This window comes from Gossypium hirsutum, chromosome A12 (assembly GCF_007990345.1).
Source record: "Gossypium hirsutum isolate 1008001.06 chromosome A12, Gossypium_hirsutum_v2.1, whole genome shotgun sequence".
In the NCBI taxonomy this organism is placed as follows: domain Eukaryota; kingdom Viridiplantae; phylum Streptophyta; class Magnoliopsida; order Malvales; family Malvaceae; genus Gossypium; species Gossypium hirsutum.
Genome location: NC_053435.1, coordinates 47,972,063 through 48,044,151, shown reverse-complemented (window position 1 = coordinate 48,044,151; position 72,089 = coordinate 47,972,063). Strand labels below are relative to the sequence as shown.

General features: G+C 35.3%; 1 protein-coding gene, 1 long non-coding RNA gene, 1 other non-coding gene and 1 pseudogene across 3 annotated transcripts; 2 read left to right on the top strand and 2 right to left on the bottom strand.

Annotated features, from left to right (window-relative positions):
- The first annotated feature begins 35,950 nt into the window (after positions 1-35,950).
- LOC107925779 (probable mannitol dehydrogenase) lies at positions 35,951-37,858 on the top strand. The gene is made up of 5 exons (XM_016856504.2): positions 35,951-36,298; positions 36,398-36,511; positions 36,658-37,171; positions 37,263-37,416; positions 37,510-37,858. Exons 1-5 carry the CDS (start codon positions 36,189-36,191, stop codon positions 37,713-37,715), a joined length of 1,098 nt encoding a protein of 365 aa, XP_016711993.1. The 5' UTR covers positions 35,951-36,188; the 3' UTR covers positions 37,716-37,858.
- Positions 37,859-39,260: 1,402 nt separating this feature from the next.
- On the bottom strand, positions 39,261-39,367 carry LOC121212032 (small nucleolar RNA R71). The gene has a single exon (XR_005907244.1). It is a non-coding gene; the product is annotated as a small nucleolar RNA R71 (small nucleolar RNA).
- Positions 39,368-54,737: 15,370 nt separating this feature from the next.
- On the top strand, positions 54,738-55,950 carry LOC107925793 (uncharacterized). Its single transcript, XR_001692056.2, has 2 exons — positions 54,738-55,362; positions 55,653-55,950. It is a non-coding gene; the product is annotated as an uncharacterized lncRNA (long non-coding RNA).
- A 110-nt stretch (positions 55,951-56,060) lies between these two features.
- On the bottom strand, positions 56,061-57,671 carry LOC107925788 (probable mannitol dehydrogenase; annotated as a pseudogene).
- Positions 57,672-72,089: the final 14,418 nt, after the last annotated feature.

Genomic DNA, 72,089 nt, shown 5'->3' with positions numbered 1-72,089 from the left:
TCATATCAAGTTCTGATATCCGAGTTGATCCGAGCAAGATTTCAACTATTCTGGATTGGAAGCCTCCGAGGAATGTATCTGAAGTCCATAGTTTTCTAGGACTTGCCGGTTATTACAGACGATTTTTAAAAGATTTCCCCGTGATAGCAACTCCGTTGACAAAATTGCTTCAGAAAGATGTGAAATTTGAATGGTCTGAGAAATGTCAGAAAAATTTTGATCGGTTAAAAACTCTGTTAACTAAAGCTCTAGTATTGGTACAGCCTGAGTTAGGTAAAGAATTCGTTGTGTACAATGATGCTTCATTGAATGGACTTGGTTGTTTTTTAATGCAAGAAGGAAAAGTTGGTACTTATGCTTCGAGACAGTTGAAGCCGCATGAGAAGAACTATCCGACATACGACCTTGAGTTAGCTGCCATCGTGTTTGCTTTGAAGAGCTGGCGTCACTATCTGTTTAGTGAAAAATGTCACGTGTTTTGTGATCATAAAAGTCTAAAATATTTAATGACGCAAAAAGATTTGAATTTGCGATAGAGAAGATGGTTAGAACTGCTAAAAGACTACGAACTTGTGATTGATTATCACTAGGGAAAAGCAAATGTGGTTGCTGATGCTTTGAGTCGAAAATCGTTATTTGCAATGAATGCTCATTTAGTTCTATCTGATGATGGTTCAGTTTTAGCTGAATTAAAAGCGAGACCTTTGTTTTTGCAATAGATTATCGAAGCTCTGAAGATTGATAATGAGATTATGGCTAAACGAACTCAATGTAATTCTGATTCTGATTCTAAATTTCGAATAGATGATGATGACTTTCTGAGGTTCAGAAATAGACTTTGTGTTCCAAGAAATCCAGGTTTGATTCAAACGATTTTGAATGAAGCTTACAGTAGTAGATTTTCTGTACATCCGGGAAGTACAAAAATGTATAACGATTTAAGACAACTATATTGGTGGTCGGGAATGAAAAGAGATATTTCTGACTCTTTTGCGAGATGTTTAATCTATCAGCAAGTTAAAGCTGAGCATCAGGTGCCATCTGGGTTATTACAACCGATTATGATTCCGGAATGGAAATGGGATCGAGTGACCATGGATTTTGTTTCGGGTTTGCCTCTGTCTCCGAAAAAAGAAAGATGCAATTTGGGTTGTAGTTGATTGTTTGACGAAATCAGTTCATTTTATTCTGATTCGGTTTGATTATTTGCTTAATAAGCTAGCTGAGTTGTATATTTCTGATATTGTGAGATTGCATGGTGTGCCATTGTCGATAGTGTCAGATAGAGACCTGAGATTTACGTCGCGATTCTGGAAGAAATTGTAAGATGCTCTGGGTACTAAATTTCATTTTAGCACTACTTTTCATCCGCAAGTAGATGGTCAATCAGAACGGATTATTCAGATACTCAAGGATATGTTGAGATGTTGATTCTTGAGTTTGAAGGTATATGGGAACAATATCTACCTCTGATTAAATTTGCTTATAATAATAGCTTTCAATCGAGCATCAAAATGGCACTGTACGAAACCTTATACTGTAGAAAGTGTAGAACTCCGTTATACTAGTCTGAGCTCAGTGAGAATAAGATTTACGGTATTGATTTGATAAAAGAAACATAACAACAAGTGAAAGTAATCCGAGGTAGTTTGAAAACTGCCTCTGATCGTCAGAAATCTTATGCAGATTTAAAACCAAAAAATATTGAATTTGAGATCGGTGATAAAGTGTTTCTGAAAGTTTTTCCGTAGAAAAAACTGTTCCGATTTGGTAGAAAGGACAAATTGAGTCCGAGATTCATCGGACCATATGAAATCACCGAGCGAGTTGGGCCAGTTGCTTATAGATTGAGGCTACCATCTGAGTTAGAAAAGATTCATAATGTATTTCATGTATCAATGCTTCGACAGTATAGATCTGATCCGTCTCATGTGATATCCCCTTCAGAGATTGAAATCTAGTCTGATATGACTTACAAAGAAAAGCTAATCCGTATTTTAACCTATGAGATTACAGAGTTACGAAATAAGAAAATTCCTCTAGTTAAAGTGATGTGGCATTGTCACGGTGTAGAAGAGGGTACGTAGGAGCCCGAGGATGCAATGAAACATCAATATCCAAATCTGTTTAATACTAAGATTTTTGGGGATGAAAATCCCTTAGGGGGAGAATTGTAACAGTCTGATTTTGACCCTAGTCAAAATAGTGGTTTTAGGACCACAAATCCGAGTCTAAAAAATATTTTAATATTATTTTCTGTGTCTGTGATATGTGAAAATATATCCATGAAATTTCTGTGATTTAATTTGTCTGTTTCTGTGCTTAATTATGAAAAAGGATTAAATCGTGTAAAGTGTAAAAATTGAGTGCTAGATGCTAAAACACCTATTTGGCTTGGCTTTTAAAATAAAAGTCCTTGCATGTCAAATTTACCATTTGTTTTAATAGTAGACAAATATGGGCATTGGTAGGTGGAGTTTTAATGATATATGCCAAGGGCAAAATGGGAAAATAATTATTAAAGTTATTATAATAAAATTAAAAGCATGAAATTAGTCATTTCAAGCATGTTGTTGTCGAAAATCAAAAGAAAGGAAAAGATGAAAGCTTGTTGAATATTCGGCCATGGTTAGCTTGATTTGGTAAGTGAATTTTTTTCGGTTTTTGATAATTTCTACTTTTCTGTGATCGTTGCTTTGTGTTCTTCAAAACCCATGTCTGAATTTCTAATTATGTTAAAGATCTCATGAAATGCCACTATTGATATCATGAGTTTTGTGATGTTTTTGAATGAATTATGAAGGTTTGGTAGATGGTCCATAAGTTGTCTTTGAGTTTTTGATAAGATTGAGCTATTTGGGTTAAATTTTGAAAATGAGGTTTAGGACTAAATTGTGAATTGAACATGTTGTATGGGCTTATATAGAAGCCATGAAAATTCAACTAGCCTTTGTTGCAAAGGAATTTTTCATATTGGTGATTTTATGAAAAATGGACTAAATTGTCAAAGTGTGAAAATGTAAGGGCTAAAATGTAAAGTGCCTTAAATATGTGTATATGGATTAAATTGAATGAAATGAAAGAGTGAATGGTTGAGTTTGTATTGTATTACATCCAGAACAAAGAAAATCGGACTTAGATCGGGGAAATCCAAAATAGTTGAATAGACGACTCGTTTTATCCGAAAAGTCAAATTAAAATTACGTGTTAATTGAAATAAATTCTGCACATATAAACTGTAATCTGTATTGGATGGCCTTGAGTGCCTGATGAATATCTTTGGAGTAAAGCACGATAATATGTCAATATCTGAAAAGCTCTGTATGTTTCTAACAAAAGTTAACATCTGTTTCAGACATCGTGTAAGACCGTGTCTGGGACACAGGCCTCGATTTAGATTTACGTATAAGACCATGTCTGGGACATCGGCATCGTATCTGATTTCGTGTAAGACCCTGTCTGGGACAGAGGCATCGATATTGAATTACATGTAAGACCATATCCGGGACATTGGCATTATACTTGTTTATGAGCATCTATATCGTTTCTAACCCGTCTGATGATAGCGTACGAAATCTGTGTTTGAGTATATGAAATGTATAACCTATGCAGGTACGTTTGTATCATACTAAATTTCTAATTATGGAAAACTCTGTCTCTGTAAAATATGTATGGAAATGAAGCATGACATATATGCAAACAAAGGAACATGGTTAAGTTTATGAATTATTCTATGAAATGGTTATGAATCTTTATGGTTGAATTGTACTTATATGCTTTAGTAGTTAGAGCAATTGTATTTGGCTTACTAAGCTCTTTGTAGCTTACTCTGTGTGTTTACTGTCTATTTTACAGCTATCGTAGCTGCTGAAGGCTCGAGGATAGTCGAGGATTGTCACTACACTGTCAAACTTATTTTGGTACTCTTGAAAGTGTAAATATTTTAAAGTATGGCATGTATAGGCTAGAAGGTTTATGTATTAAGTTTTGAATTGTAAATATAGGTTATGCAATGAAAGTTGGCTATCAAATGGTATGTTTATGTTAAGTTTTGGTATGGTTTGAATGAGTTGTTGAATGATGATGAAATAGTTGTAATGAAGCATGATTTGAGTATGAAATTGGCTAAATATTTTGTATGAATGTTATTTAATTTGGCTTATAGGAATGACCCATAAAGGGGTGGCAAATTGGCTTAAACCAGGCTTGCAATATGCCACACAGCCAAAGCACACGGGTGTGTTTATTGGCTGTGGGCTTAAGTCAGTAGCTAGCTAAGAATCCCACGGTCGTGGCACACGGGCGTGTCTGCTGTCCGTGGGAGTAAGTCAGTAGACAAGCTCTGTTTTGGCACGGCTGGTTCACATGGGAGTGCCTGATGCTCGTTGGGGCACACGGCCCGGTCACACGGGCATGTGACCTCTATAGGATTGAAAATTTTTAAAAGTTCTAAACTTTATGAATGTGTTCGGTTTAGTATCCAATGTCTCTTAAAAGTACATTTTAGGTCTCATATACCATATTTAGAGATGATTTTGTAACGCCCCAATTTTCGGGAATTCTGTGAGTATTGGAAAATTTTAAATTTTGGTGTTCTGTCTACTTAGCATAGATTTAATCAGGTTAGTGGGTCTCTAGAAGGCCCAAGTTTAAGTTAAAATCCGATAATTTTAGTTAATTTTAATTCTATAGAAGAAGGGGTTCTGGTTAGCTGGGCTTTAAGGTATTAACTGGGTAAAATAAAACACAAGGAAGCCTGTGGTAAGTTGGCTTGTGGCGTCACTTGGGGGCTTGAGAGGTGGCGTGTGGATGACCAAGGAGAGCAAAGGTTCGAGTTGCAAGGTAAGCAGTGGAACTAAAGTGAAAGGCTGTCAGGAAAAGATTTAGGAGCTGATAAGGGAGAGGATTTAGGAGCTGATAAGGGAGAGGATTTAGGAGCTGATAAAGGAGAAGATTTAGGAGCTGATCAAAGAACAAGAGTTGGCGGCCAAGGGCCTCTAGCATGGGAAAATTCGACTAGGTTAAGTGCTAGTATAAATTCGGAATGAGGGGGAAAGTTGTGCCGTTTGCTGACCATTCTCCTCTTCTTTCTTTTCTCTTTTTCTCTTCAACTTTTTTCTTTTTCTTCTTTTCCTCCATAGCTGAATCTCTCTAACCACCTGTGCATCTCCATCTTTTCTTTAGACGTTTCTAAAACCTTCATAGCCATTGCCATAAAAAAAAGCCAAAATCCCGAAAACTATACTTTTTTCTGTGCCGATTTCTCCTAGCTAACTTTATTATCTTTTCCATCATTCTTGACCGATTCTCTAGTTCCCTAAACCTCAAGGTTCTATTGATAGGACCATAGCAAAACCCTCCTATTTCATCTTTCTTTACACAACTTCAACAAAAGCCGAAAACCCCACTTTCTTAGGGACTTGGCCGAATAGTGAGATCACTGAAGGCTTGACTTTTGTTATCTTTTGAGGGCTTAGATCGGCATCAGAATTCAGTATAAATTAATTGGGATCATTGACCGAAGGAACCGGTGGTTGGTCTTTTCAATCTAGTCTTTATTTCGTATTTTAGAAAAATCGAAACCCCTAAAGGTTAGGGAGGCTGTCGACTTCAACTTGTAGCCCTAAGGGGTTGTGATAACTATTTTGTCTTGATAATAATATGATTTAGAGGCTGCTGATCAAGGGCTTGGACATGTGGAGCAACGGGATCTAAGTCTAGTCGCAAACTTCGACAAAGGTAGGATTGCTAGTGCCTAAGGTGTTATGGCCGAATAAGGTAAGGAGTTATTATGTAGTTCGTTTCGGTAGTAGATTAACGTGGTAGTAATATAATTGTAGGTAGTTCAAGCGTGGATCTCGTCAATTAATCGTCATAAAACAAGTGTATAACTGACACCCTTTCTTAGTCTAGATCGGCAAAAGTCGAAAAGCCGAAATGCCGAAAGACCGGTATTTTGTAGATTTACGAGTGTGCGAATGCTCGTGAGGTAAATTGATTAATTTTTTTGGTAAGCTGCAATGTTTGGACTGCAAAGTGCATGATTTCTGTGCCCTCGATATTTTTGGGCTTATTAGGCAAAAATTGGAATAAAGGGCCAACGGGCCCAATTCGGTAAGAACCCTCGGTAAGTGATTCTATTAGTACGTGAAAGGTAGGAATATGCATGAAAAACCCTAAAATAGATAAATTACTGAAATACCTTTAAAAAGTGGAAAATTTACAGTTTTACCCCTAGAAGATAAAGTACCGAAATACCCCTAGGAGTAAATTGACCTAAATGCATGTTGGACTGTTGTTATTTACTGCATGCCATGTTGTTATTATCTGATGCATGGGACTGGGATATTGATGGAGGAAGTACTGAAAGTGGCTTGTCCACGAACTAGAGGCTTTGCCTCAATATACTGTTAACTGAGCAGCAAGACTGCAACTGTGGAGTGTAGGGCTGGCTGGGTTGAGCTATTCCCCACATAGAGTGTAGGGCTGGTACGGGTGGAGTGTAGTGATTGGTGGGTTAAGTAGACTCCCCAAATGGGCTTGCATATGTGTTATTGATGTTGCATGTATTTTGAAATAGGCCTATAGGCCATACTGTTATCTGAATAAGGGGCTAAGGCCCAGTTTAATGTAATCTGAAAAGGGCTCTGGCCCAGTATCACTGTTATCTGAATGAGCTTAGGCCCGATAGGCTTGAGCTAACCTGGGCTTTGAATGGGTTTTCCTTACACACTGAGTTTCCAAACTCACCCCTTCTTTAACCTTGTAGGTGGGCCTCGATGTGGATGTCTTGGAGCCAGAGGGGATTCAGAATGGCCATGGTGAACGCTTTTGGGTTTGAAAAGAGACTAGTTTCCTTAAGTTATTTTTATTTACTATTTAATTTTTGGGTTGTAATAAGGCCATTTTAACTTTATTTTCTTCTTTGATTTTTTGGGATTATATTATTTTTAATAACTTTATTCTGGTGGATAATAATTCAAATGGGCTAGACTTAGGGCTCGATTTTAAAACGATACTTGTTTTTAAAATAACACAACGTCACGAATATTCGATTTATCAAAGATAACCACTCAAAGAAGTTTCAATCCGTTATAACCAAGTGTGGCAATGGTTGTGGGCATGTCTAGGATTGGATCCAATCGAAGAGCCTGGTACTTAAGCAGCCTTCATGGCTCACCTCGTCTAGTATGGATACCTACCTGGTGCCCAGCTTCCATTCACTTGGTTAGCTTAACAAAAGTCGGCTTTTAAAACACTAAAAAGGGAACACGGGTTTTTTAATTTCAATGTGGCATGTCAGATTTGGCCATAACGTCTGGGCCGAGTTTGGGGTGCTACATTTAGTGGTATCAGAGCCCAGTTGCAACAACTCGGCTGTGGATCGGGTCTAAAAAGGGTTTTCAAAACTTTATGCCAAAAAGGGTATTTTTGGAAAAACTTGACTTTTGAAAATAAATTTTCTGTTTAAAAGGGGATAATCTTCGAACTTGTTTTTTTTTCAAATGTTTGAAAAATGGATTTCAAAAAGCCTAAATCTTTTGAGTTTATCTGAAACGTGAGAAGGTGGCACACTGAGTCCCCGGCACCAAGGATGTAAGTACCTTTCTGTTTTACATACTGAATTGTACTGTAGTTAGTACTAAGCCTTAGTGATAGTACTATAGATAATGTAGCATAAAGGCTACAAAACTGAGACTGTAGGGTAAACTAAGCCCTAGGAAACTGAGACAGTAGCTAAACTGTGGTTACGCGAGAACAACTCTGAAACCTTATCTGTTCATAAGATATTCTGTAATAAACAGTGGAAACAGTAAACTAACTGCATAAAATTCATAATCAGATAAATCGATATGAGTACAAGAGCTACTTGAGGAAGAGGCCATGGTCGAGGCCGAGGTAGTACTCAAGCTGGATCTTCGTCTTCTGAGCACATACCAACTGAGGTAGCACGACCACCACCGGTGGATGAGAATGGGCCGTATGATCGAGCCGCGGGGGATGACGCTCTGTCCCAGGCCATGCTAAGAGTTTTGGAAAGGGTGGCCGGAGCTAATATCGGGCCCATGAATAGGGGGTCCATTTCTGAGCGACTCCGGGCCAACGGACCGAAAGTTTTTAGGGGTGTATCTGGAGTAGCCCCAAATGTGGCTGAGTACTGGCTGGAAGCCACGGAGCGGATTATGGATGACCTAGACTGCTCAATGGAGCAAAAGTTAAAAGGGGCGGTGTCCTTACTGCGGGACGATGCATATCAGTGGTGGACCACTGTGAGAGAGGGTACCCCAGCTAAGAGGGTAACTTGGGAGTTGTTTAAGCAGTCCTTCAAGGCGAAGTATGTCGGAGCTAGCTATGTGGATGCGTGAAGGAAGAAATTCCTAAACCTGACCTAGGGTGGTAAAACTGTTGCTGAATATAAGGCAGAGTTTCTGCGATTGAGCCAGTATGCTAGTGGTATTGTCTCTACCGAATATGAGCGTAGTGTTCACTTTGAGGATGGCCTCAGGGATGAGCTAAGGGTGCTCATAGCTCCGCAGAGAGAGCGCAATTTTGCTGCATTGGTAGAAAAGGCTAAGATAGCCGAAGAGGTGAAGCAAATCGAACGACGGAACCACGATAGGGATCGAAACCAGTTCAAGAGAGATGCTGGACCGGCTGGTGCTGCAAACCGGAATGTTAAGAGAGCTAGAATGGAGGAACCAGTTCGAGCGGTTCTGGTGAACACTGTTAGATCACAAGTTTGTGGAGATTGTGGTAGAATGCATCTGGGGGAATGTTGGAAAAGTTCTGGGGCTTGTCTTCGTTGTGGATCAAAGGAACATAAGGTCAGGGATTATCTAGGAGGGCAGCTCAGGCTCAAGTGGTTGAACAAAGTGCTGTGCAACCTGTCCAACCAGCGCGAGGTGGACCACCGTCGCCGAGAGGTCGTGGCCAAGGTTGCGGTGGTAATGGCCATGGACGTGGGGCACCTGGCAGGGGTACTGCTAACACTGAGGCTCGTCAGCCAACTTTGGTATATGCTGCTCGTCGCCGCGAGGAGGGTGACACACCTGATGTCATAACTGGTACGTTTTTTATCTCTAACATACCCTATACTGCTCTGATAGATGTGGGGTCAACTCATTCATATGTAGCATGTGATATTTCTGGGGCATTGGGTGTTCACTTTGAGGAGATTGTGTGTGGGGTAACTATGATAAGTCTGTTAGGTCACTCAGTTAAAGTAGAGAAACTCTTTAGGGAGGTGCCTTTAGAGACTCAAGGTAGGATTTTCTGTGGAGACTTAATGGAGTTGCTGTTCGGAGAATTTGATTTGATCTTAGGGATGGATTGGCTAACCAGGCATAGGGCAATGCTGGATTGTGCAGCTAAGAGGATGGTGTTAAGGACTATTGAGGATGAGGAGGTAATGATTATTGGGGGAACGAAGAGATTACTTGTCCAATGTGGTATCGACTTTAAGGGCTGAGAAACTGATGCATAAGGGATACGAGCCGTACTTGGCTTTTATAAATCAAGTTGAAACTGGGGATCTGACTGTGGATACCGTCAGGACTGTTAGGGAATTCCAAGATGTTTTTCTGGAGGAGCTTCCTGGATTGCCTCCGAATCGGGAAGTGGAGTTTGGAATCTATTTGTTGCCTGGAACAACTCCAGTATCCATTGCACCCTATAGAATGGCACCGAAGGAGTTAGTGGAACTGAAAGCTCAAATCCAAGAGTTGTTAGATAGGGGCTTCATCAGACCTAGTGTGTCTCCATGGGGAGCACCGGTCCTGTTTGTGAAGAAAAAGGACGGGACAATGCGCATGTGCATCGATTACCGCCAGTTTAACAAACTAACGATAAAGAACAAATACCCACTGCCAAGGATTGAAGATTTATTTGACCAACTTAGAGGAGCTTCGGTATTTTCCAAGATTGACCTTCGATCTAGATACCATCAGTTAAGGGTAAAGGAAGTGGATATTCATAAGACAGCATTCAGGACTCGATATGGTCATTACGAGTTCCTGGTTATGCCATTTGGGTTGACGAACGCACCTGCCGCTTTCATGGATCTGATGAATCAAGTGTTCCAACCTTACTTGGACCGATTCGTGGTAGTTTTCATCGATGATATTTTGGTATACTCGAAAACCGAAGAGAAACATGAGGAGCATCTACGTGTTGTGTTGCAAGTGCTGAGAGAGAAGCAACTGTATGCAAAGTTTAGTAAGTGCAAATTTTGGTTGCGAGAAGTGGCTTTTCTAGGTCATGTGGTTTCTGCTGAAGGAATTAGAGTGGATCCTCAAAAAGTTGAGGCAGTTCTGGAATGGAAGCCACCAAAATCAGTATCGAAAATTCAAAATTTTCTGGGTTTGGCAGGCTATTACCGAAGGTTTGTAGAAGGATTTTCTCTGATTGCTGCACCATTGATGAAACTGTTAAGGAAAAGGGTAGCATTTGTCTGGACTGAGAATCAACAAAAAGCTTTTGACCATTTGAAAAAGGTATTGACTGAAGCACCAGTGTTGATTCAACTGGAGTCTGGGAAGGACTTCACTGTGTACAACGATGTGTCGCATGTTGGGTTAGGATGTGTATTGATGCAAGAGGGTAAGGTGGTCTCTTATGCTTTGCGACAGCTTAAACCTCATGAAGCGAACTACCCTACGCACGATTTAGAGCTAGCAGCAGTGATCTTCATGTTGAAAATCTGGAGACATTACTTATATAGAGAAAAGTGTATCATATACACAGACCATAAGAGCCTAAAGTATCTGTTAACTCAGAAGGAGTTAAACCTTAGGCAACGAAGATGGGTAGAGTTGCTAAAGGATTACGACTGTTCGATTGAGTACCACCCAGGTAAGGCTAACGTGGTGGCTAACGCGTTGAGTCGAAGGGTTGTTTCTGATTTGAGTGCCTTGTTTGCACGTTTGAGTCTGTTTGACGATGGAAGTCTATTAGCAGAATTGCAAGTGAGGCCTACTTGGATTGAGCAGATTAAAGAAAAATAGTTGAAGGATGATTCGTTGGTTTTTCGGTTTCAGCAAGTTGAGAAGGGTGAGAATGAGGATTTTGGACTGAATACTGAAGGAGTTTTATGCTTCCGAGGAAGAATTTCTGAAGGACTCTGACTTGAGACGGTCAATATTGAAGGAAGCTCATAAGTAACTTTGTGCCATGCATCCTGGAGGGAATAAGTTGTATCACGACTTGCGAGAGCTGTACTGGTGGCCTGGGCTTAAACGAGAAGTAACGGAATTCGTGGGGAAATGTCTGACATGCCAGCAAGTGAAAGCTGAGCATCAATTTCCTTCTGGATTACTGCAACCGGCGAAAATTCCATTGTGGAAGTGGGAGAGAGTCACTATGGACTTTGTGAGTGGGCTACCTTTGACACCCACCAAGAAAGATTCTGTGTGGGTAGTGGTGGATAGGTTAACAAAATCTGCCCATTTCATACCAGTTCATACTAATTACTCCCTGCAAAAGTTGGCCAGGTTGTATGTGGCAGAGATAGTGCGACTACATGGTGCGCCAGTGTCGATTATTTTTGACCAAGACCCTAGGTTTACATTTCAGTTCTGGAAGAAGTTGCAGGAGGCATTGGGTACACGCTTGGATTTTAGTACTGCCTTTCACCCACAGACAGATGGACAGTCGGAGAGGGTTATTCAGATTTTGGAGGATATGTTAAGGGGTTGCATACAATAACAGCTACCAAGCAAGTATTCAGATGGCTCCATATGAGGCACTTTATGGTCGGAGATGTCGAACGCCTACGTGTTGGACAGAGTTGGGTGAAAGACAAGTGCTTGGACCGGAGTTGGTGGCAGATACCGAGAGTAAGGTTAAGTTGATAAGAGATCGATTAAAGGAGGCATCTGATATACAGAAGTCGTATGCAGATCTAAAGTGCAAAGAGATAGAGTTCACTGTTGGGGATATGGTTTTCTTGAAGGTTTCACCTTGGAAGAAGATCTTGAGATTCGGCAAGAAGGGCAAATTAAGTCCACGGTTTATATGGCCTTATCGGGTTCTTAAGAGGGTAGGGCCAGTAGCGTATCAGTTATAGTTACCATCAGAGTTGGACAGAATCCATGGCGTCTTTCATGTGTCTATGTTAAGACGATATTGATCGGATCCCTCACATGTTGTGCCAGTGGAGGAGATTGAAGTAAGGACTGATTTGACCTTTGAGGAGGAGCCTGTGCAGATATTGGCACGAGATGTTAAGGATCTCAGAAGGAAATCTGTTCCGTTAGTAAAAGTGCTTTGGCGTAATCATGGAAGGGAAGAAGCTACTTGGAAGTCAGAAGAGACTATGCGTCAACAATACCCTCAACTATTTGGATCAGGTAAATTTCGATGCCGAAATTTCTTTTGGGGGGTAGAGTTGTAACGCCCCAATTTTCGGGAATTCTATGAGTGTTGGAAAATTTTAAATTTTGGTGTTCTTTCTACTTGGCATAGATTTAATCAGGTTAGTGGGTCTCTAGAAGGCCCAAGTTTAAGTTAAAATCCGGTAATTTTAGTTAATTTTAATTCTATAGAAGAAGGGGTTCTGGTTAGCTGGGCTTTAAGGTATTAACTGGGTAAAATAAAACACAAGGAAGCCCGTGGTAAGTTGGCTTGTGGCGTCACTTGGGGGCTTGAGCGGTGGCGTGTGGATGACCAAGGAGAGCAAAGGTTCGAGTCGCAAGGTAAGCAAATTGTTGATATTAATTTTTATGTACAGAAAAGGTAAGCAGTGGAACTAAAGTGAAAGGCTGTCAGGAGAAGATTTAGGAGCTGATAAGGGAGAGGATTTAGGAGCTGATAAAGGAGAAGATTTAGGAGCTGATCAAGGGGCAGGAGTTGGTCGGCCAAGGGCCTCTAGCATGGGAAAATTCGGCTAGGTTAAGTGCCAGTATAAATTCGGCATGATGGGGAAAGTTGTGCCGTTTGCTGACCATTCTCCTCTTCTTTCTTTTCTCCTTTTCTCTTCAACTTTTTCCTTTTTCTTCTTTTCCTCCATAGCTGAATCTCTCTAACCACCTGTGCATCTCCATCTTTTCTTCAGACGTTCCTAAAACCTTCATAGCCATTGCCATAAAAAAAAGCCGAAATCCCGAAAACTATACTTTTTTCTGTGCCGATTTCTCCTAGCCAATTTTATTATCTTTTTCATCATTCTTGACTGATTCTGTAGTTCTTTAAACCTCAAGGTTCTATCGACAGGACCATAGCAAAACCCTCCTATTTCATCTTTCTTTACACAGCTTCAACAAAAGCCGAAAACCCCACTTTCTTAGGGACTTGGCTGAATAGTGAGATCACTGAAGGCTCAACTTTTGTTATGTTTTGAGGGCTTAGATCGGCATCAGAATTGAGTAGAAATTAATTTGGATCATTGACCAAAGGAATCGGTGGTAAGTCTTTTCAATCTAGTCTTTATTTCGTATTTTAGAAAAACCGAAACCCCTAAAGGTTAGGGAGGCTGTCGACTTGGACTTGTAGCCCTAAGGGGTTGTGATAACTATTTTGTCTTGATAATAATATGATCTAGAGGCTGCTGATCAAGGTCTTGGACAAGTGGAGCAATGGGATCTAAGTCTAGTCGCAAACTTCGGCAAAGGTAGGATTGCCAGTGCCTAAGGTGTTATGGCCGAATAAGGTAAGGAGTTATAATGTAGTTCGTTTCGGTAGTAGATTAATTTGGTAGTAATATAATTATAGGTAGTTCGAGCGTGGATCTCGTCAACGAATCGTCATAAAACAGGTGTGTAACTGACACCCTTTCTTAGTCTAGATCGGCAAAAGTCGAAAAGCCGAAATGCCGAAAGATCGGTATTTTGTAGATTTGCGAGTGTGCGAATGCTCGTGAGGTAAATCGATTAATGTTTTTGGTAAGCTGCAATGTTTGGACTGCAAAATGCATGATTTCTGTAACCTCGATATTTTTGGGCTTATTGGGCCAAAATTGGAATAAAGGGCCAACGGGCCCAATTCGGTAAAAACCCTCGATAAGTGATTTTGTTAGTACGTGAAAGGTAGGAATATGCATGAAAAACCCTAAAATAGATAAATTACTAAAATACCTTTAAAAATTTGAAAATTTACAGTTTTACCCCTAGGAGTAAATTGACCTAAATGCATGTTGGACTGTTGTTATTTACTGCATGCCATGTTGTTATTATCTGATGCATGGGACTGGGATATTGATGGAGGAAGTACTGAAAGTGGCTTGTCCACGAACTGGAGGCTTTGCCTCAATTTACTATTAACTGAGCAGGAAGGCTGCAACTGTGGAGTGTACGGCTGGGTGGGTTGAGCTATTCCCCACATGGAGTGTAGGGCTGGTACGAGTGGAGTGTAGCGGTTGGTAGGTTGAGTAGACTCCCCAAATGGGCTTGCATATGTGTTATTGATGTTGCATGTATTTTGAAATAGGCCTATGGGCCATACTGTTATCTGAATAAGGGGCTAAGGCCCAGTTTAATGTAATTTGAAAAGGGCTCTGGCCCAGTATCACTGTTATCTGAATGGGCTTGGCCCGATGGGCTTGAGCTGACCTGGGCTTTGAATGGGTTTTTCTTACACACTCAGTTTCCAAACTCACCCTTTCTTTAACCTTGCAGGTGGGCCTTGATGTGGGTGTCTGGGAGCCGGAGGGGACTCAGAGTGGCCATGGTGAACGCTTTTGGGTTTGAAAAGAGACTGGTTTCCTTAAGTTATTTTTATTTACTATTTAATTTTTGGGTTGTAATAAGGCCATTTTAACTTTATTTTCTTCTTTGATTTTCTGGCATTATATTATTTTTAATAACTTTATTCTGGTGGATAATAATTCAAATGGGATAGACTTAGGGTGCGATTTCAAAACGATACTTGTTTTTAAAATAACACAACGTCACGAATATTCGATTTATCAAAGATAACCACTCAAAGAAGTTTCAATCCGTTATAACCAAGTGTGGCAATGGTTGTGGGCATGTCTAGGATTGGATCCAATCGAAGAGCTTGGTACTTAAGCAGCCTTCATGGCTCACCTCCTCTATTATGGATACCTACCTGGTGCCCAACTTCCATTCACTTGGTTAGCTTAACAAAAGTTGGCTTTTAAAACACTAAAAAGGGAACATGGGTTTTTTTTTAATTTCAATGTGGCATGTCGGATTCGGCCATAACGTCTGGGCCAGGTTTGGGGTGCTACAGATTTCTTATGAAAGGATGTTAAATAATACCTGTGATTCTGAATTGGTCCAAAAAGCTCTGTCTGTCTGGTAATGCCTCGTAACCCTAATCCGATGTTAGTTACGGGTTAGGGGTGTTACATTTTTACTTAAAATCACTTTACAAAACATGTATATCAAGCACTAAGCTTTCATAATTCACCATTTAACATTACTGAATTCATGAATTCATCAATGGCATCTCATCAAATCATCAACAATTTCATGAATTTAAGCATGGGCTAGCTAGAACAGTTAACAACAATCACAAAAATGTAAAAATTATCAAAAACCGATCAAATTACATACCTTAATTAGCCAATGTGAGTGCCAAACCCTAGAACTCTTATTTTCTCTTCTTTTTCTTTGTAATTTCGACAAGGTGAAAGATGAACACTTAAAATTCATTTTGTTTTATTCATATAACCTTTATTAATTCATTTACTAAAATAACCTTTATTAAAACATATAATAAACATATAATAGATGTCCATTAATGTCCACTCACCATACAAATGGTACAATTTCCATGCAAGGACCCTTATTTTAAAAGCCAAAGCCAATTTAACACCTTTAACAAAATAGCATGCAACTTTTGCATTTTCTGCGATTAGGTCCTTTTATCAAATTAAACACAGAAATGATAAAATTTTCACACAAAACTTTTACACATGTCAATTCACATATTATAAGCACAGAAAATAAAATTAAAATATTTTTTGACTCGGATTTGTGGTTCCAAAACCACTATTCTGACTAAACCACCGGACTGTTACACAACCCATGTAACTCTTTGACTTGGGTCACACGGTCATCCACACGTCCGTATGTTAGGCCGTATGGATAATTTAATTTTCAAAAATTAGGTGTAGGATTCACACAGCCATGTCACACGCCCGTGTGCTAAGCCGTGTGACTCACACGGCTGAGACACACGCCCGTGTCTCTACTCGTGTGACCAATCCTGAGCATTTTGTTTCTAAATTATCAGAATGTAAGGGACACATGACCAAACCACACGCCCATGCGCATGGTCGTGTGTCACACACGGTTGAGACACACGCCCGTGTATCTGCCCATGTGGACAAAATAAGGCTATTTTCCAAGCCATATTTCTCACCCATTTTACATTTCACCTACATTAACACTTTGACACACTTTCAACCCAATTTAGTATATATAAACCAAGCCAAAACCAATCTTTTATAGGATATATTAACATCTATACTCAAGTAGTTTAAATTCACCAAATTCATACCTGTGTTCATGAACAAAATTTATCAATTATACTAATTCAATTCCATTCATCATTTGATTTATATATCTACTACCTTTCAACCATTTCAACACACTTCAAACATGATATGACACTATATAATTACATCAAAATGCATATAACACTAGCCATTCCAATGGCTAGTTACAACCAAACATATGCATGCCTCCATTGGGCACTTTAAACTTTACATGCCATTATGTCTAAAATAAGTTTGCTATTTATACCAAAACAAGCTTAAAGATAGTATGATGATGCTCCGACCGTTTTCCAACCTTTACGAGCTTTCGAGCACTATAAAAAAGAGAAAAGAAAATCGAGTGAGCATTTCAAATGCTTAGTAAGTTCGTATAACCGAAACTTAACTTACCATATATTTTCATTTAAGATAAGCACACAAAAATGCATCCAAGCAATTTGGCTAATAGCCTAAAACATAACTTCATCAATCATGTTAGTCAAGTAATTCATATAATACTAAGAACATGAATGAGCTCATCGTTTAATGATTTCCATATACATATGCTTTCCATATCATTATTCCATATTACATGTGCATTTCCATGATAAATCATTTCAAGTTCATTTTACCCATGTCAGAACTTTACCCGTTGAATTTATTTGAAATATCAATGGATACGCTCATGTAGTACACTTAAAGTGTACAAAACTAAAATCTGCCAATTCATATCCAAGGGTACCCAAATAGGACACATAATCAGTAAGCACTCTCTTGAGCCATGTAACAGGATGCCTATGTGAGTCATGTATCAAGAAGCTTATCTGAGCTAAATAGGAAACTCATAAGAGTTTAGAACAAGAAGCTCATTGAGCTTAACAGGCAACTCTGAAGAGTTATTAATAGGGAGCTCCGGATAGTATAACAGGGAGGTCAAGTGAGCCATACCAGAAAGTTCATAAGAGCCAATATCAGGACACCCGAAGAGCTGTGTGTGTGTCTACAGTAAATGTTGGATCACAACTGATCAAATCATGTAACAAGACGCTCATAAAGAGCTGCGATAGTACGCAACACTTGTAGGATCACTACCAATCAGGATGCTCGCAAGAACTATATAATAGGATGCTCGAGAGGGCTTATAACAGGATTGCTCGTTCGAGCTATAGTCTGACCGCAACATATGCAGGACTATAATCAATATTGGAAAATATTGTATCCATCGAATTCCATTATTCAAACGAGATTTAATATTTATCGGGCTTTGTCAAATATGTAATCAATTTCATGTATATGGCATTTATACAATTCACATACACAACATTCAATTCAAGCATATAAATACACATGATTTAGTTATACGAACTTACCTCGTTACTTGTTTGCATACAAAAATCTACTAATCTGACACCTTTTCTTTTCCTCAATCTAACTTCGTATTTGAGTTCTTCGCATCTATATAAATAAGTTTAACATCAATTTCATCCATTTCATATTCAATTGAACTCAATTCACTTCTTAGGAAAATTACTATTTTGCCCCTATACTTTTTATTAATGATAATTTTCTCCCTAGGCTCGAAAAATAAAAATCATGCAATTTAATCCTTATTCTAAACCTAACCGATTTTTACATGTCTTAATAATAGTCCATGATTTTCAAAAAAATCACACTTTTTCCATGGATTTTACAATTTTTCAATTTAGTCCCTAAATCATAATTTCATGAAAATCATCTTTGTAAAAGTTGTTTATCTATTAACAACCTTTAATTTTCTACCATAAATTTCAAATTTTTAGCATTTACATCCATGAAAAAATTTCTATACTTTGATATCTTTACTAATTAATCCCCAAAATACATAGATTAAGCTATTCTGAACTCAAAAATATAAAAATTACTACAAACGGGACAAGATTACTTACCCAATTAAGCCAAGAAAGCTTGCTTTCTCTTTCCTAGGGTTTCCATGTATTTTTGGGGAAGAAGATGATTTAAAATGATGATATCAAACATTTATTTAATTTATCATCTTTTATTTATTTCCATTTCCAATTTAGTCCTTTTCTTTTTAAAATTTTCCATGGATGAATCATCAAAAATATCTACTAAGTTTTCTTAATAGTCTAATTACCATATAAGGACCTCAAGTTTTGAATTCCATAGCTATTTGATCTTATAGCTATTAGAACTCAACTTTTTCATTTTATGCATTTTGGTCCTTTCTACAATTAAACATGTAATCAGTAAAATTTTCTTATTGAAAGTTTCATACATCTTTCCTATCATAATGCAGACCATGAAATATTATTAAAATAAATTTTCTTTCTAACTCGGATTTGTGGTTCCAAAACCACTATTCTGATTTCACTGAAAACGGGTTGTTACACCACTAATAACAACACATTAAAGCTTCTGGTTCACGACAAAAAGAGTTGCGAAATAAAAAAAAAAAGACATTGAAAAAAGTGGGATAGCTTGCAAAATGGACTTAATAAAGACGATCTTCCCACTCTACAAGAGACAACTATTATACGACCTCTCAATATATTCAAGAGATCTATCCTTAATGGCCCAAAAAAACCATCTTTTTATTACGACCAACCACAACAGGCAATCCCAAATAATTGTCGGGATCTGTTGTACTTTGAACATTCAAAACTACCTCAATTACAGACCGGGTCCCTTACTATATATGGCACTAAAATAGATAAGCAATTTACCAAAATTAATTGATTAATTGAAGAAATTTTCATATTCCCATAAAACGTCCACAACATTACTCGCCCCCTCAACTGCAGCCTCTTAAAAAATCAAGCTGTCATCTGGAAAAAGTAAGTGAGAAATTCTAGACCTTCCGTGACTCGTTGTAGCCCCTTTCAAACGTCCATCATTACATGCCAATTACAGCAGAGAGAAAAGACCCTCACTCTAAAAAAGAAACAAAAAAGGGCTTAATGGGTCACCCTGACGTAGGCCATGTAACACCCCTTACCCGTGTCCGATGCCAGAACCGGATACGAGCCATTATCGGACTAAAACATGAGTAAACATACAAAACTGAGCCATAAAATTTTCTTCAAATCAAATTCATTCAAACACATGCAAATTGTCCCTTATATGGTCTTACAAGGCCCAAAGCATACATTTGGGGTAGTTCAAGACTAAACCAAAAACTTTAGAAAAACCTTGGGAAAACTTAGAAGATTTTCATGAAACAGGGTCACATGCCCATATAGGTAGGCCGTGTGGTAACACACGCCCATGTCCTCAGCCCGTGTGACTCTCTGTTTATGACGTTATCAATACAATTAGGGTCACATGACAAAGACACACCCGTGTGCTTAGGCCATGTGGCGATTTAAATTCCAAAAATTAAGTGCAGACTTCACACGACCTGGGCACACGCCCGTGTCCTTCACACGGCTGAGACACATGGTCGTGTCTCTGCCTGTGTGTTTACTATTAAGTATTATGTTTTGTATTTAATAAGGTGCAAGGGACACACAGCCAGAGCACACGCCCATAGGTCAGACCGTGCATCGCACACAGGCATATGGCCTAGACACACGCCCATGTGCCTACCCATGTGGACAACTTTGAGGATATATTCCAAGCCTTTTGTCACCCTTAATGACACTTACACACTTACAAATTCATAATCAGGGCTCATGCAAGTCAACTTCCTGTCAATTTATACTTGTTTAAGACTTCATATTTTATTTAGACCAAGCTTACCAAATTCACATGCAATATCAAACATCAATTTACTTCCATTTCATATATTCATGGACTAGTTGTTATTATGCCATTTACTCATATTTCCATCATCAAACATCCATGATCATATCCACGATTCATCCATGCCAATGAATTTAACCACAACATGAGTGACCATAGCACATGTATGCATGTATGAATAGGATTACATCCCATAATTAATATGGGCCATATCTCATGGCCAAATACAAAATGAATCATCAAATCATTAAAGCCAACACATTTGGCTACACAAATATGACATATAACAAAAAGACCAAGTCCCTATACATGTCATACTCAAAATACTTAAATTCACTATACCCAAAAGATTAGTTTGATAGTGTGAATCAAGCTCCGACATCCTTTAATCCCCGAGCTAGCTTGGTGACACTATAAGGAAATGAAAAAGGAAAGGGAGTAAGCACAAAGCTTCGTAAGTTTTCATGTAGATAATTAGTAGCATTAACCATGCAATATTATACACATAACAAAATAATATTTGTCACAATGTCATCAAGTATCGTGGGTACATTTTTTGTCATGCCATTTACATAATGTACAATAAAATTCATGATCATAATTCATTCACTCATTACATTCAAGGTCTCATCTATTCATAATCTCAATGTTTATGAGCTTTTTGTACGTACCTGTATTCTTTCAACATGATCATACTTTGTCATCTCTTTGACATAATCTTTGGATTACCTGTTGAACCACTTGAAATACTAAAGGATACTCAGGAATTCTCATACACATGGTAAGATGCCAATGCCATATCCCAGTTATGGTTTTACATGGGATCACATATTGATGCCAATGCCATATCCCAGACATGGTCTTACATTGGATCGTAGGTCGATGCCAATGCCATGTGTTAGGCATGGTTTTACATGGGATCACATATCAATGCCGATAGCCCAGCTATGGTCTTACATGGGATCACATATCGATGCCGATAGCCCAGCTATGGTCTTACACGAAATCACATATCGATGCCAAAGCCATGTCCCAGACATGGTCTTACATGGGATTGTACATAACCCTAATGTCATGACATTTGTATCCTAACTATTCCCAAGGTTCAATTGGGATTTTGAGGTATCGAACTCATCGAATTGTCATCGAGTCATCATTAATTAAATCCATAAAGACAATTATACAATTCATGCAATATTAAAGCATTGAATACATAATAATGTCATGTTGCATTATTTACACACAAACTTACCTCGATACCCAAAATATAGCTACTATTCGATTTAGTCCACAAACTTGTTCTTTCATCGATTTAGGTCCAGACTCCATTTTTCTTAATCTATAATAGAAAATTTGGCTTATTTAATTATCACATTGTTCAAAATAGTCTATAAATCATACTTTGGAAATATTACAATTTTGCCCCTAAACTTTTACATAATTACAACTTAGCCCCTAGGCTCGTAAAATAAAATGTGTTCATTTTCTTTAATACCCAAGCCTAGCCGAATTTATGTCATACTCATATCAGCCCACAATTTTTTTCAAAATAGATTTTTAACCACCTATTTTACAACTTTTACAAAAAGGTCCTTTTTAGGTATTTTCATGAAAAACCACTTAGTAAAAGATGTTTATCATGCATTAAACTTTCATATTCCTCCATTAAACACCAAAATACGTGCATGTCACACATGTGTAAGTTTTTGAACATGAACCCTAGCTCAAAATAATGGTAGAAATAGCTAGTTCATGCTTCAAGGATCTCAAAAACATAAAGTACATTAAAAATCGGGCTAGGGAGTACTTATAATCGAACTTGAAAGTTGAAGAAAAACCCTAGCTATGGCTCTTCAAATTTTTGGCACACATATGAAGAAGATGAACATAATTTTGACTTATTTTTCCCTTTTTATTCTTTTATTAATTAAATGACAAAAATGCCCTTAAGGCCTTTCTTTCAAAATTTTCCTATTCATGCCCATTTTTGTCCATAAAAATAGAAATTGGGCAAGTTACTATTTAATGACCTCTAATTAATAATCAATGGCAATTTCATGCTTAAAGCTTCTAGAACTCACATTTTGCAACTTTTGCAATTTAGTCCTAAATGTCAAATTGAACACTTTATCAATAGAATTTCTTCATGAAACTTTCACACAAGCATGTAATCATATTATAGACCTCATAAGAATCATAAAATAATTATTTCTACTTCGAATTTATGGTCTCGAAACCACTGTTCTGACTAGGCCCTAATTTGGGATGTTACAATTCTCCTCCTTAGGGATTTTCATCCCCGAAAATCTTACCAGTGATAAGGTTCAGGTATTGGTTTCTCATGCTTTCCTCAGTCTCCCATGTAGCCTTTTCAACCCCATGTCTTTGCCATAAAACTTTCACAGGAGCAATACTTTTGTTTCTCAATTGTTTAATTTCCTGGGCCAAAATCTTAACCAGCTCTTCACCGTAAGTCATATCCGGTTGGATCTCAACCTCTGTCGATGAAATCACATGCGAAGGATCAGATCAGTATCGACTAACATAGACACATGGAACACATCATGAATCTTTTCCAATTCAGATGGTAAGGCTAACTGATAGGCAACTGGTCCTACTCTTTCGGTGATCTCATAACGTGGACTCAACTTGCCCTTCCTGCTAAACCTCAAAACTTTCTTCCACAGAGATACTTTCAAGAATACCTTATCACCGACTTGAAACTCAACCTCTTTTCATTTCAAGCATAGGATTTATGTTTATCCGAAGCGACTTTCAAGCAATCACGTATTATCTTGACCTTTTCTTTGGTTTCTCTGACTAAATCAACTCCATGAATCTGATTCTCTCTGAGTTCGATCCAATACAAGGGCATTTGGCACTTATGCCCATACAATGCTTCATACGGTACCATTTTAAAACTTGACTGAAAACTGTTGTTGTAGGCAAATTCTACCAACGGTAAGTACTTTTCCCAACTACCTTAGAACTCAAGAACACAACACCGTAATAAATCTTCAAGAATCTAAATTACCGATTGTTCATCAGTTTGCAAATGAAAAGCGGTACTAAAATTTAATTTCGTACCCAAGGCTTCTTGCAATTTTTTCCAAAACCTCAAAGTAAACCTTGGATCTCTATCCGAAATAATAGAAACAGGCACCCCGTTCAATCTCACAATCTCAGTAATGTACAATTCAGCTAGCTTATCAAATGAATAATTAGTACATACTGTAAAAAGTGAGCTGATTTCGTCAATCTATCAATCACAACCCATACAACATCTTTCTTTTTCGGAGTCAAAGACAAACCCATTACGAAATCCATCGTAATCCTATCCCATTTCCACTTGGGTACCATCACTGGCCGAAGTAAACCCGAAGGCACTTGGTGTTCGGCTTTCACTTGTTGACAAATCAAACATCTTGAAACAAACTTGGAGATATCTCTTTTCATGCCTAACCACCAATGCATTTTTTTCAAGTCGCTATACATTTTTGTACTACCCGGATGCATAGATAAACAACCATTATGAGCTTCGTGAGAATTTTCTGAATAATCTCATCATTTTTCGGCAACCAAATTCTATCTTGAAACATCAAACAATCGTCGGATCTAACATGAAACTCTGAATCACTAACCGATTCATAATGAGCTCTCTTGGCTTGCAAATCACTACCACATTTCTGGGCTTCGCAAATTTGCTGAATAAACATTGGCCTAGCTCTCAATTCGGCTAGAATAGAACCATCATCGGATAAAGTCATTCCCGTCTTCAATGATCTCAAAGAAAAAAAGTCTTCCTACTCAAGGCATCTACAACTACATTCGCTTTACCCTGGTGATAGTCAATCACCAACTCATAATCTTTCAACAATTCAAGCCATCTTCGTTGTCGTAAGTTCAAGTCCTTCTGAGTCATCAAATACTTTAAACTCTTATGGTCAGTAAAAACATGACATTTCTTGCCGTACAAATGATGTCTCCAAATCTTTAAAGCAAACACAATTGCAGCCAACTTTAAATCATGGGACGAATAATTTTTCTCATGCAGCTTCAGTTGCCTCGAGGCATAAGCTATCACCTTACCTTCTTGCATAAGTACAAAACCCAATCCATTCAAAGACGCGTCACTAAAAATCGCAAATTCTTTTCCCGATTTAGGTTACACTAAAACCGGTGCCTCGGTCAATAATGCCTTTAGTTTCTTAAAACTCTGTTGGCACTTTTTTGTCCATTCAAACTTGACATCTTTCTGTAACAACCTCATCATCGGAGTAGTAATCATGGAAAATCCTTTAACAAACCGTCTATAATACCCGGCTAAGCCTAGAAAGCTTCTAACCTTAGTTACACCCCTTGGCAATTTCCATTCAACAATAGCCGAAATCTTACTCGTGTCAACTCTAATGCCATCGCCCGAAACAATGTGGCCCAAAAACCCGACTTCTCGAAGCCAAAATTCACTCTTACTGAACTTAGCATACAATTTCTTGTCTCTCAAAGTTTGCAAAACCGTTCTCAAGTGCTCGACAAGCTCTGTCTCATCACGAGAATAAATCAGGATATCATCAATGAAAACAACCACAAATTTATCCAAGTATGGTCGGGAAAATACGGTTCATTAAATCCATAAATATAGCACGCACATTTGTTAAACCAAAAGGCATAACCAAAAATTCATAGTGACCATACCTCGTCCGAAATGTAATTTTCGGCATATCGGACTCATTAATTCTCAACTGGTAGTAACCGAACCTCAATCTATCTTTGAAAACATTGTGGCTCCCTTCAATTGGTCAAAGAAGTCATCGTTTCTTGGCAAGGGATACTTGTTCTTTATGGTTACTTTATTAAGCTGTCGGTAGTCAATGCACAATCTCATTGAACCATCTTTTTTTTTCACAAATAGCACCGGTGTGCCCCACGGAGAATGACTAGGTCTCGCGAAACCTTTATCCGTTAACTCTTGTAATTGGACTTTCAACTCCTTTAATTCTGCCGGAGCCATCCTATACAGAGAAATTAAAATAGGTGCAGTACCAGGAATTAATTCAATGCCAAACTCAACTACCCTAATTGGAGGCAATCCGGGCAACTCTTCGGGAAACACATTTGGATATTCGCATACTACTGACACTGACTCAATTTTTAACTCAAACTCATTTGTATTCAACAAAGGCAAGGTAAGCTTCATAACCCTTTCTTACGCATTTCTGAGCAGTCATGGAAGAAATCACTACAGGCAAGCTATCTGACTCATCTGGTTCAATCTGAATAATATCACCACTTTCACATTTTAATTCAATGATTTTCCTTCCACAATTTACTACTACATGATGCATGGTCAACCAGTCTATACCAAGTATTATATCAAATTCATCAAATGGAAAAAGCATAAGATTTGCCAGGAAACAATGACCTTTTATCCTTAAAGGGCAATTTATACATACTTTGTCAACTAACACATGCTTGCCTAGAGGGTTTGACACTATTATCAAAAATTCTATAGACTCAACAGGCATATTCATGCTAGACACCAATTTCACACAAATATATGATGGGTAGATCTCGGATCAATCAAAGCAACATGAGAATCATAGAGAGAAAAAGTACCTGTAATCACATCAAGAGATGAAGCCTTTTTGCGAGCGCAAATGGCATAAGTCCTCGCAGCTACCCTCGGGTCTCATAGCTGGATCCCTAGGTGCACTCTTACTGCTTCCTCCATTTCCTGGATTCTTCTGTGGTCTCTCTCTAGAAGTAGCATTTCCTGATCTTGTATTCTAAAATCTCTCTTTTTCAACCCTCTCGGGGCAATTTTTAATGAATGATCCTGAGAACCACACTTAAAACAAGTTCCATCATTAGCTCGACACTCGCCGAGGTGATGTCTACCACTATGTGAACACTCTAGTCTACTCGGTCGGGTGTTACCAACACTAGCAATTGAAGTAGTCTGAGCTTTTGAAACAGAGTACTGCTTACACTTATTTCTATTTGAGTACCCAACTGAAGCACTCGTTCGAGTGTTAAACTCTCTCGGTTTCTTAGATGAGGACAGCAGTGACTTACTCATCTGTCTTTTCTTCGAATCTCGAGACTCAAACTCAGCCTTTCTTTTCTCTTTAGCTAATTCATTAGCCTTGTAAGCTCTCCCAACCAATACAACAAACTCTTTTAATTCTAGGATGCCCACTAGCAATAGGATGTCTTCATTTAATCCATCTTCAAACCTCTTACACATGATGGCCTTAGTCGATACACACTTTCGAGCGTACTTGCTAAGTCTCACAAACTCATGCTCATATTCCTATTTTAACTCAAGAAATTCATTTCGCTTTTGATCAATAAACCTCTGACTTATGTACTTCTTACGAAACTCCTCTTGGAAAAATTCTCAACTAACTCAATCCCTTGGTGCAACCGACACAAGGGTGCTCCACCACTGATAAGCTAAGTCTCTCAGGAGTGATACTACACACTTCATGCATTCCTTAAGTGTGCATGCTAATTCATCAAATACCCTGACGGTATTCTCAAGCCAAAACTCTGCCCTTTCGGGATCATCATCTATACTAGCTTGGAACTCTTCAGCTCTTTGTTTCTGAATCTTATCAACTGGAGGTTTATTCAGTATCACGAAGTCCATAACTCGGGGTGATACGGGGATAGGTTGAGCAATAGGTGGGGATGGAGGGGGTTGAGCGTTCGGGTTGGTTCGAACGAACTCTATATACAAGGTATTCATCATATGAAGAAAGGCTTTCCTAGCCTCATCTCCTCCTCCCTGACTCACAGTCACGGGTTTACTCTCAACCGGTGCTACCCCTTAAGCGGGAGCCGGCGCATTACTATCTACATCATCAGCTTCAGCTCGATTGTGATCCATTACTATATGAAAACACAATTTAAAAAGGTCAGGAGTCGTCACACTATCATAATTCATTTATGGCATGTATAGCTAGACCCGTACACATGTTACGTTAGTCCGAAAATAGACTAAACAATAGCTCTGATACTACTAAATGTAACACACCTTACCTGTGTTCTACGCTGGAACCAGATACGAGGCATTACCAAACTTAAACATGAGTAAACATGCAAAATTGAGCCATAAAATTTCGTTCAAATCAAATTCATTCAAACACATGCAAATTGTCCCTTATATGCGATTACAAGGCCCAAAGTATACATCAGGAATAGTTCAAGACTAAATAAAAAAACTTTAGGAAAACTTAGAAGATTTTCAAGAAACAGGGTCACACGCCCATGTGGGTAGGTCGTGTGGTAGCACGAGCCCGTGTGGCTTGGAACACGCCGGTGTCCTTAGCTCATGTAACTCTCTGTTTATGACGTCATCAATACAATTAAGGTCACACGGCCAAGACACATGCCCATGTACTTAGGCCGTGTGGCGATTTAAATTTCAAAAATTAAGTGCAGACTTCACACGGCCTAGGCACACGCCCATGTCCTGCGCCTGTGTCCTTCATACAGCTGAGACGCACAGTCGTGTCTCTGCCCATGTGTTTACTACTGAGTATTATGTTTTGCATTTAATAGGGTGCAGGGGACACACGATGAGAGCACACGCCCATAGGGCAGATTGTGCATTACACACATACGCCCGTGTGCCTACCCGTGTGGACAACTTCGAGGCCATATTCCAAGCCTTTTGTCACCCTTAATAACACGTGCACACTTACACATTTATAATCATGGCTCATGCAAGTCAACTTTCTATCAATTTATACTTGCTTAAGACTTCATATTTTATTTAGACCAAGCTTACCAAATTCACATGCAATATGAAACATCAATTAACTTCCATTTCATACATTCATGCCCTAGTTCTTATTATGCCATTTACTCATATTTCCATTATCAAACATCCATAATGATAGCCATGATTCATCCATGCCAAATGAATTTAACCACAACATGTGTGACCATAGCATATATATGCATGTATGAATAGGATTACATCCCCATAATTAATATGGGTCATATCTCATGGCCATATACAAAATGAATCATCAGATCATTATAAGCCAACACATTTGGCTACACAAATATGACATATAACAAAAAGACCAAGTCCCTATACATGTCATACTCAAAAAACTTAAATTCACTATACCCAAAAGATTAGTTTGATAGTGTGAATCGAGCTCCGACGTCCTTCAATCCTCGAGCTAGCTTGGTGACACTATAAGGAAATGGAAAAGGAAAGGGAGTAAGCATAAAGCTTAGTAAGTTTGTATGTAGATAATTAGCAGCATTAACCATGCAATATTATCCACATAACACAATAATATTTGTCACAATGTCATCAAGTATCATAGGTACATTTTTAGTCATGCCATTTACACAATGTACAATAAAATTCATGATCATGATTCATTCACTCACTACATCCGAGGTCTCATAGATTCATAATCTCAATGTTTATGAGCTTTGTGTACGTACCTATATTCTTTCAATATGATCATACCTTGTCATCTCTTTGACATGATCGTTGGATTACCTGTTGAACCACTTAGAATAATAAAGGATACTCGGGAAATCTCATACACATGGTAGGATGCCAATGCCATATCCCGGAGATGGTCTTATATGGGATCACATATCGATGCCAATGCCAAGTCCCACACATGGTCTTATATGGGATCGTAGGTCGATGCCAATGTCATGTCCCATACATGGTCTTACATGGGATCACATATCGATGCCGATAGCCTAGCTATGGTCTTACACGAAATTACATATCGATGCCAAAGCCATGTCCTAGACATGGTCTTACATGGGATCGTACATAACCCTAATGTCATGACATTTGTATCCTAACTATTCCTAAGTTTCAACTAGGATTTTGAGGTATCGAACTCATTGAATCGTTATCGAGTCATCATTAATTAAATCCATAAAAACAATTATACAATTCATGCAATATTAAATCATTTAATACATAATAATGTAACGTTGCATTATTTGCACACAAACTTACCTCGGTACCCAAAATATGGCTACTATTCGATTTAGTCCACAACCTTGTTCTTTCCTCAGTTTATGTTCAGACTATGTTTTTCTTGATCTATAATAGCAAATTTTACTTATTTAATTATCACATTGTTCAAAATAGTCCATAAATCATACTTTGGCAATATTATAATTTTGCCCCTAAACTTTCACATAATTACAACTTAGCCCCTAGGCTCGTAAAATAAAATGTGTTCATTTTCTTTGATACCAAAGCCTAGCCAAACTTATATCATACTCATATCAACCCACATTTTCTTTCAAAATAGATTTTTAGCCACCTATTTTACAACTTTTACAAAAAGGTCCTTTTTAGGTATTTTCATGAAAAACCACTTAGTAAAAGATGTTTATAATGCATCAAACTTTCATATTCCTCCATTAAACACCAAAATACATGCATGTCACACATGGGTAAGTTTTGAACATGAACCCTAGCTCAAAATAATGGTAGAAATAGCTAGTTCATGCTTCAAGGATCTCAAAAACATAAAGAACATTAAAAACGGGGCTAAGGAGTACTTACAATCGAGCTTGAAAGTTGAAGAAAACCCTAGCTATGGCTCTTCAAATTTTTGGCACACATATGAAGAAGATGAACACAATTTTGACTTATTTTTCCCTTTTTATTCTTTTATTAACCAAATGACAAAATGCCCTTAAGGCATTTCTTTCAAAATTTTCCTATTCATGCTCATTTTTGTCCATAAAAATAGAAATTGGGCAAGTTACTATTTAAGGACCTCTAATTAATAATCCATGGAAATTTCATGCTTAAAGCTTCCAAAACTCACATTTTGCAACTTTTGCAATTTAGTCCTAAATGTCAAATTGGACACTTTATCAATAGAATTTCTTCGTGAAACTCAAGCATGTAATCATATAATAGACCTCATCAGAATCATAAAATAATTATTTCTACTTCAGATTTGTGGTCTCAAAATCGTTGTTCTGACTAGGCCCTAATTTGGGATGTTACAGGCCACGTGATGGGAGAATGCAACCCTAGCCTTCCCATTAATAATAACAGAATAACAAACCGTTTGAACACATCTCATGATCACATCAACCCAGTTTGAATCAAAACCCAACTTGAGCATGACTACATGAACCAGATGCCACTCAACCCTGTCGTAGGCTTTACTCATATCTAATTTTAAAGCAAAATTCCTCTGATGACCTTGTTTCCTCTTATTAAAAGAGTGCTACAACTCAAAGGCAACAATGGCATTGCCAGTGATCAATCGACCTGGAACAAAGGCACTTTTCCCCTCATCAATGCAATGATGTATAACCATATGTAATCTATTCACGAGTACTTTCGAGATAATCTTAAACAAGACATTGCACAAATTGATCGGACTGAAACGGGTTATGTTCTAGGGGTTATGTTGCTTAGGAATGAGCACAATAGGGGTTTCATTAATGTCAGCAAGCGACCCACCATCATTAAGAACATGTGAACAAAAATCACAGACATCCATACCCACGATGTGCCAAAACTTTTGATAAAAAGTGTGGGCATACCATCACTACTAGCAGGCTTAGAGGGTGTCATCCCCTAAACAGCCAACCGAACCTTCTGGGCAGTAAAAGCAGAGTGTAAATATGTATTCATACTATCCATAATACAAGCTAAGATCCAGGCAAAAAATGTCGCATATCACTTGTGCTTTGGGTTGTGAAAAGCTTAGTGAAATACTAACAAACCACCCTCTCTATTTCCCCTACCCCTTCAACCAGAATCCTATCAACACTCATAATGCGATCAACCGCATTCACACGGCGTGTAACACTCCAAAACCAGGCCCAAAAGTTTCAATCAGATTTCAGAGGTCACATTGGTCACTAAGGTGTCCCAAATTCAAAATATTGATAAAATCTTGAAAATCTCTTTTTTGAAAACCATTTTCTTCTTATGTCCAACAAAAATCTAATAAACTTATGTTTTTTGTGAATAGTGTTCTTAATATTGTTAAAATTGAAGTTTAACCAAATTGATATTTTTCGACTTAACTTGCAGACATTTATTGCAGTGGGGAAATAACGTTGCTTGGATCTAGCTCAAAACTCGTAGAGTGACATTTCAAAATTTGAGTGCTTGTTTAAACTAAATAGGTATATAGTTAATGCTTCTACATAAAAACATTAGAGTAACTTAGAATTAAAACTATAAATAGTTATTGCAAACCCATGTATAGAATTCAAATTTAGTTTTGGAAAATCTTAAACCAAAAACTTAACAAAAGTTGAAAAGCAACACCTATACCACAGATTATATAATCTTCCTTACAAACCAATTGAAAATAATAAACTGAATTTTAGGTGTTTTCATGCTAACACCTTTCACAAAAGTTGTTTATAAGACAACCAAGACTCATTTTCTTCCATAAAAACTCAGCAAACAACACAAATTCTTTCAGGACAAAACCCTAAACTCTTGATCATTTTGCAAGATAGCACCCTCATTTGAAAACTCATGCTTCAAGGGTCTCAAAAGTACAAAAATATTTTAGAAAAAACATTAGGATCACTTACTTGTGAGTGCTTCAAGTTGCTGCAAATTTTTTAAGCTTAAAACCCCAACAATGGCTGATATTTTCAGCTAAGAAGAAATGGGAAATAGGGTGATATCATTTCATTTTTCTATTTTCTATTTTAGTCAAAATTGGTCACCTAATCCCACCAAAAATTGAAATTTTTGACGACACATGTCTCCTATGGCCGACCATCCTATTTCTAGGGGTCTAATTGCCCTTTAAAGGCCCCCAATTTAGGTTCTCTAGCTATTAACACCTTTAGCTATCAATTTAGGACTTTTACACTTTATGCGATTTAGTCCTTTTTCACAATCAGGCTCACAAACGTCAAAATTAACTCACATTTTTCATGTACTAATATAAACATGCTATGACTCCAAAACAATAATAAAATAATTTCTCCAACTTCGGATTTGTGGTCTCAAGACCACTATTCTAACTAGGCCCTAAATCGGGCTGTTACAGAAACATTCTAGCTAAGGAGTTTCATGCCATCCAGTTGCTTTACCCACTAGAGCCAACTGATGTTCCAAAATTCTAACCAATACTATGTTCAGTAGAGGTTCCCTCAAAATCCATTCCCATAGAAACTAGAGAAAATCATGTATTGTGAGACTATTTCTTACCCTCTCTAATTTCCATGAGGAAATATTCCACCTCCAAATTTAAGTTGGGATTCACATTTTCCATATCCACTAAGCCACCATTGTGTCGTCCTCTCAAACTTAACCCTATGGTCACATAAGTATGGTTTGACAAAGTACCATGCTAAAAGAAACCTTGAATGTCCACTTGAGTAACTGACGAACCACTATAGACAGATCGTAAAGAATCATCCATATTGAACATAGCACCCTCCTCCCATAACCAACAACTCGTACCATTTGTAACCTGCCCAGGAATAACCCGAATCAGCAGATCCCACTCAAGTGGCAACTCTTTCCTCCCATGCACAATTCAAACTGGGCAAAAAGCTTCCGAATGTCCCAATCGTCCACACAAGAAGCATAACACAGGGAGACCTTCATATTGGAATCAGGCAAAAATACAACACTCTAGTGATAGAATAATCTTCTTTTTCCTTTTTAACAGACCCCAAACATTAAGGCGAACTCGAATCTGCAGGAACCCTCGATAGCCATTCCCTATCGCCTTCATATCATAATCTAAAAACACACCTATGAAGTTTCCAAATTGGTGAAACATGGCTTCTGAAATTAACCTAGACGGTAAATCGTGGATTTGAACCCCAAAATCCACAGAGGTTGACGTCACCACTAACGAATCCTCTCCTAGCCGTAGCCTATGGAACACTATCAGATAACCATTAAAGGTCTAGGGATTGCCGTCCAAAAATTTGTCGAAGTCAATTAATTTCATAACAAAAACGGAACAAAAACCTTTTGTCACCCAATTCAGACATTGTAACCCCCTATAGAGATGCCAGAGATTAGCGAGAGTTGTCTTCATGGCATGAAAATAGATCACACCAGCAGTTAGAAAACTCCTCACCACACATAGGTCGTCTTCCATAGCCCTAACTGTCCCAGCCATACCGACCTGCCAACCTTCCTCCTCTCCCCCTCAAACCACCGATCGGCTAGACCTCTCTCCATTGTATCATCACCCTTGCTACCCATCGAGTTTTCAAACGAACGAGATGCTCCAAACCAAAAAACCATGAAAACGAGAAAACACCATGAGAAATTGTACCAAGACAGCATACAACTAGTACAACAAACAATTTTCACACTTTAATTCTAAATAAATTTAAATAAATTTTTAATTGGCATTATCATCGTTACAATAACTTGAAAACATCAATGTAACAGTCTTAAACGTGTAATTTTTTTATAATGATTTAAAAATTATATTTTCTACTAAAACATAAAAATTTATAATCGTTTAGTAATATGAGATAATATACATTGGTACAGAACTCGAGAACTTGTTGTTACTTGTAAGTAAACTTTTTTTTTTAGATATAATTACATGTAAATTTGAAAATAATAAATCTAACTTCCTTCCTTTTATACGTGCTTGACTAATAGTGTTAAAATTTTACACTTTTATTAACGACCAATAAAATTATGCCATGTGTCCAAAATTGTTTAAAGGTTATTTAATTTAATTTTTTCAGTTTCTTTTAATTAGGATTAATTAAAAATAATTAATAATTAATCAATTGATTAACTTTTTCAATTTTCATTCTTTCCTTCTAGTTTTTCATCTGTTTTTATTTTCTCCCAAGTCCACCATCGTGGTTGACGATTGCAATCATCAAACTCCGTTCAAGTCACCGCCGCTAAAGTCCGAAGCGGCGCCGCTCATACGCCTCCACCATCGTCAATTCTCAATGAAGCTCCATTAACACCAAGCCTCACCAAACCGTAAAACCAGAAGTACAAAGGCAAACCCATCAATACAAATTCCAAATAAAGCAATGAATAATCAACAAAACCCAACTCAAAGCATCTACAGAAACGTTGAACAAAAACAAAAAGCATCTACAGAAACATGCAAAACAGAAATTAGGAAAATAAAAAGTACAAGGATTTTGACTATGTTAACAAAAACAAAGAAACCCCAAAAGATCCAAATACCCATTAGCAAAACCATAAAAAATAAAACATTGAGATAAAAAAATTTGCTTGGATCTGAGAAGATAGAAAAAAAAAAGATTACTACCTAATAATTAGGCAAACTTTACAAGAGAAGAGAGAAGGGATAAAAGGTCTTTTCTTTCATCGATGGTGATGTGAAGATGAAGAGAGTGTCGGATACGAGTTTGGCTGATAGCCACATAAATATGGAAAAAATATTTTATGACTATAAATGATAAAGATGAAAAAAGTCCATAAAATAATTTAATTTCTCGGTAAACAGGAGCTACGTCCAAAATTATCAAAAGGAAATGTGACGACTTGGAGTATGATCTAGCAAATGAGTTATGACGATGAATTAGGTGAGTGTGAAACCATCCGGTCAGTAGTAGACGTTTTCAGACTAAATACCGAGTATACTTGTTTATGAGTCGGATTATTTAGTAATTCTCGAAGTCCTCCCAAAATGTAGGAGGATTTAAATAAAAATATAAGTTCGAAAAATGGGTTTAGACAAAAAAATAAAGCTCGTTTAAAAAATAAATCAGGCATCGGATAATGCATTTTTTGGCCAGGCCTAACTTCATTAAAGGACAAAAAAAATTGTTTTTTTTTATTTTTTAATATTATTTTCTTATTTTTTTTTCCTATTTTGCTACCATTTTATTATTATGTTGCTACTATTTTATTGTTATTGTTTGAATATTATTTAAAACTTATTTAATTGTTAATTTTGTTATTATTTTAAAAATATTTATTAATTTTGTTATTATTTTAGAGGCATTTACTTGTTAAGTTGCATCTATCTTAGTGTTATTTAAGTATATATATTTTTTAAAATTTATTTTTAATTTGTTGGGAAATATTTATTTTGATGTTTTTAATATTTTTGATGTATTATATATATTTTAAAATTATATAAAAATAATATAAAAATTAATATGGGCATGCCGGATCAGGCTCAAGTTTTAATATTTTTTATCTCGGTCGGGCTTGAGTAAATTTTAAGCCTATTTTTTGGGCCAAGCCGAGCCTAGACCTAATAAACGGGCTTAATTTTTTAGTTGAATCTGACCCGAGCCCGGCCCAAATTACATGCCTTCATTTGTGGGATGTAATATTTTCTTTCCTTTTCTAGGATTCACATATAATCTTTTGGAAAATATGTTATACACTACTAATTTCTTTATATATATCCTTAAATTATGTAATATGCATATCTTGTGAGATTAATTAGTTTCCATAAAATTATTTTTAAAATCAACATATTCTTAATCAGTAATCACCGAAGATTTTGTTTCCATTTATTTTTAACGTTGTTTTTATTCACCTCATGTTGTTTCTTTAGTAACAATAGAGTCAACCTAGCGTGAAAATTCAGATTTTTTTTCTCAAAACAAATTTTTATTTGATATGCCATTAATATATAAATGTAATAATGAATTACAGGCTAGTATCTAATTAAAAATTCTTTAAAAAATATAAAGAAATAATAAATACATTTAAAGTAATTCTTAAGGGAAAGAGTTTGGATATGTGAAGCATACAAAAATCTAAAATGTAAAAAAAGGTAGCTGGGCTGAGTTGAGAAAATTGAAAATGTGAACCATGTGATTGATAAACAGTCTCTGGTTTCAAATTGGCTTTGGGTAGTTGGTTAAGGCCCTAGATCCTTCTTTGGCTCACCCTTGGCTCACCCAGTACGTCAGCGTAGGCACTAAATCTTGCGCTATAAATAACCAGCTTCCATCCCTCAAAGCTGCTTATAAGGTTTTGAGCACGCATTTGCTTTGCTTTGAAGCTAGAAAAAGAGTTGAAATAATTATGAATCCAACAATGACAAGATTGCCAGAAGAAGAGCACCCTAACAAGGCTTTTGGATGGGCTGCCAGAGACAGTTATGGTGTTCTCTCTCCCTTCAAATTTTCCAGAAGGTTTTCTTTTTTCTCCTTAAACTTTTTATCATTGCTCTGTCTTTGAATCAGTTCCCTTGTCAAAGGGTGTTTGATTGATGTGGGGTTTGACACTTGCAGGGCAACAGGTGAGAAGGATGTAGCCTTCAAGGTGCTTTATTGTGGGATTTGCCATTCTGATCTTCATATGGCCAAGAATGAATGGGGTACTTCCATCTACCCTCTTGTTCCTGGGTATGTTTTCCATTCTTATATTTTATATATATCAACTAACAATTTCCATGGATATATGCTAATACTACTTTGATGACAAAAAATTGACACATGCAACAATGAACCACAGTTTATTGGTCAACCTAAATAATATATATTGGATGCAGTCACGAGATTGCCGGTGAAGTGACGGAGGTGGGAAGTAAGGTCCAAAAGTTCAAAGTTGGAGACCGTGTTGGGGTTGGGTGTCTGGTCGGGTCATGCCGTTCCTGCGATAGCTGCAAAGACAATCTTGAGAACTATTGCCCCAAAATGGTACTTACTTACGGAGCCAAGTACTATGATGGAACTATTACATACGGAGGCTACTCCGACACTATGGTTGCTGACGAGCACTTTAGTGTCCGCATACCTGATAACATGCCTCTTGATGCTGCCGCTCCACTGCTCTGTGCTGGGATTACAGTGTATAGTCCATTGAGATATTATGAACTCGATAGGCCTGGTTTGCACATCGGTGTGGTTGGACTGGGTGGACTCGGTCATGTTGCAGTAAAATTTGCCAAGGCAATGGGGGTTAAAGTCACAGTGATCAGCACATCTCCGAATAAGAAGAAAGAAGCTTTGGAAAATCTTGGTGCAGATTCGTTTTTAGTCAGTCGAGACCAAGATCAACTTCAGGTTTATATGTTTTTCTTTCTTTCAATGATTTATTAATGAGGGGTTTTTTGTGAGTGTATATAAGTTTCTAAGTTCCTTATTTGGTGTATAGGGTGCCATTGGCACATTGGACGGAATCATAGACACAGTGTCAGCTCAACACCCTGTGCTGCCATTGCTTGCGCTGTTGAAGTCTCACGGGAAGCTTGTTCTTCTTGGTGCTCCAGAGAAACCACTTGAGTTGCCTGTGTTTCCTTTAATCCAAGGTAATGATCTGTTGCTAATATCTTTTCGTAAGAGTAATATGGGATCTCAAATTCCCCAAAGATATCTTAAATTAGAGTCATAATTGAGTGCAGGGAGGAAAGTAATAGGAGGAAGCTTGATCGGAGGGATGAAGGAAACTCAAGAGATGATTGATTTCGCAGCTAAACATGACGTAAAACCTGACATTGAAGTTATAGCTATGGATTATGTGAACACAGCTATGGAACGCCTTCTTAAAGCGGATGTCAAATATAGATTTGTGATCGACATTGGAAATACATTGAAAATTCATTCTTGAAGTGCTTTTATTCTTATTATTGGATAACGAATTGGAAGTACAGGACCAAATGTTTTTGTTGTACTAGTAGATATTGCAATATCAGCTAATATGTAATATGTTATAATTCAATAAATAAATCATTCATGATCTTTGTTTGAACATACATAGTAGTCTTTTTCCTTTTTTTTTAACTAGCGTATCTTATTAAATTTGGACGCTATAGTGAATTGTCAAATCAAATACAGTCTATTCTATTTACACTTTTTGCTTTGAGTCTGGATTAAGAATTTAATAGATAAATTTCATCTAAAAAATAGTTTATTTGTTTGAATAAAAAAAAATAGAGTTTCAAATTTTATAAACACTAAAAGAATTTTAAGAAATTCAATTTTACATTTCAATTTCATTTAAAGATGTGATGATAGTTCAACTAAATTAGTCTTATATATTGGATAAGTTTGTTAATTGGTTATATAGGTTGATTTTTTTGAAGATTTAGGGAAATAGATCGTGTTTTAGAGAGTGTGTGAAAGCGCGTCCAGTTGGATAAGCTTTCCTTCAACGGTAATTTTTCCAATAGTAAAAATACAAATGCGCCAACGGTAAAATTTTGAAACATCCCAACGGTAACGTTAATTTCCTATAAATACTCATGCCATTTTCCATTTTTTTCACTCAAATCCAACTCTTTCCATTTTCTCTAAACACTCAATTCTCTCAATTTTCTATAGATTTGTTGGAATTTTTTCAATAATTTGTAAAAACATATTATAGTTTTATTTTAATATTTCGTAAATTATTCCCTATTAGTAAAACTGTTCACCTAAGAAGAAAAATTGTTGTCTTTAAACAAATGGAAGGAGAAAGTTTTCATGGGGCTTAGGAACGTTTTAAAACATTGATTCAGAAATGTTCGCACCATGTATCACATGTTATAACATGAAATGAATGTTTTGACTTGCATAGATTATTGATGGATGTTAAATGAAATGGTGTGATTATATGTTTCGTATGTATATAAATTTACTAACTTGTGAGAATTGTGGTTTGTTTGGGAATTGAATGGTTACATGAGCTTATTATAAATTGTGCATGAATTATATAAATTGATTCTTGTTTGGTAAGATATGTTTAAATTTGTACGAGCTCACTAAGCATTAGTTGCTTACGTTAGTTGTTTTATTTCCTTGCAGATCATCGGAAAGCTCGATCGGTTGGAATCAAGTTGGAGCGAATACATACTATCCATCCTTGATCACTATAAAATATTTGGTCTTTTTGATGTTGGGTTATAAATGACATGTATTAGAAGTCTTTTGGCTATTTTGATCATGTTGATAATGTTTGAAATTTGGTTTGGGAAATCTTTGTGGTTATGTAAATATGATATATATCTTTGACTTAAGGTTTTCATTATAAATTCTTTTGGTCATTAGGTTTATGCCTTATGAAATTAACTTGAAATATGGTAAAATAGTTGTGATGAACTGAATGATTTGGAATGTTAAGTATATCTTTAAAGTATAAACTTTTGATTGTTGAGTGTGTGATTTGTTGGATGTTTAACTAAGAGGAGAAATTGTTGTCTTTAGACAGATGGAAGGAGAAAGTTTTCATGAGGCTTGGGAATTTTTGAAAACATTGATTTAGAAATATCCGCACCATGGATTCCTTGAGTGGATGCGATTGCATATATTCTATAACAGATTGGATGTGAATGTAAAATTAGGATTAGATGAAGTAGCAATAGGAGGCCTTATGAACAGAACGTACGAGGATGCGTACGAAATCATTGAGAACATGGCGTTGAACTCCTGTCAGTGGCCCATTGAACGATTTACATATGGCCAAAAACCGCTATGGTAAAAGTTGTCCAAGAAGGTGATAAGTATCAACAGTTAGTGGATAGACTTAACCGTATTGAATCTGGTAATAATACACTTTCTATGTATAGAGGAGACAAACCACTCTTCCACTACATCAATAATTCTACCGAGGATGTGAATTATATCAGAAATAAGAATGGAAACCCTTATTCAAATACATAGTCCCGACTGGAGGGATCACCCTAATCTGAGATGGGGACGAAACCAATGAGGAGGTACTAGTTCGAACGAAGCTAAAAATACTAACTATCAACCTCCTTATTTACAGAAACCTCAGGATAGGGTCAACCCAAGTGACCATACTACATGTGGTCAATGTCTGGATAGGATCGAGAAAGAGATGCAGTCAATGAGAACGAACATAAAGCAGGTGCAGTTTGAGTGCACCAACTCAACCAGAACATTGATTAAACTTGAAGATCAAGTCAGTCAATTGATGAGCATGTTGGGTGACATCAAAAGACAAATTGAGACATATTTCCAACAATACAGAAAATAATCCTCAGAGGAAAGGTAATAAGCATGTGAAAGCAATAGCACTCCTATCAGTTAAAGTACTAAGTAGCCCAGAAAACCCTACTCCAAAGGTAAATATGGAGAATACTGATAACCCTCAAGAGAAATCCTTAAAGACTGAAGATCAACCAGAGATAGAGGAAGAAATTGCACCGACGATTGAGCCAGAAAAAGAGATAACTAAAGACTCTGCATTGTAAAGATCCCATTCCCTTTAAGGTTAGAAGAAAACCAAAAGTAGGATAAAGATGAGTTTGTAAGTTTTCTGAACTTTTTCAAAACATGAAATGTTAACCTACCTTTAATTGAGTTAATTGAGAAAGTTACTAAGTACGCTAAATTTTTAAAAGTAATTATGTCTAGGCGTAGGAAAATTAAGGTAGGTGAACAAGTTAATTAAGCGCTTCCTATAGTGTTATTATTTCAAGACAAGTTCCCCAAAAATTGAAAGACTTGGGAAGTTTTACTATTCCCATAAAAATAGGGAGCATTCATTTTAATAAAGCACTATGTGACTTAGGAGCTAATATTAATTTATTGCCTTTATCCATTTTTGAAGAACTCAGGTAAGGGGATCTCAAAACTACTTAGATAACATTACAATTGGCTGAAAATATTTTTAGTACATCCAAAATGTGTATTGGAAGATGTGTTAGTCATAGTGCGCAGCTTCATTATCCTAGTTGATTTTGTGTTTTTAGATTTTGAATAAGATCGTGATATACTAATCTTACACAGTAGACCTTTTCTAGCCATTTCTAAGTCCACTATTGATTTAGAAAAAAAAAAGAATTAACCATGAAAATCAATGGTGAGACTAAAATCTTTAAATGTGGTCGTCAACTAAGCAAGGAAAGTAGAAGGAAGTTAGGGGAATAGTGCAAAGAATTATTTATTTCTAACATTTCCAAAATTATTTGTTTCTAACATTTCCAAGTCAAGGGATATACTTCCTTTTATACATACAACACGAATAAACATGTTTAAGGAAAGGGACAAGTGGGCAAAAGTGGAATGGCACGACGGATGATGGGCTAGTACTGATAGAATGAAAGGATCGTCCATCTGTGAATTGATGATACTATCAGATGAATCCAAAAGTAAAACTTAAATTATTTGAATTAATGCTAAAATTTTGTAAATTATTATATATTTAGCTAACTATTTAGTATAGTTTTTAATTTTCATTAACTTTGACTTTTATAGAAACTATAGCACTCTAGAAAATGGAATTTTGAGTAAAAACAAAGTTAGTGTCGTAACACCGAGGCAATTTTAACAAAATTGAGAAAATTCTTACGACGTCGCTATACGGACTTTCAATGTCACAACATCAAAACCAATATACTCAGAAATTCCAAAATCTAAAGTGTGTCGCGACATTGAACCCCTATGTCGTGACATCAAGGATATCGCGACATCGCTGTAATTTTTTACAGGGTTGACCCGACCTATTTGCACAACCCGATGGCTTAAACCCCACTTTACCCATTTTTTAACCAACAAAACACCTATTTTATAGCCTAAAACCATATTTTACCTTTAGTTTAACATCTTTTAATCATTTAAATTCCTAAAACCTTCTAAACTACTTAAACCCTAAAATTCATTATTCTTTTTTTTCTTTTTAGATTTTCTTGGAAAAATTTATGTTTTTAGTCTTATTTGATGCAAGGAACATCTCAAGGAACAACGAAGAAACAAGTGTGACAAGGAATCCAACATTTAACATGAGGTTAAGGGTTCTTATCTCAACTTTTACTATTCCATTAAACTCACTTGCTTGAAGTTTCATTAGTTAGTAGAACTAAACATGCCTCCTAGAAAAGTTAGAAGAACTAATGAATTGAAATCGTTGATGGTTCCAAACCCCTCTAATTTTTCAAACCTGAATATTGAAAAATATTTTGTTGAAATTCAAGGAAAAACCTTTATACAAGAGAGGATTTGATCCATCCATGATTCTTTACAAGGAAATATGGCTTTGGTTAGATACCATAGGTCGGAATGTTTTTGGATGATCCCGAAAGATAGTGTTGTGGTCCCTGTTGTTCAAGAGTTTTATGCATCTTTACGAGACCAAGAGTCTAGAAACACCAAAGGCCATACGTGAGAGATGGTACTTGTGTGAGGAAAGGAAGTGCGAGTAACCCATTGAATTATTTGTGACTTCTATAATGCTTCATACTATGAAAAAGATTTTATTGATGAAACTGACTTAGAGTATTTTCAAGACATATATATGGATAACATTATAAACTTTTTAACTAAAGGAAGAGGCGAATGTAAATATCGCCTAAGTACAAATATCCCAACATCCTTTCATTAAGCTATTACGTTTCCAGAGGCTAAAATGTGGATCCAATTTGTATGCACATGAATCTTCCCTGCTTTAAACATATCTAATGTTAATACCTTTCTAGTTGTTCTACTCTATGTTATTTTCAAGAAAAAGCATGTATGTATTGGTAGATGGGTCCAGCAAAACATGAAAAGATATATTAGTGGCTAGAAAGTGGGAGTTTTCTTTCATCACTTAGTGATGACCTTATGCAAAAAGGCAGGTGTACCCATGACATTTACCAAGCAGTCGCTGAAACCTTCCCGTAGTATTATCGGTGACACTATGTTCCAATAGTACACAGAGCTGTGAGCCAAATAAATAAAAGTTTGGAACAAACGACAACAAGAAGTGACAGCTACACTAACTTCATCATAGAGGTTGACACAAGCTCAACAAGATGTTGGTGGGAGTAGTCATCCAGAGCTAATACAAGAGTCGGAGCCAATTTTTCAAGAATTCGTTGGCAAAACAACATCAGGATCCCCAATTATACACCTGACATGTTTGGGCCAACAAATCTAAAGCAGGAAGAAGTGGTGTATGAAAGTGAAGAGGAAGAAGAGGATGAGGATGAAAAAGGAGATGAATAGATGGATTTTGAGGAGAATGATTAAACATTGTTATAATTTTTGTTTTTAAATACTTGTATTAATTTTTGGAAAATTTTAATTTAACTTTGCAGGAGTAGGATTAATAGTAGATCCTTAGTTATGTTGCATTTTGTTTTAATGAGGAAGAAGAAGGAGATGAAGAGATGGACTTTGAGGAAGATGATTGAACATTACTATAATTTTGTTTTTAAATACTTATATTAATTTTTTTGACAATTTTAATTTAACTTTGTAGGAGTAGGTAGGTCCTTAGTTATGTTGTGTTTTGTTTAAATTTTCTATGTAGGGACCTAAAACAAAAGAGACACAACAATTTGAGCTTTACACGAGCAAAGAAAAAAGCCCTCACTATTAACAGTTGGAGTGGCCACGATCAATTGGGTAACTTATTTCCTTATCTTTTTATGGGCTACACATTTAGGATAATGTGTCAACTAAAGTGTGGGGGGTAACATAGAAAATTTGTTTTAAATTTTTACGTTCTTCATTGTTTTTTCTTGTCTTTTGTGTGCTTGAGCTTGTAAAAATACAAGTGATTGGTTAGGAGCATGTACATAGGTTGTTTGTATTTACAAATAAAGTTGGCATCATGATAGATGATTTTAATTTTTTTATTCTTAGACTACCAAGTTCTATATGTTACACTGTGAATAGACATTAAGCAATCAACTGTACTAAATGATATAGAAAATACAATGAAACAAGCATGCTAGTATGAATGATAAATGGTTGAATTTGAGTTTGTTTGGTTGATTAAATTTGCGCATATTGAGATATTAAGGGATGACCTAGGCATTGTTTGGAACACATCCAAAGCCAAAAAGCTAACCTATTTATAATCACCTTTAGTAACAATTTTTGAGCCTGTTGACACTTCTTTATGAACCTTATTACAACCCAAGCCTGAAACATTAATTTGTATTTGCCCTTTTCTTTGGTCCTGCACTACACGACTATAGACATCTGACCATACGTATTAAGGGTTAAGTAGATATATCACGATGGATTTTGAAAAAAAAACAGAGTGAAATAGGGAAGATTAGTGTGATATAAGAACTATAGGTTAGCCTAAAAAGTGCAGAACAAAAGAATTATTCAAAAAGAAAATCAAGACGAGTAAAAAAAGTTCTTGAAGAGCAAAAAAGCATTTATGAGTGAGATGAATTGAAGGAGAAAATGACAAAGTCACAAGAATAATAAAAACTCGTTCAGTAGTGCATCAAAACTCGTAGGCTAGTCGTAGTTAGTATGTTATGCTATGATTTCGTATGTGGAGAAACAAAGAAGGTGTGAGAAGGAGAAATAAGGCGGTGAGCGGGTTAGGGTCACTACAGGGGGAAGAATAGGGATCAATATGATGTGCCAAACTATTTTCGTATTTGCAACCCTTTTGATGCTTACTATTTTTAAATTTCATACCTGTCCTAAGCCTTAGAACGTTACAAATCGAAAAGTCCTATGTGACCTAAATATCCTTATGCATAAATGGACAGTAAATTAAACAATTGGATAAACGACTATTTGTATTCTGTTCGGATAATCAAATTACTTGTATGATTTGTTGATGGATCCTTACTGGTGAGACCCTCAATACTTGTATATTTGTAACATACTGAACTTAAATGTTTTATGGTCAAAAGTGGTAAATTAATTATTCATCATGTTAAAGTTATTCGTGAATATGAAATACCTAGTCATGTGCTCCAAGGTCAATACTTCTATGAAATTTTCTCAAGGGACGTCTTTTCTATTTCTTGTTTTTGTTTGTGTTGCTTGAGGGCAAGCAATGACTTAAGTGTGGGAGAGTTTAATCTGACGTAATTCGTTGTAGCAGATTAAACTAATTTTTTCACTTTAGGACTTGAAGACAAGCATTTTCATTAAGCTTTAGTTATGTTTTATTAAGTTTCCTTTAAGTTAATAAAATGTGCAAATTGAGTCTCTTATTGACCTTAGAGGCTGTATGAGGCCTTAGAGGGAACTAATGAACTGTGTAAGTTTGCAGTAGACCATTAGAAGGTAAAATAAACAAATGCTGGTCACTATGTCTCAACATGAAATGATTAATGTCACAACGCAGACTAGAGAAATCACGAGACTACCTTCGATGTCGCGACATAGACTAAAGGTGTCATAGCATACCCTTGAAGATATCCTAAGAGGAGTATATTGACTCCTATGTCACAACACAAGTCCTGGTGTGTCATAACATCGAATATGAACGAAATTAAACACAAGCCAATGGGCATTTTAGTCTGCACAATCAAACTTAAAGCCTAGGAACGTTAGCTAACTTGGGGTTAAGGATGACGGCCACCTGAAATCTATAAATAGGCTCATTTGTCACATGTTGTGGACCCAATTACTTAGTTTAGAATTTCACTTTCAATTTTATTTTAGCTTTTCTTTCTTCTTAGGTTTGAGATTTATTTTCAATTTGTTCTTTATTTGATATCAAGAGATTTGATTTGTGGAGACAGTCAAACCTTGTGGATTCATTTTCATCTTTTATACAAATCAGATATTTTGTTAAACTTACACTTCAATTCATTTATCATGTTCTCTCTTTACATCAGTTCCATATTGTTTATGAAAGGCATGAGGAACTAATCCTTCTATGGGGGATTAGCGAGTGGAGGTATGATCTATTAACTATTTTGTAGGGTTACTCAATGGATCAATTGTTTGGGAAAAGAAGAACTTAAAACCCTAGGCATGACAACCCTAGAAAGTCATCAATGTGGGAATTAACCCAAAATTGGTATAGCTTATCTGTGAAAACCTTCACCCCAAGCCGGTTTGAATTGTGCGGTTAGAAGAGAAGTAGTTATTACCAACTTATTATCGGAAGATTTTACTGGGATAGCGACTAGTTGATTGACGAGGAACCCGAAGAAACAATTGATGAGGATTAACAAAGCAAGCTAATCACCCATAATAAGATTTGATTTATTCTATTATTTGATCTTTTGAATTTTATTTCTTTATTTTATTTCATTTTAATATTATAAAAACCTTAAAAACTACTTTTATTTGTACATTTGTACTATAACTAAATTAAAATACTAATTAGATATTTTAGTGTTTAGGTTAAAATCGATTTAGCACTAGCCTCCCTTAGGCACGATTCTCAGAATACTAACATACTCTGTTGTAACTACTTTACAATTGGACTCGTATACTTGTTGATATCGCCTAATCGATATATCTTTTACTGTACATCCAGAGGTGGTCAACTCTCAACAAGAATAAATGACACACATAACTATGACAAGATAATAAAAAACCCAATTGAAAGCAACACACGACTAAAAACATGTAACGACTGAACACATAATTGAAATAAAGATTATAATTAAATTTGTGAAATAAAACAATATGCAAACTTATTAAATAAAACTAGAATCGGGTCTAAAAGCTCAAGATGGCCGAATAATCAATTCAAACCCATTAGATTGCTCATCCAACACTTTGACCATGTGAACCAGAATAGGATTTGGACTTGGCCCAATTCACTACATCAATCATAGCAAAATCAATCAATATCATACATATTGTCCCTTATATGAGCCCTTGAGGCCCTAAAAACAAATTAGAAACAAGTCGAGACTGAATCGAAAACATATAGAATTTTTAGGAAAAAGATGAAAATTTTCAAACTGCATGGGCCACACGACCGTGTGACTCACACAGCTAAGATACACGCCCGTGTCTCAGGACATGTGGACATTCGAAGTAAGGACACACGGCCATATCACAACTCGTGTTTGTGCCCGTGTAACTCGTTGACTTGGCTAACACGGTCAAGCCACACGCCCGTATGCCAAGCCTTGTACCCTTCCAAATAGCCTTACATGCTCGTGTGCCAAGCTGTATGCTAGGTCGTGTAACTGCTTGACTTGTAACCTTTTGTTAGCTATAGGAGACACACGGCCATGTAGCATGGATGTGTGTCACACACGATTGAGACACATGCCCGTGTCTCTGGCCGTGTGGACTAAAAATAGGCCATTTCCAAGCCATTTTTCTTACCTAAGCAAGCACACAGCTAGAACCACTTTACCATATATGAACAAGCATTTCAAAGTGCACCAAACCATGCAGCAACAACTTATCCAAATAAATATTTGATCATACAACCAATATGCCCAAAAGACACCTTAATTACAACAATTTAACATGTATTACACAAATGTATAGTATGCCAATATTTACAACCAACTTGTAGCAAATTTTATACCAAAACTTACCGCTTAATTCACATATCAAAATTACATTCATTATACTAAATTTACCATTTCATATCCATCAACAAAAAAATTAGCACAAATAGTCTCATATGTCAATTACATTCCCTATACCAAATTGACCATATTCAAGCATATTAAAGAACATCTCATAATATGCATTTATATTAACCATTCTAAACTCTCATAATTCAAGCACCATATACCAAAATATCAACCTTTATAAGGTCACATACACATGCCAATATAACAAAAAATCCATCATTCAAAACACCATAATTTCAAGCCAAAACATAATGGCTATATTAACAACCAAAACACCTATACATGTGCATATTTAACCAATTATCACTTAACCTATTTTCATGTCAAAACATAACATAATTGATACATAACAACCATACCAATTTTGGTCATTTCAAAACATACACCAATTTGACCATATTAACCACAACCAACAAGCTATCAATAGTACCTTAAGCACCTCAAATCCAAAGCAACATTTCATGCCATAATCATCAACCAAAATGACATATATATATATATCAAGCTCATCAATTACACATTAGACATAGTCCACCTATACATGCCATTATAACCGTGACCAAAGCATAGAAATTTGTCGATAAAATCGATGGATAGTGTGATGGATCTCCGACTAGCTTCCAACCCGATAGAGCTTCCAACAATCTAAAAAGTAAAGGAAAAACAACTACGTAAGCAATGAATGCTTAGTAAGCTCGTATAAACTTTATTCATATCAATCCATTTCAAATATGAAATGTATACATATCAAGAATAATACTATACCAGTACTGCAAGATTTATGAAACCATATTCAACAACTCACAAAGTGAATAAATCCACAGCATCACATACACATATCATCCCTTACATAGTAGGATTTTATAAATCTCAAACCCTTTCAAATTTTCTTATTTTCATTTGCTTTTCGTTACTTTCCATTACATTTACTTTCTTTAGCTTAAATAACAACATCAATTCAACTCATCTTTCTCTTCTCCATCATTTTACACTTCAAGTATCAACTTACTATTTCATTACCTTTCCACACTCGTTTCATATGTAGCCACAAGCTAGTGCATTTAAACATAGCTCTTTTGGAATTAACCACATGATAAACCATTTCATAAGAAATTACATAATTTAAACCCTACCATTCTTTCATGAACAGAAGCATATTTCCATTTGGGCAGTTACCATTTCAATGCATAACTTATAAGAAAAAATAATACAATCCAACCAATAGCTTGGCACATGCCTAAGCATCAAACAATAATACATAATTAGCATACTTGAACATATTTCACATGAATTCAACATGGATAACCATTATACTTGTATGTGATTCAATTGGATATAATATCCTTCATAACATAACATGCTTACCATGTATCTCATCATTTCAATACATTTCATGTATACCTGTATTTGCTCATATTGAACATTTACCGTTTCCTTTCCAATTCATGCTTGTTGAACCAAATAGAATATCGTTGGATCCCGGGATAGCTCACACAAAGTGTGCTAACTCATATAATTGTAATTCATCAATTCATGTACATATATGCTTACACGAGCTATGAATAAGTGTGCTCACACGAGCTGTGAAAATGGGCCTGCTTACACGAGCTGTGGAGTATCCGCAACAGATGCCGGACCTCAGCCATCAGTAGGACATTCAAGTCCAGAACCGAAATCATGTAAACTCTAATGACATATCACTTGTACCCTACGAATTCCTAAGGTTCAAACGAGGCTTGATAGTCATTGTACCTCGTTGAATTTCTATTGTTTCGTGACATAATAAATTGAATAATAACATCTATTTATTAATTCATGTACAATATAATAGCACATTAAAAAATCAATTTAACTCACATTTAAGTGGTTATAGTTCATACGAACTTACCTGGCTAAATTGCAAAAATGTCAAAGTATAGGGGCATTTTGGTAATTTTTTATTCTCCTTGACTTTCCACCTGATCTTGATCTAAATTAATAATTTAATTAAATATATTAATTTAGATATTAAAACAATGTATTTTATCAAATTAAGTCATTTTGAAATTTTTACAAAATTGCCCCTAAAGTTTAACTTTTATTCAATTTAGTCCTTGAGCCTAAAACATGCAAATTAACCATTTTTTTTCCAAATTTAAGCTTAGCCGAATGTTCATGGAACCAAAAAAAGTCAATATTTGTATTAATTTCACTTTAAATCCTTGTACTTTTACTATTTTAACAATTTAGTCCCTAATCAAAAAATTCATCAAAAATCACTTAATAAAATAATTTTAAATAAAAATAATATCTCAAATTCATCATTTAACATCTAAAATCACAAGGATCATTAATGGAAACATTCAAAATCTTTAACAGTTTCAAAATAAAAGGTACGGGCTAGTTGGACCTAGTTGCAACGATCTCAAAAACATAAAAATTATTAAAAATAGGGTCAAAATCACCTACCATGCTATCCTCAAAGCTTGTCAAAAATTGAAGGTATAAAAATGGCTTCCTTCCCTTAACCATTCAGTGAAGAAGACAATATAAAAGATTAATAAACATTTTAGTTTTATGTATTTGAATTAATTATCAAATTACCATTTTACCCTTGGTTAATAAATAAATAAAACACCAAAGTCATGTCCATATTTGTCCACTAACCTATTGAATGGTCTAATTACCATTTAAATCCCTTTTCCTTTATTCAATTAACCATTTAATCACTCAAATCAAATAGTGATCAAATTTTACATCTTTTACGATTTAGTCCTTTTTAATTAATTAAACGTTAAAATTTTTCAACGAAACTTTAATACCACCTTAATGACACTTTGTGACTCGGTTTATAGAAATAAGGTCTTGATACCTCTTTTTTTACAACCATTTGACCTTAGGGTCATACCACTTGAACTTAATAACTCGCTTATATAACAAAAATCACTATATCAAAAACCTTTTTAAAACCATCTTTGACTCATAAACATTAAATAGTAATATTTACAAACTTACTCGTCAAATTTGGTGGCCACGAAACCACTGTTTTTGACACCACTGAAAAACGGGTTGTTACAATTGTCTCAGGCTTCAAAACGTCCAAATGTAAGATATTGCTTGGGCTTTAACATTTTCATCTTGCATTTGGGCCCTTTTAAGCGTGGCCTAATCTAGAGACCTTCAAGATGAATCACCTGATGTGACCGAAATGACAGTAGTCAAGTCCATTCAATTAACTCTTAACTAATCTTATTGCAGGACTCAATTGCATAATGTTCGAGCAAACTGAATGTACCATAACCCTGGCCGTATCTTGTATGTGGTGTGGTCTTAAAGACATTTTAGTCCCCCACATTTTTTTAATATACTTAGTAGGCGCTTCAAGCTCAGACAAAAATCTGAGGTGTACTCTTCATTTGTTGTACTCTTTCTTCAGTTGAAGAATACTCGGAGATAAAATCCTTAGATACTTCCGCATGCGGATACTTTATGTGCCAAACTTTAGTTTTCTAAAAATTTGTAAAATGGCATACTATGCTACCACGGTAAGCAAAAATAGGTAATATGCATGTCTATTGGCCCCTTTTCTCGGATCTACTAATGTTAGGGTGTGACACATCAGTAGTGTTTTTCCTATTACCTGCCAACATTTTGCGCATCGGCAGCCAGTGGCAGATTTTATCTGTATTATTTTGTTGTGTACCAATAACCATAGGTAGATTCCATTTATAGTGTTTTTGTTGTGTACCCATAACCATAGACAAATTCCATCTGCAATGTTTTTGTTGTGTGTCCATAGCCATTAGCAGTCTATTTGAAAATCATTGGTGGTTCAAGCTACATAGCGGTGTGTAGCTAGTTAGAGTTCAGAGGCATTCCTATTATGGTGTGTAACAGTGAAGTAGGACATTTTCTGTTAAATCGAAATTGTATTGCATTCATAAAGTATGTGCATACAATTATGAGATTTCTAAGATGTCATATATATGCTGTTGAGTGATCTGGAATATCGATATTTTTAAATTACTATTGTGAGATATTCTATCTGATATGTTTCTATATGCATAATCGTTTGCACTAATTTTCTTGTGATGGAACTCACACATCTCTTCATAGCTCACTCCCATTTTATTTCCTTCTTTACAAATAACCCACGAGGTTAGGGAGCAGACACGACATACGGAGGGCTCAAAAATGTTTTATTTATAAGAAAAATGTTATTATTAGGCTTATTTTTACAATTCATGTTATTTCGAAACTAAATTATTTTATTTATATTGTGGCATGGGGCTCAGATTTAGGGTTACTTCACATGCATAATTTTTTATTTGAATTTAGGATAATTAACTTGGAATTAGATTGGATTATGCACTAAGTAATTATGTTTTAGTTTAATTAAAACTAAATTGAACGTCACTTTTCGTTGCTAGGTTATAACTGAATTTTGGGTAATAAATATATTAGGAATTAGCTAAGATTCAAAGGAAATCACCATTATAAGAAAATGTATAACTTAATTGGTTTTTATTAACTCATGAGTTTTTTTTCTGAAAATTTAACTAAATTTTCTTCTAAATTAAACAAACGTTTTAATACGACTATTTTATAACTCTGATAGCTTATTAGGCCATTCCAATGGCTAATACAATCTTCCAAATTCTAGTACATCACACTATGAACACCACAAGTGAATAAATCCATAAACAAATTTAAGATCAATTTTACTTAGGTCCTACTCGACGTACTTCCAGTCCAGTCAGTAACATCTATGTCTTTATCTTCTGCGAGTCATCCACTCTGATGCTCAAGATAAAGTATCTCCCCAATTGGACTTGGTAAACGACATATTAGTCTTTCAAATTGTTTGCTCATTTTCGATTAGGCTAAGGAAATGTTTAGATTATCTACTAATAGTAGTAAGGAAAAGATGATTGGGTAGAAAATTTGAAGAGGATTTTCAAGTAAGGTTTGAAGAGGAAATTAAGGTTGATGGTGAAAATTTGAGTAGAAAAGATGAAAGAAACAAAAATGGAGGTGGAAGAAATTTCTCTCTTCGTGTCTACGGTGGACAATGCAAATGGAGAAAGAATAAGTAAAATTTTGATTTTTCTTTTCTTTTATTTGTCAAAAGTAAAAACTGGTCAAAGGTCAACATAACCCATGTATATTATCTCCCACTTATTTCTAAACATGATCTAATGGCTTTTATTAATCCCTTCATCTAGTATTTCAAATTTATAAATTCTAATTATAATACTCGTAAAATAACTAAATTGCCCCCTCTAATGGAAAAAATGGCACATATGTCTACTTTGACAAGTCCATTCATCACTTAAGCCATTATCTCACTTAAAGAGTTAACTAAATTCTATTTTCTGAAAATTTATTGGACCCTACCCGTAATAATGCCACTTAGGACATCAAATATTTTAGGATGTTACATTCTATTAGCCTCTCCTTCCAATTACTTCTTCTTATTCTTTCAAATATTTCGCTGAAAAATAACATTTTTAGTGATAAATAACTCTCTCTCTATATATATTTTGGTTCTTTTCTAACTAATTGAAGATCAATAATAAATAATTAAATAATACTTTAATTTACTACCAAAAAATAATACTTTAAATAATAATCTTAAAAAGTGAAAAATACAAATGAGACGCAAAGAATTAAAAGGTCAATAATGAATTTCATCCCTTTATAAAAATTGAGAGATTAGTTTAGATGTTGTTCAAAGCATGAATTTTGAACAATTGATTTTCCCTCAAACAATTTAACAGCAAAGTTTAATAATGTTACTTAGGACTAATACAATAACCAAATCATGACTATCTTTTCAATTTTTGTAAATTAAAAGGTTGAAATTCAAAATTAAAAGAAAATAAAAGAGAAAAGAAATACAACATGTCGAAACCATTTTTTTGAAAACGGGAATCGACTTTGTTTGAAAGCGAAGATTAAAATGGGAGTCGCTACCGATTTTTATTAGGTGTGATCGGATCACATTTGCTTTAATAAAATGTTTTAGTTTATTAAAACGGTGTTTTTGGTCTACGAAACTCGAGAGAACAAGTTAGGGAGTCGGTTACGTGCGAGGAAGGATTAGCACCCTTGTCATACCCAAAATTGGTACCGAATTGATTAGTTAGTGTCTTAATGTCGAAAGTTGAAAATCGGGAATGGATTTAAAATACGATCCTTTTTTATTAACATCGATTTTAAAAATGCTTGAATTAGATCAAAAAGATGTTAAAGACTCTCTCGTCTCGAAGTAATAAAAACGTCACATCCCGTGAGTTAGGACGCGACACTTTGCACCCTCGAGAATAAGTTTGCCTTTAATTTTTATTGGAATTCCATGTATTTTAAAACTCGAAAAGATATTTGGCTATTTAGGATCAACGAGAAAATTGAAACCCTGTAAGTTAGGGCATAATTCCTCGATGTTCCAAAACGCGAAACATTGCCTTATTTTGAAATTTTTATTTTTGAATAATAGCGAGTATGATATTTAAACGACGTACGTTATTTGTTTAGATTAAAACAAAATGATTTATTGAATAAATGTAACGAGGCTTGATTCATGAGGCGATGATAGGAAATAAAATATAGTGATGAGCCTAGAACAATGGTACATGAATTCAACATTACACAAGCGAATGACAATAATATGAACACGAATAACAAATTAAAGAACACACAATTGCAATTGTCTCACAACATACATCATTTAAATACTAACATTAATAATCAAAGACCAATGAATTTAATAATATATATAACAATTTTAAAAAAGTTATAAAGTAAATTAAAATAAATAAATTGTAAAAACAAATTTTAAAATGATAATAAATGAGTTTAAAGTAAATAATGTGAAAAAATAAATTTAATATCAATAATATACAAAAAAATTTAAAAATAGATTATATGTATAGAAATTTTTTAAAATAGGTAATATAGACGAAAGTTTGAAATAAATAATATACGAGGGAAAAAAATTAAAATAAATAATATGTAAAATAATTTAAGATAAATAATATATAAATGAGCTTAAAATAAATATTATGTAAAAAGAAATTTAAAATAAGTAATATACAAAACATCTTAAAAAAATAAATGGTATATAAAAAATAGATAATACATATAAAAATTTGAAATTGATAATATATGAAAAAAAATTAAAGTAAATAATAAAACAATTTAAAATGAATAATACATAAAACAAGTTTAAAATAAATAATGTATAAAGCAATTTAAAGTATATAGTATATAAAATAATTTAAAATAATATATCTAAAAAAATTTAAAACAGTTTAATAAAACAATTTAAAATAAATAAAAAAAATCAAAGAGTCCAAATTTAAATGAATAAGGGCTTGATTGCAAATAAAATAAAATTTAGGGTCCAAAATTGAATAAAATAAATGTAAGTATATAAAAAGGATTAAATTAAAATCTAAATAAAATTCAAAGGGGAAATTTGGATAAAAAAATAAAGCAGAGGACGAATTTGAAACGCGTTGAAACATGCGAGGGGTCAATTGAGAAAATATCCCAAACCCTATTAAGTGCACTACTCCAACTTGCGAATAGAGGGACTAAATTGAATGCGAAATGAAATAAAAGGGTCGAATTAAAAAAGAAAAAAAAAGGCGGGACTTAATCGAAGCACGTAGCAAAAGCGGAAGCCCCATTTTGGAAAATAACCCAAAATAAAAAAAAAGGGATCCCTTTTGTGGAGCGGGTTGGGTTCGGGTCTGCCTCCCCAAAACGACGCCGTTTTGGCGTCTGGGGAGGTTGAATGAAACTAGTCATTTCAGTGTTTTATGAAAGTCTTTTTTTTTTTGAAATTTCATTTTCAGCCTTTAGTTTAAAAAAAAAAACTGATAGAACTTTGGAATTCTCTCATCCTCTACCCTTTGTCTCCTCATACATCTGGCCAATAGGCTTTCTCGGCGATCCACCGCGCTGCCCTTGTGGCTACTGGCCTGTGTCACGCGAAGTAGACTTTTTCAGGCGACGAGGAGACCGATGGAGGTAAGTACCTGCCTCTTTTTATATTTTTTTTGCATAAAAAAGGAAAAAATAAGAGAAAATAAAAATAAAGATAACAGAAACTTAAGAACAAAAAATAAAAATAAAAAAAAGGTAATCACCTTTGGAAATTTTTCAATTTTTTATTGATTTTTTTGTATTCGAAAAAGAAGAAAAAGAAATACATTGAAATATCATGGCTTTTATAGTTGAAACTACCATCTTTTGATTTCTATTTTTTTGTCTCTTTGTTATTTGGTTTTTCTGCTGTTGCGTGTTTCCCTTGATTGCAGGTGTCAGACGTGCGACACGTGGAGGAGGTGGCATGCAAGGAAGTGGCGACCAGGGGGTTGGCCTAGCTTGCGGCAGCAGCAAAGCTAGGGTGCTTAGGGAAGCTTGCTGAAATTTTTTTTAGGATAGTTGGGCTAGGATTTTGAATTAGGCTTGGGTATTGGATTAATTTGTAATGGTTTTAGTGTTTTTTTAGGTTGATAATTGGGTTTTAATTGGGTATTAAGTTTATTATTTATTTTGTAATTTGGACATTGGGTTTCATTTATTTTAGGCCCGGGCCGAAATTTGCCCATTTCACTACATCTCCAAAGTAAAAAAAAGTTAAAAATGATTTATTTATTTGATGGTAACCCATTACATAAGAGCTGTCTGGCTTTGGAATATCATGCAAAGAAGGTGAAAACTAAAACTATTAGCGCAACATAAGAACAATTGGACTGCTATTGCCAATTTGTATTGTGTATAACAGTGTGATAAAATAGTTTAAGAGGTGGTGGCCTTCAATGTATTTCCAATGTCGATGACAAATCGGTATTTAACATCAGCTTTTAGAAGGCGTTCCATGGCAGTATTCACATACTCCATAGCTATAACCTCAATGTCAGGTTTTAGGTTGTGTTTAGCTGCGAAATCAATCATCTCTTGAGTCTCCTTCACCCCTCCAGTCATGCTTCCTCCTACGACTTTCCTCCCTGCACTCATTTAATCTTGACTCGAATTTAAGAAATCGATGGAGAACTAGAGATCCCATATCACTCTTATGAAAACATATTAGCAACAGATTGTTACCTTGTAGCAAAGGAAACACAGGCAACTCAAGTGGTTTCTCTGGAGCGCCAACAAGAACAAGCTTCCCGTGAGACTTCAGCAGCCCAAGCAATGGGAACAGAGGGTGTTGAGCAGACACAGTGTCGATGATTCCATCCAATGTGCCACTAGCACCCTATACACCGATCGAGTAAAGGATTTAGAAATTTATATATAAACATATGCACTCACAAGAAAGAATCCCATCATTATTAATAAAAAATAAATCATTGAAACCTGAAGCTGATCTTGGTCTCGGCTGAACAAAAAGGAATCAGCACCAAGATTTTCCAAAGCTTCCTTCTTCTTACTAGGGGATGTGCTGATCACAGTAACTTTGGACCCCATTGCCTTGGCGAATTTCACTGCAACATGTCCCAATCCACCCAGTCCAACCACAACAACATGCAAACCAGGCTTATCGAGTCCATAATATCTCAATGGACTATACACTGTAATCCCAGCACAAAGCAGAGGAGCAGCGACGTCAAGAGGCAGATTGTCAGGGATGCGGACGACAAAATGTTCATCAGCAACCATAGTGTCGGAGTAGCCTCCGTATGTAATACTTCCATCGTGGTACTCGGCCCCATAGGTAAGTATAGATTTGGGGCAGTAATTCTCAAGATTGTTTTTGCAGCTACACAGGAATGGCATGATCCTACCACGCACCCAACTCCAACTCGGTCTCCAACGTCGAACTTTTGGGCCTTACTTCCCACCTCCGTCACTTCACCCACAATCTCATGCCTGCATCCAATATATATTGCTTAGGTTGACCAATTAACTCTGATTCATATATAGTTGCATCCAATATATATTGTTTAGGTTGACCAATTAACTCTGATTCCTATATAGTTGCATTTGTCAAGTTTCTGTCATTAAATATGCAGCACCAAACATATGAATGAGAAACATACCCAGGGACAAAAGGGTAGACAGACATGCCCCATTCATTCTTGGCCATATGAAGATCGGAATGGCATATCCCACAATAAAGCACCTTAAAAGCCACATCCTTTTCTCCTGTTGCCCTGCAAGTGCAAACCCCACGTCAGTCACAGACCCTTTTGAAGAAGATCAAACATGGGAACCTATTCAATGATAAAAAACCTTCTGGAAAATTTGAAGGGAGACAAGACACCGGAACTGTCTCTAGCTGCCTATCCAAAGGCCTTGTTAGGGTGCTCTTCTTCTACCAATCTTGTCATTGTTGGATTCGTATAATTATTTCAACTCTTTCAAAGCAAAGCAAAGCAAAGCAAATGGGTGCTCAAAACCTGATACCTGGTGCTGTGTTGCATGGTGTGTGTGAGAAGATGGGGCTATGCTGACGTACTGAGTGACCCGAACAATGATTTATGCCCAAACGAAAACTATCCAAAAGTCAATATTATACTACCCGACTCTGCACTTTTATGGATGGAGACGTCAAGGATGGCCTATTAAAAAAATTCAATGCATAAAAGTAATAAATTTATATGGATATGACTTATTAATCAATTTAATTATTTATTTATTTAATAATTACCACTATGTTTTAATTTTTTAATATTTGCCTTTGTATTTCTGAATTTGAACTAAAAAATTTTACTTTAATTTTATATTAAAATTTGATACCTCACTTTTGCTTGATTGTTTTTATTGAAATTTACTATTTGATTTTAATTTTAAATAACTTGAAAACACATTTAATTAAAATATTTTTAGTATTTTATTTTAAATAATTAATAATAATAAGTAAATTAATATGATGTTAACATCAATAATAACTATAACTATAAAAATAAATGTAGTTTTTATTTTTTTATGTTTTTTAATTTATCAAGTAAAATTTTATTTAAATAAAGAAGAAACTTGAAATTTGACCAATATTCACTTTGTCATTTAGTCTTAAAATGTGTACCATGCCACTAGGATGGGATGCTCTCAGCCGGTTCGTCATCGTACTTTGCCAGATCATCCTCCATGTCATCAACGATTCAAGGGTTTGGTTTTCTTCTTTTCTTTTCTTTTTTCAATTACACCTCCATTTTTGAATTATTTGAATTTAAATTTGTAAAATAATTTATATAACTAAATCCATTTATTTGTACTATATAATTGAAATAATATTATAGAAATTTTAATTTAACCAAAAAAATTATTTAATCAAATACTATTAAATAATATCATACGCTAATAATATTTTTTTGTTAAATTCTTTAGCGTGGCTTTTTAGTATAAAAAAATTACTTGTTTCGTAATCATGTAACAAAAAACTCAATATTATAACAAACCTAACTTTAACATAAAATTTTAAATGTTAAAAATTAGACCTGAATTAGAAAATTAAAAAAAAAACAGAGGGACTAAATTGCTTGAAATAAAAGTAAATGACTAAATCTAAAATGTAGAAGCAACATAGCGACTTGGAGCATATTTTAATTTAGGATAAACTACATAGATAGTCACCTAAGAAAAAAAAATCATTTTAGGCACCCAAAATAAAAAGTTTACAATTTAAGTACACATGTTACACTTTTTGATCATTTTGGTCACTCCGGTTAAAATTACAAATGGCAAACTAACATGTCAGTTAAAAAATTAGTATAATAACAAATTTAGCACTCAACTTTTACATATTATATCGGTTTAGCCATAATTTTAAAAAAATTAACCCTCAAAATTTACAAATTTTCTCAATTTGATCATAATTCTAAAAAATTCAAAAAATATATATAAATACATAAATTAAAAAAATATAATAATAAATTTAAAATATATAAAAATAAAAATATCGTAGACAAGAAATAAAATATATAAAATAAATAATATTTTCTTAAAATATAATAATAAATTTAAATCTTACATTAATATCAATATTAAATAAATATAATTATATTAATATTAAATAAAAAGAAAACCTCCTCATCCCGTTCCTCTCTCCCCCACCATCCCCCTTCCTCCTCATCCCGTCCCTCTCTCCCCCACCATCCCCCTTTCTACCTCCATTCCCCTCTCCCTCTGCCCACCCCCACTATCTCCCCCTCTCCCTCCCAAAACCCATAGGATTATAAGAGGAGTACAATATTCATCTGTTGCAACAAAACTTAGGTAGTTGAACACGCAACCTTCTTTTCCTAAGCTATATGACATACTTACCATTCATATGCATGAACATACTTTTCAATCAATTTAATTTTCATCATGCTATCACATAAAAACTTAAAATAAATTGACGCAGACCAAAAAAATTTCCATTATTCTATCCTAGAAAAGTAAATAATAATTGAATTTACATTTATTATCCCAAACCATTCTTTGTGTCTTCTCGGTGAAAACAAAACATCCTGGTTTTAGGTTTTGAAGCCCATTTATGCATTTTAAGTTGTTTTATTTACACAACTTGTTTTAAATATTTTTGTTTAATATTTTTCATGATAATTAATTTGTGTCCTTGAATCATTTTAATTGTGTTTTAAAACATGTCTTAGATTTGGGCGTCTTTAATATGTCTTAGTTTGCTGTGTTTTAATATGCCTTAAAATTTGTTCCAATCATTGTGTCTTTAGTCCTTCTGATTTTATTACATATTTATTTTGTCCAAATGGTGTGTTTAATTTGTCCTAAATGTATACCAATGGTAGATTGGCTTTGTAGGAACAATTGCAACATTTCAAATGAAGAATTAAGGCCATTCAAATCCTTGAGGGTGCATGGAATGTTTGGTCTCTGTAACATCTCAAATTAGGGTCTAGTCGAAACAGTGGTTTTGAGACCACAAATTTGAAATAGAAATAATTATTTTATAATTATTATAAGGTCTATGATATGTTTACATGCTTGTGTAAAAATTTCATGAAGAAATTTAATGTCTAAGGTGCTTGATTAGACTTTAAGGACTAAATTGAATAAATTGCAAAATATGAGTTCTAGAAGTTTTTAGCATGAAATTGAATTGGATTTTTAATTAGAGGGTCTTAAATAGAAATTTTACCAAGTTCTAAAATTTTGGACAAAAATGGGCTTGGATGGATAAAATTTCAAAGAAAGGCTAAAAGGGCATTTTGGTCATTTGGTCATTAAATAGACTAAAAGACAAAATAAAAGTCAAATTTCTTGTCCATCTTCTACCTATGGTCGAATATTGCATGGGAGAAGACATGGTTAGGGTTTTCAAGCTTCCAAGCTCAATACTAAGTGCATTCAAGCCCCATTTTTTATGTTCTTTATATTTTTGAAATCCCAGTAACATGCTCTACTCATTTCTACCATTATTTTGAGCTAGGGTTTATGTTTAAAAATGTACCCATGAATGATATGAATGTATTTTGATGTTTAATGGTAGAATATGAAGGCTCAGTATGTAATAAATGACTTTTGCTAAGTGATTTTCGGTAAAAATGCTTAAAAAGGACTAAATCGTAAAAGTTATAAATTAGTCATAAAAGGGTGATTTAGTGGAAATTGGGGGCTGCCATAGTTATGAAAATGATTTGGATAGGCTTGAAATGCAAGGAAATTGAATAAAAATTATTTTACGAGCATTGGGACAAAAGTACAAATATGTAAAAGTTTAGGGGTCAAAATGAAAATTTGTAAAAATATGATTTTGGACCCATATGAATAATGTGACTAATTAGTAAGCTAAATTTGATATTATAGATCAAGGAAAACAAGATTTGGGCTTAAAACGAGGTTGAACAAGGTTAAGCACAAACTCGAAATAAATAGTCCTACTCGAAATCGAGGTAAGTTCATATGTCAATGATAATGCAACGATATTATTGTTCATACTTGAACTTAAATTGATGTGTTAGCATAGTGTGATGGATATTTATTTAGTTGATATAAAGATTATATATTGTAACAAATGCCTAAATATAATTATATGCAATACCATGTTTATTTCATGGACTAATGTCTAAATAAACATGGAAATGTGTTGAATTGGATGTACATTCCATGATTAGCTATGCATAATGAGATGCTTGATGAAAAGAGAAAATCCTAGTTGAATAAAAAGGGAAATCTGATGGATAAACCATGGCTTACATGACTTGAGATCCTGCATGTGTTGCAGAAAAGGATTTAGCCCGGACGGGTAATCCGTTGATCTTAAATATAGAAAAGGATCTGGCCCAGACGGGTGTTCCTTGAGTGATCGAGCCTCCAGAAGAATATGTGTGCATTAAGGATTTAGCCTGGATGGGTAATCCAATTAGGATCTGAATTTAGCCTCGATTAGTAATTCAAATCCAATCTCATTTGAGTATATGTCGTTGTAGGGGATTTAGCCTGAACTGGTAATCTTGACAATACTCTATGAGTTTATATTATGGGGGATTTAGCCTAGATTGGTAATCCCGCTGTAAGATGTGAGGTTCGAAGGAGTGCGTACTTGAAATGATCACTTGTATGACTTGACGATAAATGGATTATCCATCGAGATTTTCGAGAAATTCAACGGGTATTATAATGAATAATGCAATGAAAGTCCCAAGATAGGCGCAGTGATGAAGGTAAAGTTAATTGATATGCTATGGATATGTATAGGTACGTACATTATACTCATAAGTGATGCCTTATTGAAATGTGATAAATGATGAGTAAGCAAATTCATGCATATGTATGTGTATACATGATAAACAAGTAAAAAGGTTTGAAAGATGAACCATCCTTATGCTTATGCTCATGAATTGTGTTGTAATATCATGTTAACTTACATTGTGTAATGAGATATGGGTTTCATGAAATGATGAATCCATGATCAATGAGCTTTTGATAGTTATTATGAATTTGCACTGAAATAGTTTTGGATAGCAGCAATAGTCTAACTTTGAAAATCCACCAAAAATAGTGGAAATTGAGTTAGAGACTGAATAAAATATGAAATTAAAGCTTATTGGGTATAGTTTCAGATAAAGGAAATGATGCTAGTGATGCTAGTAAAGGAATCTCATATGATGATATATTTGAATTCTTGTGAGATAGTGTCAAAATGAGTTCAGAATCCCCTATTCTGACTTGGGAAAATCACTAGGAATTGTAAAAAAATAATTATGAGTTAGGAATCATATGAATGAAATCTTTAATGAGTATAATTTCAGTAAAAAGAGAAAGGAACATTATCCAAGTCTCATACTATGAGATAAATAAATTTTAGTGAAGAAAGGTCAAAGCTATCAAATTGTGAAACAGGGGAGACTTTGAATAATAAACTGTACTTATTGGCTAGACCAAAAATTCTGGAAATTTTATTGTAAGAATATAAATAAGTCTAGTTTCAAGGAAAATTAACGGATCTTAATTTATAGTTTTGTAGCTCCAGATATAAATAAATTAATAACTACGACTCGAGAAAATAGCTTAACCAAAATATGAGTAAAAGTGTCATTATGGTTGATTGCCTAAGGAAACATGTTATTATAATGCTTATTATTTTCATATGGACTTACTAAGCTTTAAGCTTACTACCTCCTCTCCATTTCCCTAGTATTCTTAGGTCGGCTCGGGGTTGGAGATCGTCGGAGGCAGCATCACACTATCAAGCTATCAACTCCAGAGTATTGTCATACGTGTATTAAACACTTTCAAGTGAGTGGCATGTATAAGGACTAGTTTTTATATTAGATGTTGTTATGATTAGCCAAATGTACCGGCTTATATTGATCTATTGTATATAGCCATGAGATGTGGCTTATTATGGTTATGGCTTGTAAGCCTAATTATTCCTGCTATGGGTTAATGCATGTCGTGTGATTATAATTGGTTGCTATGAATAATTAGTATAAAACATGTATACGATGAATGTCCTAGAACCATTCGAGGTGGTCGTGGCCATGGAATAAATATGTGGCCTGGTATTAAGTTGATAATGATTAAATATGGACAATTGTAGAATGTGTAGAGATTAAATGCTGGGTAATAAACACATGTAAGACAACATGCAAATTATTTATTTGAATCTTTCTCAAGGTCGATTAACCATTAAATTGATGCTGTAATTTGGGTCCATGATGTGTAAAGTATGGGAAAGAATTAAGGACAACATAAGGCCTGGAAAATAGCCTAAGTGTTGGCCACATGGGCAGAGACACGGCCATGTGTCTTAGCCGTGTGGAGGACACGGTCTAGCACACTGGCATGTGGCTTGACCGTGTGGATCAATTTGTTTGGCTGGCGTCATAAACAGAGAGTTACACGGGCTGAGGATACGGGTGTGTCCCAAGCCACACGGGCATGTGTGACCACACAGCCCAACCCACATGGGCATGTGACTCTCCAAAGCAAGAAAATTGGTTAAGTTGTCAAAAGTTTATCAAAAGTTCTCGGTTTAGTCTCAAACCATCCCAATGTATGTTATAGGCTTCGAAGGCCATGCATTTGTTTGAGATGTTTTAATTTTGGGAAAAAAATTTGTGGCCCGGTTTTGCATGTTGTGATTGTTTAAGTCCGGTAATGCATCGAACCCTGTCCCGGCGTCGGATACGGGTAAAGGGTGTTACAGCCTCTTTATGGAAGATTCATGAATACATTTCTATGTCCATTTAAGGATGAATGTATGAACGAATTTGTTCATGAACCAATAGCTCAAGAGGTATTTCCCATGCATGAATATTTCGGCTATTTATGGAGTGCATGAAGGAACCATTTTTTGTTGATGAATGTGCATGAATTTTCTAGCCAATTAAATGCTCAACACTGAATATGGTGGATGCATGTACGGTTTAAGAGGAATGTGATTTAAAGATTCAAAACACTTCAAACATTCATGAACTAATGGATTCAAAGTACATTAAGGTGCATGGATGGTGGGGGGAAATAATATGAGCTTTTGGGCTGAAAAAATGAATAACAAGATATATGGATGAATGTGGCTCTTCAAGTTAAAATTCTTGCATGAATGTCATTTAATGAGATCATGAACATCCAAATACATGCAATTACATGGGATGAACGTCCATGAATCTACAATGGGGGAATGAACATCCATTTGAATGCATTTAAGTGAATTCGTGAACCATTTTGATCCATGTACGACTTGTATACATGAATTTCAGTTATGGCTAAATGTGCCCATTAGTCTACCTAGGTCTATAAATTGTTTTGTCAAGTTGTTGTAATGGGTAATCATCTTATGAATAAAAACTATTTTGTGAGAGTTTCTATCTGGTTCTTTATCGAACTTTTGAACTTATCAAAACGTAATGGTTTTGTGGTGTTCAACCTGGTCTTATCATTCTCCTTTTCATCCCATTTCGAAGTGTAGCAACAACAATATTCTTACACCAAGGTTCAGGTAATTTGCTAAGTTTATGCAGGTTGAGTTCTTTATAGCTTTGGTTCCTTAAATATTTCAAGTACCTCGGGTCAAGGTCCCTAGTTTTTTCTTAATCAAAACGATCCTTAACAAAACGCGAAATTTTCTAACTAACAAATATGAGTCTTGTTGGCATATTTTCAATGTTGTATTCGGGCCCGAGTGGTCCTTATCATTCATATGAATGACACGTGGTCCACTTCTTCTCCTCTTTTTTCTTCAATTTTATCTCTTTCTTCCTTTGTGTGCCGCCGCCCAAGCTATCGAGATTCACCATCAATTTCTCTTTTTCTTGCAACGGGTTTTTGCACAATTATTTTCCTTTTCTTGCTGTTATTTTTGTAATAAAATTTCTAGCCTTAAATCTAAAATTTTAGCACTCAAGATCGGCCTTCATCGATGCCCTAAAAGAACTCCATTGCCACTTCTTTCACCTAACTTGTGTAAGTTCTTGTTTTCTTTTGATTTCTTGTTAAATCTTGTTAATTAAAAACCTAAATTTATAGATCTATAATTTGGGGATTTTTAAAGATTTAATAGGTATTTTTCCCACCTTTTAATTGATTTCAAAAGTGTTTTTAAATTAGCCCCAAATTGGTCACCACGGGTGGTGGCGCGCGTGCCTATGGGCAAAAATGGGGTTTGTTTTTCTTTAATTCTTTCTCATCTTCTTTTAAAATTATTTTGGGTTCTTGAAGCCCTCCTAATTATCCTTTAATCACATGTTTATTAGAGAAATTCGTTCTTGATCTATCAACAATTCAAATCTAACAATTCGGGAAATATAAATGTGGGTAATCGTAAACTAGTTTGTTATTTCGACATAGATTTTGGGAAAAGGTTATGGCTTGATTAAATAAAGGATTTTAATTAAGATTAGCTACTGACTTTCCAGTATTTAAATATGTTATGTGTTGACTCGAACGCTCCAAATCAACAGTAAAGCCAAAAGACATTCACGCGTATGATTCATATCAAACAGTGTAAGAAATCTATCTAGTTTGGATTTGAAAAATAGGAGTATTTGTGATGAATGGATCGAACCCATAATTAGGTTCTTAGGGGTTGTTTAAGAGGTGTATTAATTGATTCCTATACTGATTTTTTTAATTTAGTTTAATTTAGGTCTGTTTTAAAGTATATTAGAGGAACTGCAAGATTCGCTAGTGTGCTGCAAAAAGCGTAAAATAAGGTGTGGGTACTAAACTCAATAACTTGATTGGTAAAGATAATTTTTATGATTTAATTGGTGATTTACCTTTCTGATCAGGCTTGGCTTAATTAGCTAAGTAAGTAATTTGTAAGTGGCCGAGTCAGGTATGTTTCGAGCCTTAACTGTTTGGCATGGTAACAATGTTGCTAGTTTGACTAATGATTGAATGATTGACATTGCCATGAACACTTGGTTAATTTGATGTATGATTGGTTGTGTGTATAGTATGTTTATGAATGAAAATAAGGCTTATGCATGATATATTCGTAGAAGTGATTTGTTATGATATGTGCGAAGAATGCTATACATGTACACAAAGAAAAGTTGTAAATGAAAATGAAATTGTGATTTGTTGAATGATACCATTTTATTGGTAAATTGAAAGTTGGAATATTATTTCCATTCACTGAAAGTATTTGATAATTAAGGGCATGTGCTGAAAATGCCAATTAAATGTGAAAGTATTGATTTATGGCTATGTATGAGATAGAATGACATATTGTATGTGCATGGGGTGGGATTATGTAGATGACAAAGGACTTTCGTAGAGTTCTGGTGGCATATTAAGTCAACATTTATACGTAATCAGTGCACTGCACCTGGAGTACCGAGGGGATTGGTGATTTTATCACATTATATGTTATATGACAGATTTTCTGCATTTTTAGTTATATGGTGGTTTCTACCACATCGATCTTTGTTCACATATGTTGGAGTTTGGTAGACGAGATCTGGGAAACTCGTGATGTGTAGCGGATGTGTAACACCCCGTGCCCGTATCCAATGCCTGGGTAGGGTTCGAGGCATTACCAGATTAAACATAGACATTCATGTAAAACCGACCTACAAAATTTTGTTCATATTCAAAATCATTCAAACATATACATAATGTCCCTTACAAGCGCCTTCGAGGCCCAAAACATGCATTAAAAATGGTTTGGGACTAAATCGAGAACTTTGGAAAGTTTTAGGAAACCTTAGAAAATTTTTCTATGAAACAGGGTCACACGCCCGTGTGCCCTTAACACGCCCTTGTCTTTAGGCCATGTAACTCTCTAACTATGACGTTAGCAAAACAATTGAATCACATGGCCAAGCCACACGCCCGTGTGCTAGGCCGTGTGACGAATTAATTCTCCTGAATTTAGTGCAGACTTCACACACCCTGGACATATGCCTATGTCTCCAGGCTGTGTTCTCCACATGGCTGAGACACATGGTCGTGTCTATGCCCGTGTGGCTAGCATTTAGGCTATTTCCAAGCTTTTTTCTACCCTTACACCCCACCAATCTTATACGCATCCAAGGCACACAACATGGCATCAATTTAATGAATAAACATCCTCAAACAAAACATAATTTACACATTTACATACCAACTTAGGTTTCAATCACAACAACAAAAACATTGTCGTAGGAACTTACTTGTCGAATCCTCGTCGAGTACATCCGTATGACAAATCATAAAATTCATGTGATAATAATATAGCATTACAATCCAAGTATAAAATTGCATTATTATTATCATACGAACTTACCTCGAATCCGAGCACGGCTAATTATTCCATTTTAGTCCATTATCTCGCACTTTCCCGATTTAAGCTCGAATTTCAGTTTTCATGATCTAAAATTTCACATACAACTTATTTAGGGCTCAAATTATTCAAATTGATCCATGAATCATACTTTTACAAATTTGCATTTTTACCCCTAAATTTTTACATATTTACACTTTGGTCTCTAGGCTCATAAAATGAAATGTGCTCGTTTTTCTTGTACTTTAAGCCTAGCCGAATCTTTATTACTCTTATAGCAGTCCACATTTCTCTTTTATTACACACATTTACTACCCATTTTTACAACTTTTACATTTTAGTCCTTTTTAAGTGTTTTCATGAAAAATCACCTAGTAAAAGTTGTTAAACATACTTCAATCTTTCATATTCTTCCATAAATCTTCAAAATACTAACATGTCATGCATGGGTAAATTTTTAAGCATGAACCCTAGCTAAAAATATGGGTAGAAATCAGTAGATCATGTTACGAGGACTTCAAAAATGCGTAGAACATTAAAAACAGGACTTGGGAATACTTACTATTGAGCTTGGAAGCTTGAAAACCCTAACCATTGTGTCTCCTTAGGTTCACATGGCCATGTGAAGAAGATGGACGCAATTTGGCTTTTATTTTCCCTTTTTAATCTTTTAATTACCAAATGACCATATTGCCCTTTTATCCATTCTTTGAATTTTTTACCACATAAGCCCATTTTTGTCCAAATTTTTTGAACTTGGTCAAATTACTCTTTAAGGACCTCTAATTAATGATCCAATTCAATTTCATGCTAAAAGCTTTTAAAATACAATTTTTTCAATTTATTCAATTTAGTCTTAAAGTCAAATTAAGCACTTTTCACATAGAATTTCTTTATGGAATTTTTACACAATCATACATACATGCCATAAACCTCATAACAATCATAAAGTAATTATTTCTACTTCAGATTTTATGGTCTTGAAACCACTGTTCTGACTAGGCCCTAATTCGGGATGTTACAACTCTCCCCTCCTTTGGGGATTTTCGTCCCCGAAAATCTTACCAGAAGAGTAGTTTGGTTTTCACATAAACTCCACTATCTCATAATCATTACTAAATAACTTTTACTCAAGCTATGTTTAACTCTTAGCTCTTTAATTTCTCATACTAAAGTCATAAGCAATTCTTCGTTATACGACACATCAACTGAATCTCGACCTTTATCAGAGAATTCATATACACAAGGGTCGAATTCATACCATCATAGAGCATATATATATAGCATACTCAAGTCCTTTCAGATTTAAATGGCGTAGCCAGCCCGATCATCATGGCCTTATGTTCTCTATCAATTTATACAACCCGATAGTTTGCTAATTCAATCTCCAGTTGTCCATAAAATTCAGAGCCTCATTTAGCTTCTTCAATAGTTCATGATACAAGACCAGATCTCTATCCGCTTAATAAGAACTAGCATACTAAGAAATCTGAAAATCTCAGAGATACATGATTCCATTAATCTATTAAGTGAAAATTCAACACATACCGAAATGATTTGCAGATTTCATTAAACATTTAACAACAAGCCACATAACATCTTTCTTTTTCAAAGATAGGAATAATCCTGACATGAAATCCATAGTAATCTCATTCTCATTTCCGTTCAAATATCACCACTAGCGAAAGATCATTCTGACATCACCTAATATTCAACTTTAACCCTGATAACATTTCATGTATTCAAACACAATGATAAAAAATGTCGAGTTCCAAACTCAAACACCAATACATTACTCCTGTGAGCTTTCTTGCAAACTTTCTATATAAGCTCTAGATTTCCTACCCAAGCATTTGTAACCACATCTTTCTTTTCTCAAAGATCATACAATAACAATCTCAAGTCATTCACGCTATCTCAAACTCAAATCTTTCTCTCACGGCAGATACATTAAGTTATGACATTGACTTTTTGACTTAAAACACATCACAGTTCATTCAACAACACATCATTGAAAATCAAGAAGTCTTTGTCCTATGCATACCAAACCAGTTCAAGGACTTTGGTTAACAATGTTCTCGTCTATTCAAAGCTTGAATTCATATTAAAGTTTCCTTAGAAATATACCCTTTCCATTCAGACTATCCGTCTTTTACCCGTAAGGAATTAAAATCTTATTCCTAGCCAAAAATGTCTCATTTAATCCTTCAAACAATAATCAATACCAAGTGAACAACCAAGTCGGTCTAAATCATCAATAATGACATTTCAAGAAATCCTCTCTCCCAATCAATAGAACGATTCAACATGTAATCATTCAAGATTCGCTTATCATGCTAATCAAAGACCATTTCAAATGCATTAGCTCAAGTAACAAGGATATATCAATTGAAAACATTAACTTTAAGTAACTTCATTGGGAAAAGAAATCCACCATAAAAATTTGAAATTTGTGTTTTCACCACTTATGCCTTTGCCAATATCAGTTCTTTACACAAGAATTAAAGAAATCTGGATACTAGAATCACTACGTTACTATAATCAAACCCGAAGCATGATCATAATTGGCATAGTCATCATAAACCAAAGAATATACTTTAGATACGAGTCATGATTAATAATTTACGAGATAAAGATGACCAACTAAAATAGGGAAATCCAAGATACAATATCAGCTGGAAAGACCAAGAACAAAAATCAGAAGAAAAGATAGACGATCTCAATGGTCCTTCAAAGAAAAGAAGTCCAGAAAACATCATTCATACCTACTGGAAATAGATGCAACAAGGACAATATATTCCCATATATATACATCAGATAGATCATCAATTTGAAGAAACAAAATCATAGCATCATGTGCATTTTCTCATAAATTCCCAACAGATGGAATATAACAGAATATTAGAGAGAAATAGAGCAATATAGATCATAGACCAGTCAGATTGACAATACCTTCGTCTAACACTATGATTAGAAAGCATTCCCATACAATAACAATTTTATCAGAAAATAGATAGCCACACGAATACTTTTAAGAACAAATGAACACATAGATTACCCCGGAAGAGACTGTCATAATTTGCTCAACTGTAATCTGTCATATTCTGATATCTTACATTTCAAACTTTATTCCTTCAATTATTTATGTCATCACTAGATTCGTATTATCCCTTTCACTAAAGAAAATTAGTTATGAAGAAATTTCAATTAATACATTCTTTCAACATCGTGCCTGAATAAGTTGATTTACCGAGGTTAACTTCTTCTCTCACTGTGATATTGTATAAACCGAATAGTCTTTAAATCAATCTGATACCTCTCTAGTTCTGTCTTTACTTATCATTCTATTCTCAATCTCTGATCACATCTATAAACATTATACCACTAAACTCTTTAGTCTCATACTTGTGGACTTATTCATCATAGATTTCATAAAATCCTATACAAAACACCACTCTGAACATATAAATAGATATCATTGAAATCATTATAGATATCATTGAAATCCGTCATTATTTAATGTCCACTCTGAACAATGGCATTTTCATCAATAACATGATATTATTAATCTTTATTCATACCTTTATGAATTTCTATTTATCACATTCACTTAATCAAATAAGTCAAGTATATAACATCTTATGAACATCAAACAAACATGGATACTCATCACAACATGAACTTTCATCTTGCATGTTATCACATACATATAATGAACTTTTGTTCATACTTTTCTAAGCTTAGGCTCATTATAACTGTAATTTACTCAAATACCTTAACACCACATCGAACATAGTCGGTGTAGCTCGGTTAGAGAGTACCTCTGTTTCAATAAGATGGTCCTTATTCGCGTCGGGTTACATCACACTATCAAAGATTCGTGGCATTATAGCTAAACTCTGTTGCATGCTAGGTTAGTCTGAGAACCGACTAAACCATAGCTTTGATACCACTAATTGTAACACCCCTTGCCCATATTTGACACGGGGCAGGGTTCGAGGCATTACCGGACTTAAACATAGACATTCATGCAAAATCGGGCTACAAAATTTTGTTCATATTCAAAATCATTCAAACATATGCATAATGTCCCTTACAAGGGCCTTCGGAGCCCAAAACATGCATTAAAAACGGTTTGGGACTAAATCGAGAACTTTGGAAAGTTTTAGGAAACCTTTGAAATTTTTTCTATGAAACAGGGTCAGACGCCCTTGTGGACACAAAGACACGCCTGTGTGGCCTTGACACGTCCGTGTCTTCAGGCCGTGTAACTCTCTTACTATGATGTTAACAAAACAATTGAACCACACGGCCAAGCCACACGCCCGTGTGCTAGGCCGTGTGACGAATTAAATTCTTGCGAATTTAGTGCAGACTTCACACGCCCTGGACACATGCCCATGTCTCCAGGCCGTGTCCTCCACATAGCTGAGACACATGGCCGTGTCACTGCCCGTGTGGCTAGCACTTAGGCTATTTTCCAAGCCTTTTTCTACCCTTACACCTCACCAATCTTATACGCATCCAAGGCACACGACATGGCATAAATTTAATGAATAAACATCCTCAAACAAAA

Excerpts from the sequence above, each read along its gene's own strand:
- LOC107925779 (XM_016856504.2), top strand. The coding sequence starts at position 36,189 with ATGAATCCAACAATGACAAGATTGCCAGAAGAAGAGCACCCTAACAAG. Across the intron at positions 36,299-36,397 it reads CCCTTCAAATTTTCCAGAAG|GGCAACAGGTGAGAAGGATG; the intron begins GTTTTCTTTTTT and ends TGACACTTGCAG. Across the intron at positions 37,417-37,509 it reads TGTGTTTCCTTTAATCCAAG|GGAGGAAAGTAATAGGAGGA; the intron begins GTAATGATCTGT and ends AATTGAGTGCAG.